The following is a 72,089-nucleotide window of genomic DNA, read 5'->3' on the forward strand; positions in this document are numbered from 1 at the left end:
TATTTTGTGTGTTGTTGTTCTTGGAAGACCTCTTGAAAGCATTTTGAAGTTTTGATCCATTCTCCAAGGAAGTAAAGGTCAAAGCAAGGTGGTAGTGCAAATGAGAAGTTGTAAATCTGGGATTGTTGCTTCATTTCAGACCTTTTCAAGGTATAAATTCTTGAACTTGATCCATAAGTGCTTAGATCTCTTGTGTTCAGTTTTTGGACCTTTTTGGTCCCAGGGATGAAGCTTTATTGCTCAAAACTGATTCCTAGGCTTAAGGTTGCCAACTTTGGTGCTATTTGAGTCCCTAAGTCAGAAAGTTGTCATCTTGAAGGTCTTGAAGAGTTTATGCATGGGTTTTGGCCATATTCATAGAAGTAAGTTGTCAAATTCCAAGTTTGGACCCATTTGGGCGGTTTGCAAGCCACCGAGTAATTGACTTTATGGGTTAAGATGCTTTACTGGACTCAGATCTATGTTTTGAGCTTTAGGTCTTAAGGGGTTAAGCTCTTTTTGAGATTATGGCTTAAAAAGGGAGTATGCTGAGCGTACAAGCCATGCAGAGTACACCCTGCGTACTCATTCAGAGTGGGCCTTGCGTCGTTGGGCCTCGATTTAGGCCACTTCCATGGAATAGTGGTTTGGCCCGAGGTGGACCACCTGGAAATTGGACCAATGGGCTGAAGAAATATTAAAGGACAATGGGCTAAGGCATATGTGAAAGGAATTTGGGCCCAATTGGAATTTGGGCCATATATTGGGCCTTGTAGGAGTGTTTATCTCTTTGGGCCAAGAGTTGAACAGAGTTCATTTTGGGACAAGAGTATGTGAGGGGTAGAATGGTATTTTACCCCAGTGAGGACTTATGGTTAAGTTATGAGGATCCCAAACTTAATTAGTTTTATCTGGTTATTGGTAGCTAGAGGAGTCGAAGGATCAACAGTTCGGGAATCTGTCAGCTAGCAGCCAAAGAATTCTTCGCAGGACTTCAGTAGTGCAAGGTGATTTTCCTCCTGTATGAACGGGTCGAAGGCACCAATGTTGGCCCGTATGTGTATATATATATATATATATATATATATATATATATATATATATATATATATATATATATATGTATGTTTGTATGTTCTGGATTAAGGTTCGATGTCAGGTGGTGCCCGATGAATGTTTATATGCTTTCCGGACTATGGTTCGATGTCGGGCGAGCCCGAGGAATGTTTGTATGCTTGATGTCTTCATGATTCTTGCATGTGTCTGTATTTGTATATTTTCGGACTAAGGTTTGATGAAGGGCGGTGCCTAATGAATGTTTGTATGCTTTCCGGGTTTTGATCCGATGTCGAGCGGTGCCCGAAGAATGTTTATATGCTTATGATTATGTGTTTATTATATGTGTATTGTTGATATGTTTATATGCATACCTTATATTTCACATTTTGGATAAGTTTCAGGCATGAAGCAAGATGTTAGATTGCAATAAATAATGGATTGGAGACTAAATTTCTACCTAGTCTCCCAAGTTCGTACACATGATTTTACTACGATAGGGTAGATTTCACACAACCATATTTTTATTCCATATATATATATATATATATATATATATATATATATATATATATATATATATATATATATATATGGTTTGATTGCATTGGAAAGAATGGTTGTAGTATGTACATACATACATATGAATGTCATTACATGGGTAGTATGTCTAGATACCCATCTTAATAAGGGGTTACCGAAATTATGATGTCAAATGGCCTCTAAGGGTACAACCTTAGGTAATGTGGGTATGAGCTTCCTAAAATATAGGTATGAACTTCCTAATGACCATTATAGATCGATATAGTCTTACCAATTGGAAAGGAGTCGACATATTCGATAATATGGGCATGAATTATACATTACATTGCACATCACAAATACATGAAAATGATTTGAAATACATGTATTGTGCACAATATTTTACAAAGGGAAGTTTATGAAACTGTTGTGTCAAAACTTATGTATCTCACAAGACTTTATGTATTATGTATTTTATTTGTGGTGACATGTATCTTGACACAAGTTTCTTTAGCATTAGGTTAAATATGATAAGTTTACAAGTCCTATGAGACTGCATATGTAACACCCTATTTCAAATGATGTTTTTTCCATTCTTTAATTGGGGGTTTTATGATCCAAAGGAAGGTAGAAGGATGAGGCGAAGCAGGAAGTCATTAGTCGTATTTGCTAATATATAAACATCTCTCTAGCTAACAACTCTCAATGATAGGTGTGGAATCCACGAAAAAAAAATTCTCTATTTGTTGTTGACAATATTTGACAATATGGATTGAAATTTTTGGTATTTGACAATATGGAGTTATAGATGATTAGTATGTCAAATGGTTGAAATTTATGGATTTACTTTTATATTTAGTGGTTAATATAGATTTAATGTATCTTTAAAAAATTTGTGTTGAATATGTAAATTATTTTTAGTTTTTAATTTCTTCATTAATTTGTAAATTTTTTATAATGCTAAAATCTGTCGCTAATCTGTTACAAAAAAAATTGTAGTCATTTCGGGATTCCGTCGGTAATCTGTTAGTAAGTTATTCCAAATTCCGTCGGTAATCCGTTAGTAAGTTTTTTCATATTCCGTTAATCCGTTAGTAAAATTTTCCATCGGTAATCCATTGCAAAATATATTCTGTTGGTGATCCGTTACTATTTCCGACGGAAAAATCCGTCACTAAAAAGTAGCCAAAGCTGTCGGAAATCCGTTACAAACAATTAGCGACAAGAATATAGCGACGGATTTTGGTGTGTTACAATTCCGTCGGTAAAGAGCTTTAGCTAGCAACGGATTACCGACGGTTTTGGCCGTCGGTATTGCACATTTTTTGTAGTAGTGTAAAATGATACAAAGCTAAACGACAAACAAACATGCATGTATAATTGTGTATATATATATATATATATATATATATATATATATATATATATATATATATATATATATATATAATCTTTAAATGTTGTTCTTTCTTTCTTTGCATAACAAAGGAACTTTTGTTTTAAGTGCATAACCATTTTGTTGTTTTGTGATGATATTTAGGAAGCAACTTTCGTTTCTTGTTGATTAATGAGGGAAAGGAAATAGTCCTTCATTCAACTTCTAAATATTTTTCTCATTTTGCAGCAGAGGGAGGGGGGAAGGATAATAATATTCATCTTGCACTTTCATTGTTTTAATTCTTGGATTCATAATTAACAAAGATAGTGTTTGTTCATTTGAATTCATTTTTGATAGGTAGAAGATGTTCATCCTAAAAGCACCTATTTGACAACAAGATCTTGTATTTACATGGTAACAAAGTCTGCATCTTTGTTTATTTTATCTTGATTACCTTCATCAACTAAAATGGTCTGGTGGTGTACTTCTTCTTATTATTGATAAGCCCCTACATTTCTGTTATCTTTTTGGCCAGGGGTAGGATGGTCTTTTTTGGTATTATGGTTGTTTTGTTATGTCAAGAGCACTAACTTTGTCCCAGGACCGTTTTAGAGGACCACTCCCTAGAGTCATGTTAGTATTTATATCCTCCTTGAGGTTTTTGTTTAGCAGCTAAGAATTATTATAAATTGAACTTTGTTCTTTCTTGGAGATACCCACATCTCGAAAGCTGGGAATTATCTTAATATCATCACGTAATTAGATCAAGGGTTAAAATGCCTGGAGTTTATGATAGATTCAACAAGGGTCTATCATATATCCACAGGGTTTAATTCTAGAGGTTAGCTTACATGCAACATAATTTATTTTCTAATGTATAACTACAGAAATACATATTTATTGATGTCAGGTTTGTGAAGAGTCAGGCTAGCGTCTGAAACAATTTTATCTAACAGTCCTTCTTATTGATCGTTGTTATTGATCGTTGTAAGACTTTATAACCTTAATTTTATAATATGATGATGATGTTATGATTTTTTTTATTACAGTTTAGGTAAAGGTATATATTATTTAATATTCATTAAATCCTACTAGCTGAAGAATGATGCATGTTTACAGTATATATGTATTTATTATATGCTTAATATAGTTTTATAATAATCTATGAAATGATTTATGACACTTTAAATCGACCATGCGTTTAATTTCTTGGTCCTGGGCTTTATTTCTTGAGCGACAAATAAACAGTCAAAGGAAGCAACTAAAACTTCTAAATATACTTTTACTTCTACTCAATTTTTTTTATTGAAAATGGAAACTTTAATTGAAAATCGAGATATACTAATAGGTTTAATACATGCTGAGATGCAAGTTTGGGATGGATTATATATATATATATATATATATATATATATATATATATATATATATATATATATATCAATATTGAAGTCTGCTGGTGATGATGTAAAGATAAGTTGAATGGAAAATCTTGACATTAATTAATGCAAAAGATTGATTGATGCGAAAAGAAATGGTAATGTTGTACTTCAATCATAAATAAATTCAGGAAGTAATTAAGTCCCAGCTCCCAACCATTGCATCCCTCTAAATTCTTATTCATTCAATTTAGCTTCGTAATTAGACAAAATTGTTGATGCAACAGAATCAGAAAAAGGCATGATTTTTTTAAGCAACGAATAATATATCCAGATTCAGACATGTACAGAGGACCAGAATCTAAAGCTCTTCCGAGAGGAGTGGAATTGTTTATTGTTGATGAATACACCAAAAGCTGTAATAAAGGAAAAATGAAACAGTTAAAGACAATAACATTGATTTCCCATCTAACATAAATTTAGAAATCCAAGTGAAACGAAAAGGGGTCTATTCCACAATACACTGAATTCATGCTAATACACTGAATTTTGTCTATTCCACAATGCCATGATTAGAAAAAACAGCGCAAAAATACAGGGGTAGAAGATATGTAGGTGTTATGTTTTGTCCATTGTATTTTTTTTCCCGATGAAGGCAAGTTACTTTTAAATTCTAACTTTTCAAAGCATTGTACTTTTATGACCCTTTGAAAATCTAATCTCTTATATCTATATCTTTTTCACATTCAGAAATTTTACTTTTAATCTTTTTCCTATTTAAGACATTATATTTTAAAAATCTAACTAGTTTTAGCATTATACTTTCCTCTGTATTTTCTTATTAATGTGATTTTATTTTTAGGAGAGACGTCATCTGATCAGGATTTGGCCGGATTTTAAAACTTGGTATTTGTGAAAACGTGTATATCTCATTATTCATAAAAGATTACAACGATCCTAATATAGGTACCTTCTAATATAAAACAATGTATTAAACTAAACTAACTTAGTCTAGCATTCCCCCGCAAGCTAAGGGCGGGGAACTACCTGTAGCTTGGATCGTAAGAACATAAATTTTTGAGAGGGCAACGGCTTTGTAAAAACATCAGCGATCTGATCAGAACACGGAGTTGACCTGAAGCAACTCGTTCACGAACAAAGTGAAAATCCACTTCAACATGTTTAGTGTGTGCATGAAATACCAGATTAGCAAAGAGATAAGTAGCACCAAGATTGTCACACCAAAGAGTAGGTGGATGTTTCACTGAGACACCTAGAGCTTTTAGCCAGATTAATTCAGCAACCGTATCCGCAAGGGCCTTGAACTCCGACTCAGTTGAGGATCTTGATATAGTACGTTGTTTTCGTGCAGTCCATGAGATCAAGTTCAAACCCAAATATATAGCAAATGATGCCAATGAACATCCGTAAAAGCTTGTAAAGCGGAGCCCGAATTGTATCGAATAAGAAGTCCGAAATTAGTTGTGCCCTGTAAAAAACGCAAGATGCGTTTGAAAGCAAACCAATGGTTTTCGGTAGGTGCATGCATGAATTGACACACTTTATTGACAGCGTAAGCAATATCAGGGCGAGAAATACTAGCATACTGAAGAGCTCCAACCAAGTGTCTGTAGATAGTCGGATCCGACAGAAGAGGACTGTCATCAAGAGATAAGACCTGAGAGGTGGTCGACAATAGATAAGACCTGAGAGGTGGTCATTGGAGAGCTCACCTGTTTGCAATCCTTGAGACCCGACCGATGAAGGATGTCCAAAATATACTTCCTTTGTGATAGAATGAGATCAGAATCACAAGAAACAACTTCAATACCCAAGAAAAAATGTAAGTGACCAAGGTCCTTAATGGAAAAAGTGGAGCCCAACTGATGAATGATGTGAGCAATCATCATCATTACCTGTAATAATAATATCATCGACATATACAAGAATATAGATTAGAGTTCGACCTGTCCTCAAAATAAATAAGGATGGATCTGTGCGGGAACTCAAAAAACCAAAACGATGCAACGCAGCGGACAAGCGTTGAAACCAAGCCCGTGGAGCTTGTTTTAGGCCATATAAAGATTTGTGAAGGAGACACATATGATCTGGTTTAGAAGGATCAATAAATCCTTGTGGCTGTCGAATGTAGACAGTTTCTTGTAAATCCCTATGCAAAAACGCGTTCTGAACATCTAATTGCCGAAGAGACCATTTTTTAGTCACAACAAGAGAAAGGACAACCCGGATTGTGGTAGCTTTAATTACGGGACTGAAGGTTTCATGGTAATCAACACCTGCTTGTTGTTTGAAACCTTTAGCTACAAGTCGGGCTTTGTAGCGAGAAATATTGCCCTCTGGATCTCGCTTAAGTTTATAAACCCATTTGCAATCTATAATGTTAGCATGAGGAACTGGAGGAACAAGAGTCCAAGTGTCGTTTGTGGTGAGAGCAGTGTATTCCTCTGCTATGGCATTGCACCACTCTAGAGACTTGTTAGCAACCAAAAAATATGTGGGTTCAATAATAGAGGCAGTAGCATGATAGGCCGAGGGGCTATAAGGGGTGGTAGGTTTGGGGTTAGGGCGTAGGTTAGGGGGCGAGGGCGTGGAGCAGGAGGTGGCGTGGCAGCTGGAGGTGAAGGCGGCTCGGCAGAGCTAGTGTCTGGGGTGTGTGGCGGAGATGCTGCAGGAGTAGTGGTGGTAGGAGATGTAGGGGGTGTGGTTGGTATCGTGTCATCAATAATAGTGGTAGAAATCGGATCAGGTGTTTTAGGTATATAGCATGGAAAAGACGAAACATAGGTAGGGGTAGGGGTAGGGTAGTAGGAGTTGGTGTTTTGAACAGGAAGACATGCTCATTGAATTGAACATGGCGAGCAATGTAGATTTGATCTATGGAGGTGTCAAGACACCGATAACCATGGTGAAATAGACTATAACCAAGAAAAGTACAAGGAGTGGAGCGAAAATCCATTTTATGTCTGTTATAAAGGCGTAGGTGAGGAAAACACTCACAACCAAAAACCCAAAGAAAAGTGTAGTCTGGCTTTCGATTGAATATATGTTGATAAGGTGATCTGTTTGATGAGGTTCAAGATGGTAGGCGATTTATAAGGTATACCGCTGTCTCAAATGCAAATTGCCAAAAACGTTGGGGAAGATTGGCTTGAGCAAGAAGTGTGAGACCAGTTTCAACCACATGACGATGACGTCTCTCAACAAAACCATTTTGCTCGCCCGTATGAGGGCATGACCGATGATGAATGATTCCAAGGGATGTGAAATACGAAGAGAGATTGCGAAATTCCTCTCCCCAATCAGTTTGAATACTTTTGACTTTAGAATTGAATTGTCGTTCAACCATTTTAACAAAATTGATGAAGGTTTGAAAAACATCAGATTTATGTGGTAACGGGTAAAACCATATATAACGAGTGTGATGATCAACACAAAGCATAAAGAAACGACAACCATCAAAAGATAAAGTTGGTGCAGGACCCCAAACATCACAATAAGTTAAGTCTAAAATGTTATTACTTCGAAAAGATGAACTAGGTAATGAAAGTTTGGAAGATTTCCCTAATTGACAAGAAGAACATAAATCTAAACATTGTTTTGTGGAAACAGGAAGCGAACAACTAGAAACAATGGTATTTAAAACTCGTTCATGTGGATGACCAAGGCGGTGATGCCAGACACTTGAAGACGCTTTAATTGTTGTGAGAGCGATCTTTGGTATTGGCTTCAGACGGGGAAGACACAGAGAGTAGAGACTATTATTACTTGGTCCTGTGAGAAGAGTGGTGCGAGTAAGTTTGTCCTTCACAACAAAGAAAGAAGAGAGAAATTAAAAAAAAAAACATTATTGTCATTACAAAATTGTTGGACAGATAAAAGATTTTTCTTAACTTCAGGAACATGAAGGATATTAGAAAAGTCAAAGGTTTGATTGGAAGAATAAATTTTTGAAGATCCAATATGAAGAATAGGGAGAGAATTACCATCACCAACATGAAGAGAGTCTAAACCATGATAAAACTCAGAAGTGTCAAGATTGGACAAATCTGGTGTGGTATGAGAGTTTGCACCTGATCAGGACCAGATAGTGTTTGAAGTGGCGAAGTTGGCTTGTAGGTTCGATCTTGTAGGGTTGCTAGCACCTTGATTATTTGGACACTGAGATGGTAGATGGCCAATGCCACATCGATTGCAATGACCAAACACAGTGTTTTGCGTGGAGGCCCCCAAGCAAATTGCCTAGAAGAGTTTGAGTTGTTATCACGGGATCGATTTTGGAAATTTCCACGTAAGTTATTTCCACGCGAGTTGCAGCGACGATTGCCTTGATAGTTGTTTGCGGGTCGTGAAGCATAAAACGCTTGAGGAATTGCACTCTGTGGGGGCAATCAGGTTAAGTTGGAAGCCAAGTTGGGACGCCATATTATGTAGAGATTGAAGTTGACTTTGAAGGTTACTGGTCTTGGGTGATGGTGTTCCTGTTGAGGCAGTAAATACATGTGGCTGTGAAGCAGGGACAACAACAAGGTTTTTATTGATCATGTAGTCATGATCACTAAGCAAAGCATGCAACTCAATGAAGGTAATAGGTGGGTGACGGGCTAGAAGGGTGGACTTGAGTCCATTGTATTCTTCACATAGCCCGGATATAACAAGAAGGACCAGATCCTTGTCTTTAACATGCTCACCAATGTTAGCAAGTGCAGTAGCATATTCTTGTGCATGTGCAAGATAGGTAAGAGGAGTTTCATCACCTTTTATGGCAAGTTTTAGCAACTAAGTTTTCAGTGTGTACTCTCTGGAGGAGTTGTTTAGAGCATAAACACGTTCTAAATGTAACCAGAGATCTCGTGAGGTAGTACCTTGGACATGTTGGAAGGAAGATTCTGATATGGTAGAGATAATGATCATACGAACATGAGCATCGTTAGAGATCCAACGAGGGTAACTAGGGTTGTCTGTAATTACATCTCCTGTGCCGACTTTGGGCTCTGGGCATAGTATTGTACCGTCAACATAACCAAACAAATTGTTGGAGATAAGAAAAGGTTCGATCATAGCCTTCCAATACCCATAATTCGTGGGTGAGAGGGTAAAAGCAAACTTGTGAGAGTTATGAGAGTTTTTCTCTTGTGTAGTGAAGGCAGCTATGGTTGCCATGAAGCTTCTTGATGGACCAACGATTAGGGTTTAGGCCGTGTCAAAGACAACGGACGTAAGGGATGGCTGATAATAACGTTTTAGGTTTACTTGGCTCTCATATTACAACATTATATTTTGAAAATATGATCAACTATAGTATTATACCTTCAGTTACATTGTATAGTCTCACCATCTAACCTATTAAGATATTTTCATATTAAAATTGTTTCCTATTTAGATTTTATTTATTTTTATACATTGAAGTATAACCATTTATGTCATTAATTTCTACTAAATGTGAACATGATACTTTTAAAAGCAACATATTAAGACAATATATACTTTGGATATCTAAACTTGTCTGATTTAGGTTAATCAAATATAGTCTTATAGTTCAAGTTTTTAAGTTATTGTATGTTGATGATCTAACCATCTATAACATACTTTATAGCATTATAATTTTTAAATCCAACATTTTACTTTCACGTGTTTTTTCTTAATAAGACCTTGTCCTTTGAAAATGTAACATATTTAAGTCACTGTATTGTCATATTTTCTCCTTTTTATGCATCGTATTTTGAAAATCCAACCAATTTTAGCATTAGAACTTTGTACTTTCACAAATCTAACCAAATATGGCATTAAACTTAAAACTTCTAAAATCTATGTAACTCTAGTAACATTCTTCAGTTATATCTATATACCTTCTAACCATAAACACAATGAAAGTATAGCTTTACACTTAATTTTTTTTATGTATTAAAACTTTGTACTTTCACAAATCTAACCAAATATGGCATTAAATTCTAATTTACTTTCAAAATCGTACATATTAAGAAGCTACTTTTAGTTTATTTCCCAATCTGATATTAATTATACTTTGAAAATTGAACTTATTAAAATATTCTTTCAAAGATGATAAGAATATAGCCCAATCCAATGTAACACAAAGTTATAAAACTTTGAAAATTATAAAAAGTTTTTGCGTAATTACGAAAAATAACCAAAAAGTTCTTAGACTCAACATCTAAACCCTATTAAAAAACTGATTAATAAAAAATACAAATGAGAACATATAAAAAAACAATTCTACTTAATATGTGCATGGCGTAACTAATTGTTTTTAATACATCCAGATTTTTTAATATGTGCATGGCGTAAGTAATTAGACAAAATTGTTGATGCAACATAATCGGAAAAAGGCATGATTTTTTTAAGCAAGGAATAATATATCCAGATTCAAACATGTACAGAGGATCAGAATCTAAAGCTCTTCCGAGAGGAGTGGAATTGTTTATTGTTGATGAATACACCAAAAGCTATAATAAAGGAAAAATGAAACAGTTAGAGACAATAACATTGATTTCCCATCTATCATAAATTTAGAAATCCAAGTGAAAAGAAAAGGGTTGAACACACATACCCACAAGGGATTTTCCACGTTCAAACATAATCAATCACAAGTAGGCAGAAGCAATCTACTTCAAATTAACTGATTTTTGCTTCAAATTCTTTATAGAGCGATGAAACCGAACCCCAAAACACAGAAAACATATAAATTAAGAGAAACAGAACCAAAAAATCATGATGTTAATTTGGGAACTGGTCAGACTGCACTTACCCAACTTTCGTCTTCCTCCATCTCTACCTACTTCTTTCAATCATGATTTCGGATAAGGAAAAGAAAACCCTAGACAACATGTAATCATATTGGAAAAAATTCTTCATATTCGGGCCTCACTGCTCCATATTTCGAGTATCTCCATTAAGACCCTGAAAAGAAAAAGGTGAACGATTATATACGATGAGTAAGAGAGAAGACGTATGGTGAACTGAAGAGCAATTGAAACAAACTGATCTCGAATCCAAGATCGACAACATACGTACGGACTACGTGGTGGAGATCAAATGATTTTAAATCAACAAATGCAAACCATACTTACTGATAAAGGGGATGATTGTGATGTTTGAAGTTTGAGGTAATAAAGGAAATTGACGTTGGATAACGGTTGTTTTTTTTTTCCAGCGTTTTCATTATATGTGAAGAAGGTTGCGATGGTGGAGTGCGAATTTATTTATGCTCAGATTCCCGAGTCTGGATTATAAGCTTTTTATTTTTAAATAAATATACATACATATAAAATATAATAAAAAAAAGTTGGTCCCAAAATAATTAGCCCTTATACGGCTGCTTACTTTGCCCTCTTTCAACACCTCTATGCTCGTTCTAAATCAATAACAAAATCCCATAACTTCAAAGAGAAGTCAATGGCTCCAGATCCAAGCATGCTTGAACACGTTACTATTGTTCATAATCCGGTTGGGTTTTAATTATATATATAACACTGAATCTTTTTTTAGTTTTTTTTTTTGTATTATTTTATATTTTTCAGCTAACTTATTATTTATTTTAATTTTTAATTAAATCACATTGTTTATATATAAGCTAAGAATAAGTTTTTTAACTACACAATATGAAATCCATAGGGTACCAGTTGCTAGATGCACCTTTCTGTACACTTGGCATTTTCTAATAGTTTTAAAAAAAAAATTCTTTTATTTTCTAGAAACACATGTAATTTTTCTTGAATTTTCTTTTAGATGTAAATAAATTATGTTGATACTTTCATTTTCTAATTAGTAATCTAATTCCTAAATTTTTAGGATACGTATCAATTGCCCCGAATTTATTTTGGCACCAACTTATTCAATTCCAAATTTGAAAACGATTACTACATATATTCTTTTGAAAACTCCATGTGTATTTCATATACACCTCAACGACACAATTTTTAGAAGAATCCGTGTTTCTTTTCTGCACAACGCTATCGATTTGAAGACAATTTCAGTCGGTATTTTCTTTTAATTTTTAGATTCTAATTTGATTTCGCGTATTTTGCTTCTGAAATTTTGTGTATGTACGTTTCTAAAACAAAACAACTATGACTGCTTCAACTTTTGGCAATCTAGCTTTCTGGATTTTCATAAGTACTAAATTTTTATTGATGAAGTGTTCATATATTTAAGGATGTGCCATGTGTGCACGGTACTAGATTTTCTGAAGCTATGCTTGAAGAAGAGTCTACAGGTCGTAGTCCTAAAGTAATCGAAAAGGTTTTTGTTTTTTCTTCTCATGATTTGCATATTTGTTACAGAGTGTCTTATAATACATATTTTCATTTATCGTTTTTTTGGTTTTTTCAACCTAATGATTCAGAAAAAGATCAAAGCAATGACCTAGGCATATTAATGCTTTCGAACTCATTGCAACGTCAACTTTCTTGGATCCCTCCAAGTCTTTGGATAAAGAGGTAGATGATTCAATCAGATTTTTTCACTATATTCTAACCAATCATGATGTATCTGATCAGAAAAAGGATTTGTTTGATCATCTTGGGATTCCTGCTTGGTGCTTTACTTCTGATGATGTAAAGTTACTTGGATCTCTTTCTGTTCATGTAGATAGATTCCATCATTGCCATTCTAATACATTTTTTAAATCAAAATGGAATTGTAGCATGAATCAAATGATTATTTCAAGACATGAGAGATTAGAGGAGACCTTGTTTGTTTTTCTTTATTCCAAATGGAATTGTGTAATATGATCCTAATGTAACATAAAGTTCATAATTTAGAAATATGTACAAGTATTAATTTATTTTAGTTGAACACATTTTTTCATTCAAATCTTTTTATTTCTTTCCCTTATTATCAAATATCAAATTTGTTTTATTTCTTTCCTTCTCACCCTTCAAAATTATGCCTATTCTTGTACAAAAATATCAAAAATTACGTTGTTTTATTGTAGTTTCTTAGCATGGTTTTTCGATTTTTCCATAGTTTTGATTCTATATACAATCGATCATATTTGTGTGTGTTGATATTTCAAAAAAGTTTTAATGGTTTTGTTTTCAATCTATATGCAGTTGAATTGGAAATTTATATCCTTATGTTTGGATCCGTCCTATTTTTTCATGTACTAAAAATAAAAGAAAATTTTTCACCTATTATCCATCCAACCAATTATATACTATTATTTTAATTTATGCACTATATTTTATGCATTTAGAAAAAATACAGGGCGACCATAGAATGTATGGGTATAATAGATTATAATAGTCTTTTAAATTAAAAAAAAAAATGATCTTTGACTTTGTTGAAGTCAAAAGTTACATCAGTGGCCATTAAGCCTATGTTCATCAACATAGAACATTTCTTTTGCAAATGCCCATCTTTTCTTAATTCCTTATTCATGAAAAGTTGTAAATAAAAAATAAATAAATAAATAAATAAAATTTGGTCCTGTTCTCTGAGATAGCGTTTGGTACATAGGACTGGATAGAACGGACATGTTTTTTTAGATAGTGTTTAGCAATGATGGGACAAGAACAAAAATAGTTATTGACCAAGTCAAATGGGACTATTCGATTAAATTTTAGTCCAACCAAAAAGGTGGAACAAAAAACATTTTAACAAATATATCCATACTTTTATTCTCACGTTTCTTTTATTATTTATTAACCGTCCATTTTTTTTCGTTAAACCCCATTACTGCAATTAATGTTTTGCATCTTACTAATTACCTTTTTACTTTCTCTTGAGTTTATAATTTATGAACAATTAATAAACCTTGTGAATCTTTTTTGTGTGCTTAACAGGTAATTTGATAAGTGTTGTCCAGTCCAGTTCAGTCCAATGCACCAAATACTAAGTGTTGTCCAGTCCAGTTCAGTCCAATGCACCAAATACTGCCTAAGGGACTTCAAAATTAATCTCTATATATAATGACATAATTACCCTTTTGTCTATTTCTGTTTAATTTTACATTGTTTTCTAACTTATATGTAAAGATAGATATTATATAAACTAGGTGTGAGACCCGTATATTATACGGGTTGATTTAAAAAAAATAAACATTAAATTAAAGTGTAAACATAAAATATTTTTTAATGTACAACTTTAAAATAAGAAAGGAAAAATGTATTTATTGCAATTTAATATCATATATATGATATTTAATACTTTACATATATAATTATATGATTTTAATTTTAAAAATTAAAAAAAATAAAAAATTGACAAGTGGATAATATTTATTTCAAAAATACCACAAAATGACAAGTGTCAAAACTCATGAGAGATTGACACGTGGCAAAAAAACCTTCATTTATTAAGGAGGATGATTATAAAAACAATAAAATTTCACCGGTGATAAGAGTGGTGGCGGTGATAGTGGTGACAACATTGGTAATGATGGTGGGTGATGGCGGAGGTGTTAGCAGTGGTAGTGGTGGGTGATGGTAGTGGTAATGGTGGTGGTAGTGGTAGTGGTGGGTGGTGGCAGCGGCGGCGGTAGTAGTGATAGCGGCGATAAGAGTGGTGGTGGGTGGTGGCGGTGATGAGAAGGAATGTTTTCCATCCAACTTTAGAAAGAATTCACTTTCCTCCATATGGTGGAAAGTTTATTTCATTTAGGATTCCTTCCAACCAAACGCATGAATTCGATAGAGTTGGAATCCTTTTTCCTTGGAATTTCATTCTTTTCTTGCCAACCAAACGCACCCTTAATGATCATACAAGGAAGGAGAATCCACACTAACTGAAATAATGAATTGTAATGAATATTAAATTCATTACCTTATATCCAAATTTGATTATTTGATTAATAACCTAATTCTATTGAAAATGAAAATAAAGAAAGAGTTTAAGAAGCAGAAAAGAATGTAAGAGACATCAACAATGGTACAAACAAATTGATTCTCTCCAAGTTTTAAAAATTAATGAAATATGTGCTTCACTTACCAACTGAAAATAGTTCATGACACCCAAATTAATTGTCAAGTTGATAGTTGATAGTTGCGTTACCGCTATATCTTCATGAGTGACTCCAATGTCTAATTTGATAATCTTCTAACCTAGTTACCTTCTTCAATTTCATAAATTGATGATTAGGAAGGAAGCAAGTGCATAAAGATATCGACTCATACTAATTTGATTATTAACAAAATATGAAACTTTGACCAAAATGAATCCTTAAAAATATCCAATAGTAATAATAGAAGAAGAAACAACAAATCAAAATCAAAGAAAGAGTAAATCAGAAGGATAAAACGATCAAATACAAAGAAGAAGATGTTTGGAAGAGAATCGAGGGAACAATTCGGCAAATTGCTAGCAAAAATTAAAATTTACCTGATGGAGAAACTGTGTGCTGTCGCCGGAACCGAGACATAACCGTTCTGCATCGACCATGGTTGGCGCCAAGTTGAACACCTCCGTCGCATTGAAACCCGAATACAAGCTCAAAAACTGTCAAGCGCCGCATCTTTCCCGATTTAGGTTTAGACCTTTGTATTTGATCTCCACCTGTTGTGACCTCTTCTAAATCGATTGAAGCAATCCTAAAAGAAATTGGGAAAAATCAGCTAAACTTGATTTCTTGGTCAAAAGAGAGAAAAGACAGAGAAATAACCGAGGAAGAGTACCGAAATCGCCGGTAAAATACTCACCGATGGTTCGTATGGAGAACAAAATCGACTGTAAGGTGGAATATGTACAAGAAAAAGAAGTTGTATAGGGAATGGCGATGGAGTCGGTGGGATTACATATCCAAATTATTCTTCGGATCACCCACAGTTTTGCAGCAAAATCGGGCTATAAACAACAAAATTAAAGCGGTAAAACCAAAAGTCAGCCGGTGAAAAAAATAAGAGAAGCAGTGATTCTTGGAAGAAGCGACAACATCAATCAAGCGGGGGTTCTGCTGATAGCACCACGTTTAAAGGGCATTGGAAAAAAATAAATAAATAAAAAATCGACCAATCATAATAAAGAGAAACAAGAAAGGAATTGTAAGTAGGATGCTTTTATCCATAAAGTCAGCGCAAGTATGTTAACTACCAAAAGGATTTCATCACACTAGTGATAGATAATTTAGCAAGTTGCCAAAAAATAGATGAAAAATAATAACAATCATATGAGACAAAGCCTAAAAGTAGCTTTCTTAACTTATTTTCTGATATGAATTACCTCACTAGAGGGGGCGGGCATTTCATTTTAACCTTGACTTTGACTTTGACCATCTACAAGGCAAGATTGGTCACAGAAGAGTTTTGGGAGGTTGTTTCCCGGGCAGACCAGACCAAGAGATTTTTTATAAAACTTGATCTCGGGCAGGGTCCGTGAGTTTTTTGCCTCTGCGTGTTGATTTGCTGCCCGCTGCCCAAATGATGTCTTATGAAGTAGTAACTGTATCAAGTATCCTCTGAATGAAGATGAAGGTGTTCCATTTGCAAGAGACGGATCTTGGAAGCTCCTCCAATGAAGACAAACTTCTATTGAAAAGGATCTTCAAAGTTATTCACATGAAATATATTTGTGTCTTCAACAAAAACAACAATAATTTTTAAGGAAAGATGTGAAGATGACAAGGGCAAAATGGTTCATGTTGAAATATTTAATATCTGTGTTGTTAAAGTTGAAAACCCATGGATCGAAAACCTTCCATGAAATGAGTACCAAAATATTCTATTTTTTAGAGAATCTTATGCTCCTTAAATGTATGACACTGACAGATAAATTTTAAGAAAAGTGATAAATTTTGTTGGGGGTAACTTATGCTCCTTGAACATGGAAATGGGATGAGATGAAGAAGACCATATTTTCAAAAAGATTCTATTTTTAAAAGATTTAGCTTCAACATATATGACAATAGGTTTCTAATGGAAATGAAAGAGACAGGGACAAAATGGTCATTTTCATAAAAGCGGTTGAAAAACTATGAACTAAGGACCAAAATTGCAAAAAGATTCCCTTTTGGACCTAAACCACCAACCTGAAAATAACATAAATATAGATGTAAAGAGTAGGGAATGCTAGACCTGAAATTAGTAGATCACAATTTAAAAAATCATAAATATATTTTGCCTTGTAGAATACACAAATGCAAAACATGAAAACCTCGGAGATGTTAATAACAAATAAACAAAATGAATTAATCTAATAGAATTCTTATTTTCTTTCCATTGGAATTTCGTTCCTATGGAATTTGTTCCATTTTAATATATGTAATATTTTATGGCAAAAGGAAATGTACCGGTGTCTAGTTAATATTATGAAGTTGTGCATTTTGTACTGTTTAAAAATGTTAAATATTGCTACCAAAAGAAATTACCATTTCATCAACCAACTTGTTTCAGCTTCTCCTTAATATGGTTTGACAAATGAAGAATCTCAATCTCAGGTGTATGTACAATTAAACAAATCACAACATTAGAAAGATAAACTGATATGAACATGTATGTATAAGCCTATAAGGGAAAATTAGGTATGTTCAATCCATCTGTGAAACTAGTAGCCAACTTCAACTAAAAATTTCATATGTAGGAAGCCAAAATATTTTCAACATGACAAAAAATCAAAACCAAAAATTTACAAAACATGTGCAAGAATCTGAAATAAACCTTTGAAACAAGGCAAAACAAATTTAGATTTTAGAAGTATAATATTATTAAAAGGTTAACATTCAAAATAAAAAGACATAGAAGAAAGAAAAAAAAAGGTACATTGTGTTAAGTGTGTGTTAATATGTTGGATTTCGAAATTTTAAAACTGAAAGTACAATATTATAAGTAGTTAGTTTTTCAAAAAAAAAAAAAAAAAATAGAATTACCTTGTCTTACTAGAAAAAAGAAATTAAAACAACGACTTAATATGTTTGATTTTAAAAATGAAATCCATACTTAATGTAATTGGTTTGGCTAAAAAGTAACAATAATAAAATGCTTGTTCAAGCATCATAGCCGAATGAAGAGGATCCTGCAAAAAAAAGGAAGTTTTCTTTAACAAAATTCTCGTATATAATATTTTTATTCACAAAAGAGAATTGATTATTACCTCTTTATATCTATCGACCTGTTCTTAATGTTTCAATCTATCAAAGACCACACCATTTCCTGAAGTAATAAATAATTAATCACAAGTTTTAGGAAATGAGGGGTACTTCTAGAAATACACAAACATGGGTCATAAACTCATATCTACCTGCATATCGCTTCCATGCTTTGTCAGAGCATGTAATCAGTGCATAGAAGGTGGTAATTTGAATCCATCCTTCTTCATCAATTACTTCTCTCCTGCCAAAATCTTATAAATGTTAATAATAATAAAAATCAACTCAAAATTTAGACGAGAAACTTTTAAATGATGAGGATATGTGAAGGTCATTTTCGTCTTTTATTCAGACGGATCCCTCCCTATCCCACCTTCCACCTTTTTGGGTGGGATATAAAATTGCAATGTGTGTCTCAAATGCATGCCAAAAGCAGAAGAGAGTAAGGATTATATCATCATCATCATACAAATATATTTGCACTTCATCTTTGTCTTAATATGAATAGGTTGAAAGTAGAATATTGTAATAGAAAGAAATGAAACTAGGATGCTGAAATAAAACACAAATGAATGAAAGCAAGTTGTTATATATTGACTTTAGCCCTAAAAATTACTTACACTTTAAGAAAATCCATGACATCAGGAGACTAGGGAAGGAAACCATTAACAAAAAAGTAACTTATCTTTTATTTTGTTAAATACTAATCTCCCCCACATACATATAACATGGGCAAACACAATTGCACTTGCCATATGATGTGTACTCAAAAAATTGAAGTTTTTCTTGAAATACCTTTGTTGTCCACTAAAAAGAAAATAATAAGAAAAAAAAATTGTTAGTGTTTCTTCAAGTTAACGATTGTTGTTTTTGGATGAGTAGCTACAAATACATTGCTCTTATGAATAAATATTAAAGAAAATTATCTATTAAAATATTAACAAAAATTGCAATGCCTGACCGCATTTCTTGTATAGATCATAAGATGAAATCCATACTTTCTTAATATAATTGGTTTGGCTAAAAGGTAACAGCAATAAGATGCTTGTTCAAGCATCACAGCAGAACAAAGAGGTTCCTGCAAAAAAAATCGTTTGCAAATTATTCAAAAGAATTGAAGTGAAAATTATGTTAAATGACCAAAACACCCTTTAGTGACTTTTTTTATAAAATGATAGATATTTACTGGAAAAGATTTTACTCATAAGACAACTAGTAAACACTAGTTATATAAACATCAAACACACATACTATAATCTCATAAACATTAAAAGAAAAAGTAATATGCCATTAAAAATGAAGACAGATAACTAATTAATAATATAACAAATGATTATAAATATCTACCATTTATAGAGTTGTATATTAAGATAAATTAGAGGTGAGAATAAAGAAGCAGGCGCAAGATTCGAAAAACAATATTTGGGGTGTAAGGACAAATTTTGTCATATTTTAATGAAGAAATAAACAAAGGAATTCCAATTCTTCCCTAGGAATGATAAATCCTTTAAGCACAGATTTTGGGAGAGTTTAATGGAATCCAATTTCATCCATTTTGTCAACCAAGCGTGTAACTTAAGAAATCTTCCATTCCAATTCCTTCAAATTTCTATGGAACCCATGAACAATAGAAAAGGTAGGAAAGAAAACCAACATGCTGAATGAGAAAAGTTAAAAAGTTTATATTTACAGATAGTTACTCTATTATACAGCCTTAAATAAAATGTTTTTTTTTTCAGAAAGAACCTCACCCACATCCACTTTGTTGAGCAAAAAGCCAAGATGCTAACCAGAAGAAACATTAGACATCTGTCAAAAAAATCCATGTCATTTAAGTTTCATTTTATGAAAAAGATGGAAACAAATTGTATCACATGAAATGCACTAACATTCAATTCCCATGGATTTGGTTCATGATCAGAAGCAGGGGTAACTGGTTCATGTCAAAAAGATCCACAAACTTATTGATAGGATCTGTTTCATTTGAAAAAAAAAACAACCAAATGGTTTGTGCACATTCGTTGTAATTAAAGCCATGTAATTTAAATGGGAGAATGAGCAACAATCCACTTTAGAAACTTACATGTAACAGATGATCAAAGGCTTCATGGTCTGCAAAGGATGATACATTGCATAGAAATTCATTATTACCCTATTAGACATTTTGCATGTATATTAATATTAAGTAATTAACAAAATACAGTTTGGTTTCTTAATCTTCAGAAAATTATGTACCATGAGGAATCAATCTATGTGTTTGATAAATGTGGCAGATTATGTGACCCTTATAAGATTATGTGACCCTTATAATAACCCGTGATGACAATGTTGTTGTTAGCCAAAATTGTTTATTCACAAAAAGAGGTTTGAGTAAGACATTCGTGATCTGATAAAATTTGTTATTCATAACAACACATTCTGTAACAAGCGTACCAGACACGCTAAATCAGATTTTACAGAGAAAAAAAATCAATAAAAAGATCAACAAAACTACAGAAAAAGTATGTGGTTTCCTTATATCTTTAAGTTGCAATACAATTTGTGCAATTAGAAAACCAGAGTTTACTGAAAAAAAAAAAAAAAAAAAAAAACACAAATATGCTTCGGTTTTTCTCTTATCCATACATACAGAGGAGATTACAACATCTGAAATACAGAAAACCCTAGAGAACTAAAATAAAAGGGAAAAGAGAAAAATGATACGAATGAAAAGTTACAGATAACTTGTTAGGATTACCGACATGGTTGTGAGTGTCCTACGAAGGGTGGGGGTGCTTGTGTCTCCGGTGAGCTGAGTTATGGAGGTCGCGATGAGTCGTCTCCGACGGACGGTGTTTGGAGAGCGAAGCGGGAAGAGTGAAGTGAAGAAGGAAGAGTGGAGAACGTAACGTATATTTTATGCGCCAATACACCGACCTAAACCTTTTGGCTTCCCAATTCCAATGGTTATTTATAAAACCTTTCCAAAATAAAAACCATTCTAACTTGTACGTCTCCAGATCGTGAGTTTTGTTAAATGAGGACTAAACTGCAATTTTGGTCCGTTAGAAAAAAGTGTAATGAAGTCCAAAAAGTTTTTAATTTGTACTATTGGTTTAAAATCATAAACTTTTGGTGGATTTGATTCATAAACAATTTGAAAGGACTTTTTATATTTTTTTTCATTTGTTTTTTCTATTTTCTCTATTTATTCAGTATTAAAATATTTAAAATAAAAAATAAAATCTTACCCTACCCACCCCTCTCCACCGGTAACCCGTCCCCCCCCCCCCCCCTTCCTCCCCTTCTCACACACAGCCAATCATAAAATACATGTTGACAATTATAAAACATCTGTTGTCAATGTGAATCCTTTTGTCATAATATGTAAGAAGAATAATTGCGTTTGTCGTCTTAGAATAATATCTTACAACAATCAATTGTAATAATGTAAGATTGTCGTATCTTGCAATAATAGATTGTAATAATGTAAGTTTGTTGTTTGTCATTTGTAATCATATTGTGTACCCGACTCTCAAAGAGCCTATATGTATATAAATAAGGCGTTGCCCATTATGGATAAATCAGAGTTATTTTGTGTAAGACTTAAGTACTCTCAAAGCATTTATGAATAGCAGAGTTCGTATTCAAATTCATATTATCAATTATAAACACAACATTCAGGTTAGACATTTTATCTATTATCATCTTTATTATAATTATTATTAATTTACATATTTTATATTGATTTCATTTTGTTTAATTTACATAATTTATATCAATTTCATTTTGGTATCAGAGCTAGAATTATGAGTTTTTCTAGTATAGAAATATGTAAACAAGAATTAAACTTTTTTTCGTAAAACAATAAAAGAAGCTAAAAATCTTCTTTTTTCTTTAAAAACATATTATAACACATCAATACCTAATACCATTTATAATATTTGAAGCAATACATATAGTAAACAATAGTATAAATTGGCAACAAAAACAAATAAAAAGTCTTGAAGATAAAATAACAAAATTAATTTGTTAAATATGTCTCAAGAAATAGAAAATTCACCAATAATTAGAAGAAACGAATCTAGATATACTTTCGATGCCCTCATTAATAAAAACAATATTAATAAAGATGTTATACGAAAAACAAATTTTACATTATCAGAAAAACAAAATTTTAAATATCACACTTTAAAAAACTTTTTTTCTAGAAAACATATTATATATTATAGAAAAATTATAGGAGAGGAACCTATATATATATATATATATATATATATATATATATATATATATATATAATCAAATCAAGGAAATATCATTATACCTATAATAAATAAACAACAAATAATAAATCAATTATCTAGTATTAATGAAATAGATAGATTAAAAATCATCTATATTCATATATCAACAATTCAAGTAATTTTAAAAAGTACTTTTAGTGATTTAAATACTCCACTAGAATTAAATATAAGAGTCGATCGTATAATTAATAATCAACAAAGTATTATTGTAAAAGAAAAAGGTAATTTAATCGAAGAAAAAATAAAATTTAATATTAATATTCAATTAGGATTTAAGTCTTAAAGATAAAAATTTAAGTAACAATATTACCGTACGATACAAATTATTAAGACAAAATTTTATGTTAAAAGGTAATCATCCGTTTACTATTACATATCAAATAAAGTATGCATTAACAAATTTTCATCATAGCATTACATTTAAAACCGAAGATAGAATCTACATTGATAAACTAGTTACCCCTTTATTATCCCTTTAATCACCAAAAACAATAAATAATTGTATATTGAATGAAGCTAATTTTCAACTAATAATAATCACTCCTCTGATAAAAAGAAATCCAATTATAGAATATCAAATTTCAACCATAATAGGCATATCTTCCATCTCAGAAACCCAACCCTCAACATCTTCTGAAATAAAGATGAAAAATTAGAAGATATCAAATAAATGATTAGATCTTTAAGTCTACAAATATGACAGAATTATCTAGTAATTCTTTAAAGTATTTTAAAACACTCGAAGGTCCATATCAAAATTCGAAACCATGTATACCAGATAAATAAATGATTATAGAAATACCACAAAATTTACCACAAGAAAAATTATATAATATCGGTCTTAGTTTTGAAGAAGATAAACCGGTAAGAGATAAATTAAATATAATTAGTCAAAAACTAAACAATATTATAGAAATACATAGACACTTTACTTTACTTTTGCTCAAACAAATTCCTGAATTATTACAAAATATAACTCAACAGAAAAAATTATTTGAAAAATATCAAAAAAATAAAAACTAACAAAAAAGAGTCACTTACTATTAAACCACCTTTAACATGGTAAAATGAAAAATAAATAATAATTATGAGCAATAAAACTCAAATATACTGTAATCCGATAGCAATTATAAAGTTAATTAACTTTAAAAAAATTATGGAAAGATTTAGAGTTCAACACAACACTTAAAAGAAAATGAATCCAAAGTAAAAGAATTAATGTCTAAAAATCTAAACCATAATAGTAATAAAAAATCTTAATACTGCAATTAACTTTGTTTCAAATACTTTATTAATTTGTTAAATGAGCTCAAAAGTACAAATTAATTGTTCCAAAGATAATAGGCTTTGGACTAATATATTAAAAAGACATTGGAAAACAAACTCTAACATATCTAAAAAAATACAACATTTAGAAAATATATTCTATTATATGAAGAAAACTATTTATTAAAATTACAACCAGAAAGTGATGAGTATAATAACCAAATAAAAATGTCTCTCGATTAACAGAAAGAATTAAGATATATAAAAAAAATCACAAAATCGTAATTTAGAAAAAAATAAATAATATTTCAACTATCCTAACAAACACAACTTGTTAAAATGGAAACTTTACAAGAAAAAGTAGAAACATTAACTAAATTATTCGTTGTGTTAGAAATCTCGTCTGGAATACATGATAACGAAATAAATACCGATATAGAAAATAATATGGTTGAACATGGTACGATACCAATTGATTTTTATTCAAACTGTGTACTATACCAACTATAGTTGGTATAATTTTTTTGTTACCAGTACCGTACCAACTATACTTGGTACCAACTTGTTTGGCTACCAACAAGTTTGGTTGGTACAAATTGGTAATGGTATATTACCAACTTTGATCTAATTTTCAATTGTAATATTTAAAGACCAATTACGATATGGGACACTTTTCTCGGCTAGTTATATAAATTAGTAAATTAACTATTCTAGTTACTAAGAAATTTTAATAAGTAACTTTTCAGTTTTTTTAATCTAATGTGGTAATAACTATTGACTAAGTATAATGTCTAATATCATATTTTTAAAATCGTAAACAATAAACACTTGACATTTAAAAATACGATTTCGATTATATATATGAACTAGGTGTAAGACCCATGTATTACATGGGTTTAATTAAAAAAAAATATAAAATTTTAATAATTTGAAAAGTTTGAATTTATAAGAAAAATGAGAAAAATTTGAATTATTAAAATTACTGAGACTTTAATGTATTGAATACATTACATATATAAAGTTTTTTCTAATAAATACTTTACATATATATTACCTTACACATTAAATGTGGAATTTTAATTTAATAAAATAAAAAATACAATAAAATGACAAGTGGAAAATAGAAATTTTAAAAATTCTAGAAAATACCATGTGTCCAAATGAATGAGAAGAGGACATGTGACAAAAAAACCTTCATTTATTATAGTAGATTGGTTGGTACGATAATACCGTGGTATTTAAAATTTAATACCATTACCGTACCAAGTTTACTAAATTGGTACGGTACTACCAACCAAACATGTTGGCTACCAAATATATTGGTAACCAACTTTTTTGGTTCGGTTGGTAACATGTTGGTTGGTTCTCCGTTGTACATTTTTGACAGCCCTAGGAAGAAGCAGTTTTTGAATAATATACATTTCATCCTAAATTAATGAAGGGTAAAATCGTCAATTCAATTCAGTTTAAGAATCTTGGATCAATAAAAAATAGCCATGGAAGTATCACTTCCCAAATATAATGTCTATGGTGGATGATAATAAATTAATCTCATCATGGATGATAATAATTTTTAACTACTAAACCAATCGTATATATGCCATGCATGTGAATGTTGGTGGCTTCACAATATAGACGAATGAATGCCTACCTACTACTCCTTTTTCTTCGTATTTTATAAAATATTCTGTCATTGGAACCAACATTGTTACCATCGCACAAACCTCTAAAGAAAACAAAAAAGTGTTCTAAGTTAGATAAATAGATATAGAGAGATGGAAGAACACGGCGGAGACGGTGGCCAGTACTAGTGGTGCTTGCAGCATCCCCGTTTCAAGGCCATATGACCCCTACTCTCCAGCTAGCCAAAGCCCTTCATGCCAATGGGTTCTCTATAGCCATTGCTCACTCCAAACTGAACCCTCCTAACCCTTCTAACCATCCTTCCTTCATTTTCCTCCCTCTTTCCGACAACTTATCCGCTATTGATGACTCCGGTAGCTTCAGTAATTTCATCCACACTCTCAACAAAAACTGCAAACCATCCTTCCAAAAACACATGACTCGTTTGATCGGTGACCAAATAAAGGAAATAAATCAATCGTTGTCATCTATGACAACCTTATGTTTTGTGCTGGAAGCGTTGCTGCCGATCTGAATCTTGTCGCCATAGTCTTCCGCAGTTGCAGTGCAGCGTACTTTCCGGCTAACCTTGTCCGTCAGCAGCTCCATCAAGAAAGCAGATATCTTGAACAAGGTACATCAAACTTATAACCTTGATATATGTAGATGAAAGATTCAATTAATTAATCTAGTACTTTTTCAATTGAAAGCACGACAAAGTACTAGATGTATATACAAACTAATTAAGGTAACTCCCATTTGTTGAAAAGATTATGTGATGCAGGAGATGGTGCCAAATCATCATCCCCTCAGGTATAAAGATCTGCCCTTTTCAAAATCACCTATTGAAGATTGGCAGCAACTGTTTGCCATTATCAGTCAATCGATACGACCCTCTGCAGTTATTTGGAACACCATCAAAGTTCTCGAACATGAAGCCTTAACCCAAATCCAGAAGTACTACCAGGTTCCAGTTTTTTCAGTCGGGCCTCTACACAAAATAACACCAACTGATCTCCCTACTAGTTTTCTCGAAGAGGACACTAGTTGCATTGCCTGGCTCGACAAACAAGCTACCAAATCCGTAATTTACATTAGCTTCGGAAGCTTAATGACGTTGGATAAAAAAGTACTAATCGAGATGGCATGTGGGATAGCCAAAAGCAACCAGCGGTTCATATGGGTGGTTAGACCGGGTTCAGTTTGTGACTCGGAATGGACTGAGTTCTTGCCCGAGGGTTTCATTGAGGAGACGAGAGAACGTGGTTTGATTGTAAAATAGGCGCCACAAAGGAAAGTGTTGGCGCATATTGCCGTTGGTGGATTTTGGAGTCATTGTGGTTGGAATTCGACATTGGAGAGTATTTCGGAAGGGATTCCGATGATATGCCAACCATTTAATGTAGACCAAATGGTGAATGCGCGTTACGTGAGTTATGTATGGAAGATAGGGATGGAATTGGAGGATTTAAAGACTGAGGAAATGGAAAGTATGATTAGGAGAGTTATGGTGGATGAAGAAGGGGAGGAGATGAGAGTTAGAGCAATCGGAATGAAGGAAATGGTTAAAGAAGCAGTGCAAAATGGTGGTTGTTCATATGATTCGTTGGAGGAGTTAGTGGGTTTTATCTCGTCCTGTTGATAGTCAAGAAATGTGGTGAATCTGAAAGGTACAAAATATTTAATGGAATGATCGACTTATTCACATTCAAATGAGGCTTTTCGAGTCTTAAATTAAAGCTCAAAAATTTCGTTGTTGGCCAAACTTAATTACATTTCGAATATACTGATCGGTATCTCAAATATCGTGTTTATGTTCTCTTAATATGGCAAAATAAATGTCCGAAGTCAAGTTGACGTAATTCAACTAGAAATAGAGTAATACATCAACCAGAAATAGAGTCAACACTTGATTTTGTTATAGTATCATCCAACTTGTTATTTTTATTTGGTTTTTACTATTTTCTAAAGATATACACGTATTTGCAGCTCGAGGATAGACAAATCCGGCCAAGTGGAGCATTTGAACGCATTGAATTTTTTTTTTCAATATTCATTTTATAAATATATAAAAATTCATGAACCTTGCAGTCTTTTTGGTTCCATAAATTTGGATGTATAGTTAGGGGTGGAATTGGTACGTTGCCCATTCGTTTTTCCTTAAACCGTGTACCGTATCAACTATATTTGGTATAAAAAAAATTGCTACCAGTACCGTACCAAATATATTTGACTACCAACAAGTTTGGTTGGTACAAATTGGTAATGATATATATCGATTTATTTTATTTTTCTATTGTAAGATTTTAAAATAAACAAATACATCGGGTAATTTTGATATTTAGTAAAGAAATTGTTTATTTAGTTCTGTTAATTTACAAAATAATTCTATTGAAGTAACGTTAAAATAACATTTTAGTTTTGTGTTTTAACGTGTTAATAACTATCGACTAATGCAACCAAATAACTTATATAACGTTCTTAAAACTCTAAACACTAAACACAACTGACAATTGAAAATTTGAAATATACGAATTTGTATATATATATATATATATATATATATATATATATATATATATATATATATATATATATATATATATATATATATATATATATATATATATATATATATTAATGGTATATACCGACTTATTTTATTTTTCTATTGTAATATTTTAAAATAAACAAATATATCGGGTAATTTTGATATTTAGTAAATGAAATTGGTTATTTAGTTCTTTTAATTTACAAAATAATTCTACTGAAGTAACGTTAAAGTAACATTATAGTTTTGTGTTTTAACGTGTTAATAATTATCGACTAATGTAACCAAATAACTTATATAACGTTCTTAAAACTCTAAACACTAAACACAACTGACAATTGAAAATTTGAAATATATATGAATTGGTTTGTACCGTATTACCATGGTATTCAAAATTTTATGCCATTACCGTACCAAGATTGTTCAATTGGTACGGTACTACCAACCAAACATGTTGGCTACCAACATTCTTGGTTCGGTTGATAGCATGTTGGTTGGTTTTCCGTGGTACAATTTTGACAGCCCTACAAAATAATACGGAAAATGATTATGAAGTAGTATATGATTTTTCATCTGATGAAGAAAATCTCTACTCCAACCCATATAAATTCACATAATAATTCCAGACTAAAAAGAAAACAATATTATGTAGAAGATGATTATCAGAATCAATATGTTTATGGACCACCTTCCTTAGAATAAATTTGTTTATATCGCCAAAGAATGGTTAAAAATAAACACAATAAATGGGAGAAAGTACCAACCCAATATGTACCTAAATTATTTACGTTCCCAACAAATTCGGATATTCTTTTTATTGATTTGTGATCAAAATCCCTGTAACATCCCAATTTCCAGGTATGAGAATCATTTATTAAAAAAGCAAGTTTTCCTTGGAACTCGTCGAATTGATGGCCTTAACTCGATGTGTTGAAGGCTTTTGGGCCGCGCATCTTTTTGGACAAACTTGATAAGTTGGTGAGGAAAACTCGACGAGTTGGGGCTGGTTGAGAAACCCTAAACTTTAGGATTTGCACCCTATATAACCTCCTTAAGTCTTTAAGGCTGATCTTTTATCAGCCTCCAAAGTCCAAACCGTAGTATCAGCTTTGTGAACCCTAATCTTCATTCCATTTCATATTGTGAGTTAGTGTGGCATTTTGGAGCAAAAGAATGAGAAGATTGAGAGAAGGAGGCAAGGATCTAGCAAGATAAGCCCTCATCTTCAGTTTGGCACTAAGACCATTGTAAGTATTCAAAATCTGATTTGTATCTACCTATGTAGCTAGATCATGAGTTTTGTTCCTTTTTCTCCTTATTCATGGATGTTGCAATTGATGGACTTCATAAAGTTTACAACTTTATGAATCTCCAGATCAAGATGACCTTCGAATGGGTTAGATCTGGTCTTTAGTCAAGCTTTGATGTCATGCATGGAGTTTAGGTCATATTTCCCTTTGTTGACCCATTTTTGGTTCAAGATATGCATTGGACATGCATGTCTATAAAGCACCCACCTTTGGGACGTTTTTGAGGTTAGAATCTCTTATGGAAAAGTTGGGTTCCAGATCTCAAGGATTTTGTGCTTAATGGTTAAGCCTTTGAGTTTTCAAGCCTTATGGAAGGGTTTTTGAGCATTTAGAGTAGTCCTAAAGGATAAAGTTGGAAACTTTATCCTTTTAGACACATTTAGAGTTTAGATATGAGCCTTAGAGTCACTGGAATCGAAGAATCAGTTGTATGTGTTAAGTTGGGGAAAACTTGACGAGTTGAGTTGGCTAGGGGTTGCCCTGACTTTCTGAGTACGGTAGAACTCGACGAGTTCAAGAGGTGCACTCAACGAGTTGGGTCAACATGGATTGTTGAACTTGACCGTTGACTTTGACTTTGACTGTAGCATCCAAAAAATTCATAATTTTTTTTTTTAACTTTTCAACATTCCAAAACCATGCATTGCTTGCAAATTGTTTTCAAAATAGTTTAACATCAGAGAAAATCCCAGAAATCATAACACAAAATATGAGGAGGTGCACGATCAAGCCTTCGCCTTCCCGCGATCATCTAAAGTACCTAAAACATAACCAAAAATTGTAAGCCCAAAGCTTAGTGAGTAATCCCCAAAATACCGTCACATAAACATAACCAATAACAACATACATATTGAGCCTTCAGCCTGACTAGACCGCCTCACAGAGCCTTAAGCCCATCTGGACCGCTCCTGAACCTTCGTTATGACTGAACCGCATCACAGGGCCTACAGTCTATCCGAATCGCTCGCCAGGCCTTTGGTCTGACTGGACCGCGTCGTAGGCCTTTAGTCTATTTGGACCGCCTTAGGTCTGTTGACTTACATCACAAAGCAGGCCCGCCTCAACCCAACCACACACACATACATATATGCCGATATATAAATAGCAATTAAGCACATAGCCAATCTACAAACAGTCAAACCGATCTACGGATCACTAAGCATAGCAACATCCTATCTCCTAGGATACCGATCTAACATATCATAACCACATAGAACATCCTATCTACCAAGATACCAATCTAACAGATCACAACAATAATAAAGCAGGATAACAATCCAAAGGGCCGACCTTGATGCCTTCGACCCTTGAGTATAATGAGGAAAACTCACCTCACAAATAGTGTTGAACCGGTAATATCAATCCCAACTCACATCTCCAACTCCACTACCTACAATCACCAAGTGACTAATCTCACCAAAATCCTGAAATGTCCGAAATACCCTCAAGGTCAAACTTGGTCAACCATGGTCAGAGTCAAAGTCAACAAACAAGGTCAATAGTCAAGGTCAATAGTCCTTGTTGACCCGAATCATTGAGTGCATATACTGAATCGTCGAGTTCATTTATATCTCAAAAAATCATGAAAAGCTTGAGACAACTCGCCGAGTTTCCAGAGCAACTCGTCGAGTTCTTCAGTATCCAGAAAGCGGGAAAACCTAACTCAACTCGTCAAGTTGACTAAGCAACTCGTCGAGTTGTCTTAGTCTTAATATATTCAGTCGTTTTCCAAACGAGTCTAATGCCTCTAAATTATAAATCTGGTCCCTTAGGCTTGATATACCACGTAAAGCTGCAAACTTTATGTCCATGCATGGCGTCAAGGGGCTAGAACACTAAAATCAAGCTTATTAAAGGACTTCGAGCATGAAGAAGGGCCAAGACTTGATAAAGTTGGCGACTTTAAGTCCATGGAGGCCGTGGGATGTCCATATCTGAAACCATTGCTTCATAACATGCTCAAATCTAAGAATGGTCCCAAAATAAGCTAATAATGGCCATAAACTTTCAAAAGAAAAGATCTAGCAAAGGGATGATCAAGATAACGACTTTATACCTCCAAATGGTTGCAACAACACTGAAAATCCCGAATCTACAACTTCTCCCTTCAACTTTGCACCACCAACTTCGTACTCCTTCAAGAAAAGCACCAAAGAACACTCTTTAAGCTTTCACACACTCAAAATGGGGAAAGAGGCACAATTAGGGTTTTCTATGGAGTGAGGGGAAGATGAGGGAGGTTAACAATGGGTCATAAGGTCTTTAAATAGGGTGCAAACCCCTGAAAATTAGGGTTTCATGTTCAGCCCTCAACTCGTCGAGTTTGGGCCTCCCAACTTGTCGAGTAGGCCTTAAAGATACGCGACCATTTAAAACTCTACACGATGAGTTGGAGCCTCCCAACTCGTCGAGTTACAATAAAAATGAATATATATATATATATATATATATATATATATATATATATATATATATATATATATATATATATATATATATATATATAAAGCTTTAAATTCAGACATGGGAATTGGGGTGTTGCAACTCTCTCCCACTTGGACTAGGCTTCGTCCTCGAAGCCTGCTATAGTAAACAATTCCGGATAATGCTCCCACATTTCAGCCTCTGTCTCCCAGGTCCACTCAGATCCTCTCTGATGCTGCCATTGTACCTTTACATAAGGTATCTCCTTGTTTCTTAAAACCTTAACCTTTCTCTCCAAAATAGCTACGAGCCTCTCATCATAGTTCGGGCACTCATCCACCTGAATGTCATCCGGTGACACAACCACATCCTCATCCAATACACACTTTTGCAACTGCGAAACTTGAAATGTGATATGGATCTGACTGAGCTCCTCCAGGAGATCCAATCTATACGTCACCTTGCCAACCCTTGAAATAATCCAAAATGACCCAATGTATTGGGGACTTAACTTTCCCCTCTTCCTTAAGCGGATCACACCCTTCAAGGGTGAGACCTTCAGCAACACCATGTCACCGACCTGGAACTCCAACTCAGATCGGCGCCGGTCGGCGTAACTCTTCTGCCGAATCTGAGCAGTCTGCAACCGCTACCTGATATGCTGAATCATCTTGGTAGTTTATAGAACCACCTTCGTCTAACTCATCACCCTATGACCAACCTCGCCCCAACAGACTGGGGTACAACATCTCCTCCCATACAATAGCTCCAAAGGCGGAGCACCAATGCTAGAGTGAAAGTTGTTATTGTATAAGAACTCTAAAAAGGGTAGGTAGGAGTCCCAACTCCCACCAAAATCAATGACGCATGCCCTCAACATATCCTCGAGGGTCTGAATGGTCCTCTCGCTTTGGTCGTCGGTCTGCGGATGATAAGTTGTGCTGAAATGCAACCTCGTGCCCAGTTCTTCATGGAACTTCTACTAAAACGGGAGGTTAACATAGGCAGTGTGCAAGGCATAATGTTTCCAACTTTAGGAAAAGATCCAGTGGTGTACACTATAAGACCATGTTTTGGAAGGCAGGCAAGGCATCCACTGAGCCTTTATTCAATGTTGCCATGAAGGATATTGAAGCGCTTAACCATGTAACCTTTTCTTATCTTATGGAAACAAACCCTAAATCTTAGAGTAGGTCATTGTTTCAAGAGGAAAAGGATGTGTGATGCAATGGAGAATGGATTATCTGAGAGTTTCAGCAGTGTCATCAGGGATGCAAAGAAAAAGCCAATCATCACCATGTTAGAGGAGATTAAATTGTATGTTATGGTGAGGATATACAATTTAAAGATCAAAGGTAGTTCATGGCCTGATTACAAGCCTTGCCCAACAATTACACTTCTACTGAAACAATTAAAAAGATCTCAAATGTACTTTCTAATCTTTACACTCCTAATTGTATTTAGGTACTTATTTTTGTTATGTCTGCAATAGGTATTAGTAGGTTTTACCAAGTAGTCTAAACCAATTTGAAACAAGAAACATGGTTGAGTCCTATTGTAACATCCGGATTTCCAGGTATGATAAATTGAGTATTTATTTTGATATATGAGGAGTGGCTCGACGAGTTGGCGCCTCAACTCGTCGAGTAGGATCGTGACTTGGTGACATGGAAAATGAATGGACTCGACGAGTCGGAGAGCCGACTCAACGAGTCAGCGCTGGAGGCAAAAACCCTAATTTTCCCGGGCTTGGGCCTATTTAAAGGCACTTATGGCCTCCTTGGCCCCTTCCCATCAGTGTTTTCGTCCCTTGAGAGAAACCCTAGAGTCATTTGTGAGCTAGAGAGGAAAGAGGCTAATTTGAGGTCATTTCTTTGAGAAGAGGATCAAGGGTGTTGCAAGAATCTCAGAGGAGAGTTTGGGGATATGTTTCATCTTCATTTCAAGCTTTAGATTGGGTATAAGCTATTGCTTTCCTTGTGTTTGGATAGATTTTTTCCTTTGGTTGTTAAGTTAGGGCTTGAATCACCATTTTAATGGGGTTTTGGGTGCATCCAAACCCTTTCTCGAGTTATTCTTTAGACCTGGACCTTGTGAGGTCTAGAGAACCAGAAAGTAGCTAGCCATGTCTAGAAAACCTTAGGGTTTTGAAGCTATTAAGCTTTGTGAGGGCCAAAATGGTATGCAGAGCAATATACACCATGCATGAACCCTAAGTTCAGACCTTTACATAACTTTTGGATGCTAGAAGGCAAGATCTATGAGTTAGAGTTCCGGATCTGACTTCAGAAGGCCATATGAGTGATACAATGGAGACGACTCGCCGAGTCTATGAGATGACTCGACGAGTCGGATCAAATTTGCCCCGCGATTTCGTGACCCAGTGATAACCCGTCGAGTTGGGAAGTTAACTCGACGAGTCGTGTGAGGCCTTAAGGGGATTCAGATAATACGCATGAACTCGCCGAGTCACACGAGTACACTCGGCGAGTCTGGTCAATATTGGATTGTTGACTGGGGTTTACTTCAGTTGGCCTTAGGGTTTGGTTAAAATGATTAAGAGAGGCCAGGGAAGGGTGGAAGGGTCTTCTACCCCTTTTCTAGGAATGAGAATGTAAGGAATGTATTAATTAGAAATTTTATCCTTGTGATAGACGAAGGCTAGATCGAGGAGTTCAGGCACCAAATTTTTACTAGCTATCTTACGAGGTGAGTCTTCTCACTATACTTACCTTGAGTGGTAAATTATGTGTGAACAGAGGGTCTTATGCGTATGTGTTGTGTATTGAGATATCCTGCTATTTGTTTTGTGATATGCTTATTATGTATTATATTGAGATGCTGAGTCGAGGGACCAGAGGGTCCACCAGAGTTGTGGGGCTGGAGGGTCCCACTGAGACACATTGACCGAAGGGTCTTATTGAGTATAGCCTTGAGTGGCTGTTGTAATGTGTGTGGTATTTTGGGGAACTCACTAAGCTTTATGCTTACCATGTTATGTGTTATGTGTATTAGGTTGCTCTGAGGATCGCAGCAAGGCACCGACATGATTGTACACATTGTCGGGAGATTGTTTTTATGATTCTGGGATTGTGTTTTACTTGTTGACATTTGAGACATATGTGATTTGGTGAATTATGAAATGAGTTTTAATTGTGTTAAAAATGAAAATTTTGTTTGGAAAATTTACGTTGTTACACCTATATCGTTGACCTGGACAAGAAGATTTGTAGGTGGCAGCTTAATGGGTATGGATGCATGCATTCAATTGCAACTATATCTTTTCTTAACAAAGATGTTGTCACTTATACATATACAATGTTCTATGGTGTTGTGTACAATAACACTTACAAGTACCTAATTCATGGGATGAATGGTAACAATACGTGGCCCGATGTAAAATGCACTAGTTTTAATCCTACTATTTCAAACACAAATAAACACACGAAAGGCAGTGTACCTATCGTTTAGTAATATAGTTCAAGCAGGGCATCAAACACAGGAAACGGTAACAATTAAACTAACTGCTAGAATTATCTAATTAAAAACAAACAATAATAAGAAGGGTTTTCTCTAGTTTTGCAAGACTAGAAACTTAAACAATTAACTAACACTCATCCTAAGATAACTAGCAACTAAAGCAAATAAGAAGTAATTAGATTCAATAGTAAAAGAGTCTTCTGTTCAAGTTCGAATCATTTGTTTCTATAGTTGATTTTATGGCAAATGCAATGGATTATTTAATTTGTCATTGGCTACCGATTAATGTGATTAGATTCATGTTCACTATTACTAATCCTTAGAAAACAAATTAATTTAAACATTGGCCAATTGGTTAAACGAATGAGTTTCCTAGTATATTGATTCGGGTTAAATAAGACTTGTAGTTGTAGCTAATTAAATTACTAATTCAATTAACATCTTGTATGTGGTACTTTGGGGGGAAACTCTCTAAGCGTTTGCTTACAGTTTGCGTTTATGATTTCAGGTACTTCCAGTTCTAATGGGAAGGTCCCGACGTGATGGCACAACATTCTCTCCCGTTGTTTCCACATATTTGATATTGTACTCTGATGATGTGACATTTTCATATTGTAATAGTTTTAGAGCAACTTTTATACTTGTAGTATTTGTTTTAAAAATGAAAAATTTAATCCGGTTTTGGGCTGTTACACTACATATTATGTACACCTTCAACTTAAAGACCTTAGATTGAAGCTTTTTGTTCGACCTAAACAACCTAGTTATGATCACACCTTCATTTTTGCACTGCATTTCATCAACCTAAGCTATAAAACCTGAACGAGCATCCTGAACCATCTATTTGCCTGAATTAGTACATGTTAAGAAAACTAGGGTTAACATCAGAAAATGAGCAAATGGTAAATTACCTTTTGGGGACATGCATAAAAGGGCCTCCTGGGTTATTGGTAGTACGCGATGTTCGTATTATAGCCTCATCTCCACATCTACATTCCATGTTCTTCATCATGTAGCTTCACAGTGGAGAGTATTTGAAGAAGAAAACAATGTACTAGAATGAAATAAGTAGGTATAGAAGAAACTTTTAACTAATTGCTAATACATGTAAAAGACTAAATTACCCCCACTGTGCAAGGCAAATAGGGTCGCTTACATACCCACTTTTTCCTTATTCCCATTTATGTTGCAGTAATTACTCTATGCATGTGTGTCATCGAGTCAACTAAGTATTGACTCAACGGGTCACTCACCTGCTTACTTGGCAAGTGACGAGGCATGATACCTTCTAAAATGGGTAACATGACTTTTCCAATCGGTAAAACACAAGTACATGCCTTTAAATGCAAAAAATAGTCATGAAAGACCATTTTAACCATTATATATAAGTTTGTAGGGCTACAGTGACAATTTTTTTTTTTTTGAAAAAATAACCACCAACCCTAGAATGGGAAATCCCGCAGTGGCAAAAACATTTTTGATTACAAAAATACTATTTAAACTAACAATCCAGATTTTAAACTTAATTTTAGAGTTCGAAAAAAGAAATGTGAAATGTCAAGAACAAATCCGAAATTCAATATAACTTTTTGCAATTTCAAGGAAAAATTATGTAATTTACTAAACTTAAATAAAAAGTTAAACAAACATAGTAAATGAAAACCATATATAATAATAGGCTTAAAGTCAAATATTTGATTGAAAAACGATATTATTAAAAATTTTGAAATAGATTTTTCAGACATAAAAAGAATTATTAGAAAATTATTAAAAACAAACTCTGAAATTTAAAGAACAAAATTAAAATAGAGCATTGAAAAGAAAATGAAAAAAAAACTATTTCAAAACAAAACAAAACCTTATAAATGATCTTTGTGCTTTCTAAATAGTCTTTAGTTTTAAAAAACATTATAGATAATCTTTATGCTTTCAAAATTAATCTATATGACTTAAACTTGTAATAAGTAGTTCTCCCCCAACATAAAAAAAAAGAGTAAATTACACGAATGGTCCTTATGGTTTTGGGTAATTTGCACGTTTGGTCCCTAACTTATTTTTTTAGCTCGGAAGGTCCCTAATGTTTGTTTTTGTTACACGCTTGGTCCCTATCTTATCTAAAAAGACTATTATTTAAATAGAGAAAAATGATGAGGCAGGTAAGGTAAGGTGAAGGGGTGTGATTGAGGATGTGTTTATTTAAAGAAATTAGAAAATCAATGGCAAAATAGTATTTTTAGATAAGAAAAAGGACCAAACGCGTAACAAAAACAAACAGTAGGGACCTTCCGAGTTAAAAAATTAAGTTAGGGACCAAACGTGCAAATTACCCTAAACTATAGGGACCATTCGTGTAATTTACTCAAAAAAAAACTTATTTATCATTTTTAATTTATTTTATATTTTTTAATTTAAACCACTTGAAAAAAATAATAATTAACCCTCTCTTTCTGGGAAAGAGGACAGAAAAAAATGTATAAAGTGTTCGTTGAAGGCGGTTCAATGACTTCATCTTCTTTCCTATTTCCAAGCTTTACGTCGGTGTGGGGAAATCACGATCAATTGCTCCCGTGAGGTTTCTGCAACCGTCAGACGGGTGAGGTTTTTATTTATTTATTTTTTTAAAAATGATTTAAATAAAAAAAATTAAAAATATATTAAAAAGGTTATACAAGTCTGTATGGATAAAATAATATTTGTTAAAAGTTTTGAAAACGTAAGAATTATCTATAGTTTATTTTTTTCGAGACTATATAATATATCCCAAATTTCAAAAATACAAAAGGTCCATTTATGAGGTTTTGAAGTAGCATCCCAAAATAACTCAAGTCAAAAAAAAAAAGAAGCCACAGGGGCAGTAGTGTAAAAGGATTTCGTTTTCGGGTACTCACGTAATGATCCGTTAATAAGTATTTCATCTCCCCCCGTCTCCTATCTGGTAGTAGTGAAAAGAGGAACCATCGGCTTGGCATACAACCAACTCAAAGCCGGAAAACCATTAACTACCGCCGGTGAGATCTAGATACACTCCGGTCTCATATATCTTTTCTTCCCTTTAATCTCTAAACTGTTCGCTTATTATGTATCTGTTGCTTTCTGTTATGTAATTTGACCAAACAATCCGATCTTTTGTTCCGATTTTTACACTATTAACATAAACCTAGGGAGTAGTAATCTTACTGGAATCTCATCCCTATTTTTTTTTTCCTGAATTCGAAGTCCCTAATTTCTTCCATTGATATCTAGATTTGTTATGCTAGGGTTAGTTCTAGATCTCATTTTCCGAAGGAGATTTCAATCTTCTTTAGAGCTCTCCCCCCCTTTTTTTTTCAGTTAATTTAAATGAGTGACTTCAACTAACATGCCGTCTTCGTTTAATTGTGCATACTGACACCGTTACTCATATAAACGAGTGACTCATTTATTTGATATTCAAAGATTAACTAGAGGGCTATATATTATGTATACATTCTCGATTCTTGCTATACATGCACTTTTCATCTCGATCCATGAGTTAACTCTGTGTATAATCACCTGAAACTGCAGTAGTAGTGTCTGTGTCTCGGAGTTGAGACAACTATGTCCATGGTAGACGAGCCCTTGTACCCCATAGCAGTACTAATAGATGAGCTGAAGAACGATGATATCCAATTACGATTAAATTCCATCAGAAAGCTTTCTACAATTGCTCGTGCTCTAGGAGAAGAACGAACCCGAAAGGAATTAATTCCTTTCTTGAGTGAAAACAATGATGATGACGACGAGGTTCTTCTTGCCATGGCTGAAGAGCTAGGTGTGTTCATTCCTTATGTTGGAGGACTTGAGCATGCTCATGTGTTGCTACCCCCTTTGGAAACTCTTTGCACTGTCGAAGAAACATGTGTGAGAGACAAAGCTGTGGAGTCTCTATGCAGGATTGGATCCCAGATGAGAGAAACAGATTTGGTTGACTGGTTTATACCTCTTGTTAAGGTATCTTTCTTTTCCTTCTCTTTCTAATTGTAAGTCCACGTCATGTTTTACACCTTTTGTTACTCTTTCTGCAGAGGTTAGCAGCTGGTGAGTGGTTCACTGCTAGAGTTTCTGCATGTGGGCTGTTTCACATTGCTTATCCAAGTGCCTCAGAGATGTTGAAGGCAGAATTGAGGTCAATTTATAGTCAGTTATGTCAAGATGATATGCCTATGGTTAGGAGATCTGCCTCTACAAACTTAGGGAAATTTGCTGCTACTGTGGAACCTTCTCATCTCAAGACTGATGTTATGCAAATGTTTGAAGATCTTACACAGGATGGTATGTTTAAATTTTAATGTTTTCTTTCTTTCTTTCATATCTCAATTCATGATAAATTCTTGCTAAAAAATTCACCTAAAATGTGACAGATCAAGATTCTGTACGTTTGCTTGCTGTGGAGGGTTGTGCTGCTCTTGGGAAGCTGTTGGAACCTCAAGACTGTGTTGCACATATTCTTCCTGTCATTGTCAATTTTTCTCAGGTTTAACTTTTTATCTCCTTTTTGTTTGTAAAAATAAATAAAATTCACGAAATTTATTTATCTTTCTCACAAGTCTTGTTGGATTTAGGACAAGTCATGGCGTGTTCGATACATGGTTGCTAATCAGCTGTATGAGCTATGTGAAGCTGTGGGACCTGAACCTACCAAGTAACTATATTTTCAATTTTCAATTTTCATTGTAATAAATAAATTCTCAATCTACCTAATCCTATTTAGATAATCATTTGCTGAATTTATGTTATGAATTGTGAATTGTGAATATAGAACGGATTTAGTTCCAGCATATGTTCGGCTACTTAGAGACAATGAAGCAGAAGTACGTATTGCAGCTGCTGGAAAAGTCACCAAATTCTCCCGCATTCTTAGTCCAGAGCTTGCTATTCAGCATATTCTTCCATGTGTCAAGGTCTTTTTTTTTAAAAAACAAAAAAGAAAAACTTAAAAGAATTGGTTTATCTAAATTCTAACTTGACCTTTTCTCATAATGATATGTAGGAGTTGTCTTCAGATTCTTCTCAGCATGTTAGATCTGCTTTGGCTTCTGTTATAATGGGGATGGCTCCTGTTTTAGGGAAGGTAGTACTTAATTACTTATTTTAATTTAAAAAAAGAAAAAAGAAAATCTATTGTTGATGATTGGAAAAATGGAAATGAATAAGTTATGGTAAAAATAACGCAGGATGCAACTATCGAGCAACTTCTCCCTATCTTTCTATCACTTTTAAAAGACGAGTTTCCAGATGTACGTCTGAATATTATTAGTAAGCTAGATCAAGTGAATCAGGTGATTGGGATCGATCTTTTATCCCAATCATTACTTCCAGCAATTGTGGAACTTGCTGAAGACAGACATTGGAGGGTGCGATTGGCTATAATAGAATACATACCTCTGTTAGCAAGTCAGTTGGGTGTTGGGTTTTTTGATGATAAACTTGGTGCCCTTTGCATGCAATGGTTACAAGACAAGGTTTGACTCAGTCTCAACAAAGTCAAACTAATAATAATATAAAAAAAAGTTATGTTATATAATAATATGTGATGATGGGATTGGGAGTAGGTATATTCGATCAGAGAAGCTGCTGCTAACAATTTGAAGAGACTTGCGGAGGAGTTTGGTCCGGATTGGGCGATGCAGCACATTGTCCCGCAGGTCTTGGAAATGGTCAACAACCCGCATTACTTGTACCGCATGACCATTCTTAGCGCCGTTTCTTTACTTGCTCCTGTTCTCGGCTCTCAGATTACCTCTTCCAAGTTGCTACCCGTTGTCGTTACTCTCGCCAAAGACAGGTAAATTACCTTTTTACCCCTCTCCCTCTCCCTTCCTCTAATTTTTTTTTTCTTTTTCAGAGTGGCAAATATCAGGTTTAATGTTGCAAAGGTCTTGCAGTCTTTTATCCCTATTCTTGACCAATCTGTAAGCACCACCTTTTCCTTTTTTTTGAGTAAATTACACGAATGATCCCTATGGTTTGTGGTAATTTACACGTTTGGTCCCTAACTTATTTTTTTAACTCGGACTGCTTGTTTTTTGTTGCACTTGGTCATTGTCTTACCTAAAAAGACTACTTTGCCCTTGAATTTTTTTAACTCGGAAGGTTCCAACCCCACTTCCACCTCATCTTATATTACCCTACCTACTCCACGTTATTTAAATAAATTAAAAAATCAACGGCAAAATAGTCTTTTTAAGTAAGACAGGACAGAGCGCAATAAAAACAATACAGACCTTCCGAGTTAAAAAAACAAGTTAGAGACCAAACATGCAAATTATCCCAAACCATAGGGACCATTCGTGTAATTTACTTTTTTTTTTTCTTCTTTTTATGTTCGATTGAATCTCATGTTTTTTGATTTTGTTAAGGTGGTGGAGAAAAGTGTAAGGCCATGTTTAGTTGAGTTGTCGGAGGACCCGGATGTTGATGTGCGGTTCTTTTCAAAAGAAGCACTTCAGGCTATTGATCAAGTCATGATGTCAACCTAAGTTCATATACATATATATGTTATGTTGCATATGCTAACTTGTTGTCACTTATATAACACCCACCAATACCATTAGTCTCTGTCATCTATTCTCCATTTTGTTTATTTTGGCCTTTGGTAGTAAGACGACATTGTGTGTTATGGATACTTGTTTTTATCATTCAGAACATGCATGATGTTTCTTCTTCTTGTTTTCTCCTAATTTTGACATATGTCGATACTTTAATCAATGGAGAAATGTGGTCTGCTAGTTTTTGCTTTGACTTGTTTACAAGTGCTTGCTTACGATCAAGACAAAATCAAAACAAAACATAAAATTAAGGTTAAAGACACAAGTTGTCTGTTAGGCATGAGGTATGTTCACTATATGTTCACTGAAAAAGTGATATATGTTCACTAAAAAAGCGATGTTATTTATATGTCACATCACCTCTATTATATGTTAACTGGCTTTTAAAAATGGTTATCACTTCAAATTGTTTATCTTTTTATTTATTATTATTATTTTGATATTTAGATTAAATAAAAAACATAATCAATACATTTAAATTAATATTTCATTTTACTTAAAAACACATATAACCTCAATTTTAAAGCCAAATTACTAAAAAAAACATAAATGCATAAAATTTCAAACCTAAATTACTAAAACAGAAAATATAAAACGATAGCCTTTGGAAATGGTTACTATTTTATATTATATATATATATATATATATATATATATATATATATATATATATATATATATATATATATATATATAATTTTTTATTTTTATTAGAAAAAACATAGAAATATAAAAATTTAATGATGTAATTTGTTTTGTATCTTGTTATATATTTTTCAAAAATTAAGCTAATATAATATAATTAATAAGGATATATATTGGAAATATAAGAAAGAGGTGATATGTAAACAATATGTAAGTTAAAGGGATGTTATATGAAATTAACTCTAAACTGAAAAGGAAAGAGACAAGGTGTACAGTAGGCCTGTCAAAAAAACCCGAAACCCGTTCTATCCATCTGACCCGTTTCGAATTCGGGTAGAATGGGTCGGGTAGAACGGGTAACGGGTATGAACATTCGGATAATAGGTTAACCCGATAATAATATAGGTTGGGTTTTAGGTATGAATATTTATTTTCGGGTATACCCGAATACCCGAATTCGTTTTTTAGATAATATCAAATATACAATGCAGTCATGTACGCACACTTCAAATAAAACAAAACAATTTGTTTCCTTCTTATGAACGACGGCTCGACAGTCGACGCAAACTTGCAAAAGGAATACAACACTAAAGCTGAAGTCCTGAACCGTCATCACAATTCTCAGTTTCTCACTATCGCACGGAATGGAATTAAAAAAGTACATAACATATTATAATAATTTGTATTGTTATTATATATGTACTTGTTAATTGTATGGAGTATTTTTCTACCCGATTCTTTATTAAACCAACCAACATGTAAAAATAAAAAAAAAATAAATTATCAATAAGTGTCATTTAAGAAAGTTTCGGGTATACCCGATAATTACCCGACCCGACCTCAAACCCGAATACCCGAAACCCGAAAACCTGAATTACAATATAGGTCGGGTATTGGGTATTATTTTCTTAAGGAAATACCCGTTCTACCCGAAACCCGAAAATTTTACCCGTTCGACACCCTTAGTATACACCCATTTTTCTTGTAATGTACCTATTTTATTCAACAGCCAATCAAAGCCCTCCTAAGCATCCGTGAATGCCACCACGTTACAAGACGATTACACCCAAATGGGGCGGTATTCACGCATATACAAGGCTTGCCACATAGGATTCGACGCGTAGGAAAGCCCCCATATCCCATGGCTTTACTACAGTCAGCTATACGCTATACCTCCCTAGACAAATAAGCACAAAAAACAACCCATTGTTTACAACATCCGTATGCATGGTAGATCAATTGTCGTCTGTCGAGAATCCAATTTCATCATACATAACAAGGTAATGTATAGACAGGTGCATATGTGCATTTTTTACGAATTTTGTGAATTTTCCAAGTTTATGCATATATATATATATATATATATATATATATATATATATATATATATATATATATATATATATATATCAATGTACAAAAACAAGTCTATCACCGAATTAAACCCGAAAATGTTCACGTCTAAGCAATTAAAAACTGCATTCCAAGTTCTTGCAGATACTTTACACCTAACAAACAAGTAATCAAGTTGTTCTATCTCAAAGAAAAAAAAACCGAACATAAAAATCTAAGGAATATCTATACATCTCATATCTAGGTTCAAAGCAGTAGAGATTTTATCCAACAAGAGTCGCCAAATAAGAATATTTACCTTCCTAGAAATAAACTAATTCCAACGAGCTTATGAATCATTAACTTGAAGAACTTATCATCTATCCATCTTCTAGTTTCTCCAACTGGAAATGTTCCAGAGTTGCCAATATCCCACCACCATTTATCTTTTTTGTTATTTAACTTGACAAGCTGCACTATATCATACATATTCGAGAATTGCAAACTTTCCTCTCATCATCTAACGAGCCTACACCAACAACAACATCTCTCATAACCTATCAAATGATTAGAAATAACACAATCTTTTATGGTTTCTAACTCAAACAACCTTGGAAATTTGGTAGAAAGCTGATATCCAATCCACACTCTAATCTAAAATCTAGCCGAAGCACCATCACCCACTGTTTCTTTAAAACCGAAGATAAGAACACCCTCTGTCCTCTAATTTAGAAATCAAAGCAATAATTTTAGATCAAGGACCATCCCCACTAAAAACAGAAGTTGCAAAGATATAAACCACCTCTACTATTATAAATAACTTTTACGAGGGGAACCAATATCAATGAACTATTATTTATAAAACGCCACCTCCATTTTTGTAACAAAGAAAGATTAAAAGACATTAGACTACCAATATCCAATCCGTCACTGTGTTTTCCAACAAGAATCAAATCCCATTTCACCCAAACCATCTATCTTTTATCTTCGTTACCACCCCAAAAGAAATTCGCTCGTATAGATTCAAACTCTTTTACAACTTTAACAGGCACCAAGAAAACTGACATATAATACAAACCCATTGAGCCTAAAACCGATTTAACCAACATATACCTCCCATCAATAGATAAAGTATCTGCTTTCCACTTAGATATTTTTTATGAAGCTTTCTTGTATTGGTTTCCACCCCACATCCCTTGACATGTTTTGACCGATAGGGAGGCCAAGATACATAAAAGGAAGTTTATTAGGTCGATAACCAAGCAGCCTAGCAAAACCGATAACCTCCTCCCAACAAACACCAATCCAGAATAAATTTGACTTTTGAAGGTTTATATTTAGACCCGAAACCAAATAAAAGCAATGTTAAATACTAATCATGTTAACAACATTATCCTTACCCCATTCTCCCAAGATGATAACATCACATGCATAAAAAAGTGAGAAATAAGAAGCTAATATCTATTAATTTTAACTCCCAAAAATAAGTTCGCAACAACAACATCCTCAATGGAAACATGTAACCAATCCATAACTAGAATAAATAGGAAATGAGATAGAGGATCTCCTTCTCTGATCCCTCTTCGCAGATCAAACTCCTCTGTTGGTGATGCAGCGTGCAAAATGGAACAAAGATAAATAAGAGTGAGCCTGTTGATTCTAACATAATACCCATGTCAATCTCTTCAAAACCATGCTGATTCTATGAATACCATGGGATTGGCTTCAAAATCTGGTCTAACACACACAAAATTTTGGGAGAAAACTGAAAGTTTATAACACTGATGAATGATCATCCAAATTACATCAGTTACACATAAATAAGGACCAGAATTTAAAACGAACCTCAAAACAACCATGGGCCAAACACAAACAAAAAAACAAAACCCAAAAATAATGAAAAAACCACAAAGTTGTCTATAACTCCATTTAGAAAGCGATTTTTGGACTAAAAAATGGTTAAGTCTCCTTTGAGTACTTATCTTGACGTGCTCCTTGTTCCAAGCTTCGATTTGACTGGCCGTAGGCCTAAAACGGAGTCTTGTAGCCAAAGTTATGACCATTTCCATGAAGCCCTTTAGTCACTCGATCATAGGCCTATAGGAACATAAGGGCCTGATCCTCCACACTAAAGCCCACATTAGTTGGACTACCATTCAGAAGGATAGAAGGATAGAAGCCTTAGCCAACACGACACATGCATGGATCCAAGAATGCCATTTATTTCCAAACTTTAGGAAACACGTAATACGATCTAAAAAAATTCTCAAATTACAAAATCGCAAGCCTTTTCAAAAATCAATCTTATGCAACATCAATTTTTTTTTCTTATACCATTCAACAATTTCACTCACCATTAAAGGCCAATCCATAATTTGATGATCTTTCACAAACGTCGCTTGTTCCAAGATGGCCACCGAATCTATAACATCTTGTAATCTCAATGCTAGAATCTTTGCACAAATCTTATACTGAATTCCAATGAGACTTAGGAATCAATGTAATGGAGGATGAGTTACATCCAGAAGGGATGTTTGAATTTTCAAAAAAATTCAATAACTAACTAAAAAATATCATGTTTTAAAACATCCCAAACCGAGAGTTACATCCAAAAAAGATCTTTGAAGCCGCTTTTGTTGACAGACCTTGAGGACGAGGTCATTTTTAAGAGCCAGGGAATTGATATGTGCGTGTTACTACCTGAAGCCACTTTTTTTGGAACTTGCCTTTGTGAAAAAACCCACTACAGAAAGAAGAATATAACAAACAAAACAAAGCAGCACTCTGTTGTGTGATCTGTTAGAAGGAGAACATAAAAGAAAAGGTACAAGAAGATGGTGTAACTTTCACATCTTATTCTCTGCTTGAAAATGGAAATTATACACACAAGAATCAACTCCTAAACCTAGCTTATAAATGAGAACTAATGAACAAAATAGGGGAAAGTAACAAAGAATACTAAACTCGTGCAACCTACAGGCAACATGGTTTTAACCTGATCATTTAAAAGAAACAAAATAACTAAACTACCCCTAAGTTAATCATGTTATTTTGACTCAGTTTGGATTAACACAAACATTCCCCCTTAATCGAAACTGTTCCTGCCAAACTTTTTTCTTTCTCCCGGTCTCTCTTTCTCAAGAAAACCAACGGTCTCATTTACCTACTTCGGTCTTTGGTCTTCTATTGATGTGTGGGTCTTTTGATACAACACTCTCTTTCGGTCTTGATAACCCTTCTTGCTTGCTTTTTCTTTTCATGTGTTCTTTCTTTTCTGCTACTTGCTTGCTTGCTATCTTTCTGATTTGTCTACAACATGGTTTTAACCTGATCTATTAAAAGAAACAAAATGACTAAACTACCCCTAAAACCGGAACACACCAAAACCGAGAACCACTTTGGTTAGCTTTGACTAAACCGTGAGCTACTACTTCTTGCTACTTTTCTTTCTTTCTCGATCAAAAGTGATCGCTCTTCCTGCTTGCTTGCTTTCTATAATGCAACAACCCTCTACTCTTGCTTCGTCTTCTGATCAACAAATGTAACCAACCTTGCTACTTGCTTTCATTCTTGTTGCTTTCTTTCTCCCTCTCGATATGATTGGTTGTTTGCTTCCTCAACAATTGTCTGCTGTTATCTCCGACACCGAACCACCATATCCGGACCTTCATATGTCAACATCACTATGAACCATTAATGTAACATCCCAAAAATCACGATATTTTTTTTAAAATTTTCATTTAAATAAACTCATTGTTTTATAAAAACTTAAGTCACAAACATAAGTGTCAAATACGAATATCCCAAAAATCAAAGTATCTCAACAGACATAAATCAAAAACTATAGAGGGTGTATACGATCAAGCCTTCACCTTTCCCCGATCATTTGAAGTACTTGAAACAAGAAATCCACAACTGTAAGACCAAGCTTAGCGAGTTTCTCAAAATACCCAACACATCAGAAATACAATTACAATGCATGCATAAAGGGGTTTGTTGGCCATAGCCTCAACCCAATCATCCAGGTTTGTTGACGTAGAATCTCAACAACCATCCGGGTTTGTTGACATAGAGTCTCAACCCAACCATTTGGGTTTGTTGGTCCACCACACGAAGCAATACATTAACCCAACTGTCCAGGTTTGTTAGCTTTCCGCCTCAACCCAACCATCCAAATATATCGACATATGTAAATAAGAATTAGCCATATGATGGTCCTACATCAAGTACATAACACAACAAATGGACCGAATTTGGTGCTGTAACATTCGAGTTCTAGTATGTTTCCTTTTTAACCCTTAATGCTTAATTCATTACATTTTGGTCCCTAGCTTAGGGTTTGTGCCCTATTTAAGCAACTTAGGATGCCTTCGTGGTATATTTTGGTCATCCTCTACTCCCCTAAACCCTAAGAACAAAACCCTAGTGCCTTTTGTGATCTTTGGAGCTTAGAAGTGAGTTTTGGTGGTGTTTTTGGTGATTTGAAGGAATAACTCTTGGATATTGCCTTGAGGTACCTTGAACTTGTAGATCCAGACTCATCATCATCTTTCCAAGCTATTTGAGGTATAAAGTTCCCTACTTGATTAATCATTATGCTAGATCTAGTTTAGGGCATTATTTATGCAATTTAGGGTCCTTTAAGCTTCGTTTAACAGTATGGGCTACTCCAACAACTTGGGATGTTAGATATTAGCTTCATTGAGGTCCCTTGTCCATAAAAATGTAATCTTTATGAGTGTTATTGGTCCATGCAAGTGTTAAGATTCTTATGAAGCTTTTATTTGAGTGTTGGGTCTCATTAAGTCATGCATGGGTGTATAGTTGCCAACTTTATGTGTTAAGTCACCTTCTAAAATCAGAGCTGAGAGTTTGGCATGTTGGCTTAATCAATTAAGTGCTTAATGGATTGGATTGGTGATCTGGGGAGTACGCGAGGCGTACCCAGATCGTACACTGAGTGTACTGGCCCTGGAAGGAGTACGCCAAGCATAAGTCTGAGTATGCCCAACATACTCAGCTGTTTGATTCTTGGGTTGACTTCCTCGGGGTTGGGCCATATTTTGGGCTTTTAGGATTTGGGCCTTGTTAGGCCATTGGACTTTTGACTTTGGGCTACAGATAGAATATGGACTTTCTAGGGGTTAGGTCCATGATGATTTTTGGGCCTAATTTGGAAGTTGGGCCTTAGGATGCCATTTAGGAATTTGGGCCTTTTTAGCAAATCGGTTGGGCCTTGGTTTTGGGCCAAGTAAGAAAAAGGGTAAAATGGTCTTTTACCTTGGATATTGGACAAGTAACTTAGATTCTTAATTATGGGTCGAGATCCAATTATTAATTGGATATTAATTGATGATGTTAGCACCAGGATTTTTCCGGACCAACATACCGAGATTTATTGAGAGATTCAGCAGTTAGAGGTGAGTTTCCTCATTGTGTTTAGCGGGTCAAAGACACCAATGCTGGCCCATGGTTTATTATGATTATGATGCTAGTTGTCTGCATGACTCTTGCATGTATGATATTGATATGTATATCGGGCGGGCCACGATGACTATCCTGTAGGCTATTTATCTTTGTGATTATTGCATGTGTTTATATGATTATATGTTTATATGTTTATATGTATACCGGGCGGGACCCGATTCTAGGCGGGGCCTGATGACTGACAGATCTGTTCCGAGCGGGGCCCGATAACGGGCAGGGCCTATTATATGTTTGATATGTACGGTATGTGGTATTTTAGGGAACTCACTAAGCTTTGTGCTTACGGTTTTCAGTTTGTGTTTCAGGTACTTCTGGTTCCAAGGGGAAGAACTTGGGATGACTGCATTACACACACCACATTGTTCTGTATTTTTTATGACTCTGATGTACTTGGATATTATTTGTCACACTCTGATTTTCACTATGGATTTATGGTATTGATTGCATTGATGGTTTATTTAATATAAAACTCAAAATTTTTTGTCTTAATTTTTGGGACGTTATAGGTGCCTTCGACCCATAGGCATAGTGAGAGAACTCACCTCAAAACCAATATAATAGCTGAAAGAATGCAACTCCGAATATCGACTCTACAGGTTACCTATATAGCAAAAAAAGGACCAATCCTCAATCCACAACTCAAATACTACTCAAATTACTCTAGATGACCTAAAGTCAAACTTGGTCAAAGCCAACGGTCTACGACCCAAAAGTCAACCTCCAGCTAGTCGCCATGCCGTGGCCGCTAAACAAAAAAAAAACAGATGAGCCTTAGCCCAGTCGCCACACCATGGCGACCAAAGGCCACGCCGTGGGCACTGGGCTCCTAACAACTTAATGGATTAAGTCGTTTCTTCGATTCCAAGGGCTCCAAAGCTCAGATCTAGTCTATTCTATGGTCTAAGTGGATAAAATTTCCAACTTTATACATTTAGACTCTCCAAGAGATAGAGGTCTCACTCCTAGATCCAAAAAGGGACAAAACACAACTTGGCTTAAATCAGTAAGCACTTAATCTTGAAGACCTCTAACCCAACACTCCCAGAAAGGTTTCTAGCATCATAAATAACATAAATATCCATGCTTTTCGGACATGCATGTCTTGAACTCCTATTAGGTCAAAATAAGGGTTTATGGCCAAAAATTCATGCATGACACCAAAACTCATTTCTAATCCAGATCTAAAGCACTAAATACTCCAAATGGCCTGGAGATTCATAAAGCTGCAAACTTTATGAGATCTCACCATCCCAACCAACAAGAACATGAAATCTAAGGAAAAAACTCAAAGTCTAACAACCTATCATGATAAAAATCGAGCCATGAGTACTTATAAGGGACCAGAAGAGTGCTACAACAAAGGATGATGACTTGCTTGCTGAATCTTAACTCACTTCTGCTTCTTTCTTCCTTCAATGGCTTCAAAGAACACCAAAAAAAGGCTCAAATAAAGGAGGAAGGAGATTATGGTTTTCTCAAGGAGGCTGATGGAGGTTGAGGGTGAGCAAACCCTATCCTCCTCATTCCTTAAAATAGGGAGCAAAACCCAGAAAATAGGGTTTGTCACTTGCCAGCTGCCACACCGTTTGCGGCTTAAATGAACACGCGATCTAAACTTGATTTTCCATGTCGTGGTGCCTCCACCATGCCATAGCAAACCCTAAAATGCCAAAAATATTGAAAATACAAGATACCTCGCGATCTGGGTGTTACAATTAATGCAACAATAGAACCGGAAGACACAACAACCGAGAACCACCCTGGTTAGCTCTGATACCAAATGTTGGAACCTGCCTTTGTGAACAAACGCACTATAGAAAGAAAAATATAACAAACAAAATAAAGCAACACTTTGTTGTGTGATCTGTTGGAAGGAGAATATAAAAGAAAAGGTATAAAAAGATGGTGCAACTTTTACATCTTATTCTCTGCTTGAAAATGGAAATTACACACACGAATCGACTCCCTAACCTAGCTTATAAAGGAGAACTAGCCAAGAAAACAGGGGAAAGTAACAAAGACTCCTAAACTCGTGCAACCTACAGCTAACATGGTTTTAACCTGATCAATAAAAAGAAAAAAAATGGTTAAACTACCCCTAAGACAGTCACGTGATTTTGACCGAGTTTGGATTAAGACCAACAACTTCATTGACCAGACTCACTAGCTTGATGACCACCTTTTGCGACACTGTTGTGATGCTTTCTTGAATTGTCACTATACACTTGCAGGAAGTTTAAGTGTTTAAACCCCACTAGCCCCATCACAAAGTATTTTCTCTTTAGCTAGATCATGGTTAACGGTTAGCAAAATTCCTTAATTCCAACATTTCTTTAATTTACAATTTATGTAATTGTATTACGGAAAAGAAGAAGAAGAAGAATTTAGTTAAATGTATATCCCTTTCATCTCTTATTTTTTTGGGAGGTTGACCACCTCATCGGTCTCTATCAATGGCAGACATCTAGCGACAACATTATCCGTCGTAATATCTATCTCTACAATTTTGTAGTATGTGTCACATCAACTCATGTTTTATGAGATACTCTCCAGCACCAATCTAGTTGTACTCCATTAAGGCATAAGTTAGTGTGGCAACGACACCATTAATTCGAACAAAAGTACATATTTGATATTTGCCGATTGCCGTAAATAACAAACATATCCATATACAAAAGCACTGATATACATATATGCATGTGAGGAAATCCATACTATTTAATCACAATAATCTTAATTGATCTGTTAAACTATATTGGTAATTAACTGGTAATTAAAGATGCCATGATACATGATATATAAGTGGTCATCCACTATTCATCCTTTTGCTGACGAAGGCCTTGATGTGAGAAATCATTTCCTGTGTTTGCATTTGTGAAAATTGAGATTTGTCAAGGATTTGGAATGCATGACCCACGTCTTTATACACCACATGCTCAACTTGTATGCCTGAATTTCTCAAAACCCCACAAAATTCCATATTCCTATCTTTCAATATGTCCAATTCGGATACACAAACCATGGTGGGCAAATATGTCATTCTGTCCAACTTACTTGACCTTTTTGCCCTCGAGTTGCACCATGGATGGTCGCGGTTTGCCCCCTTTGGTAGCGAGAGTCTCCAGTACGTGTCTGAAGCCACTAGGTTGAGCACAGAGCCTCGTGGTTGGACCATGAGAGCTTCCGAAATGGTTCTTGATTCTCCACCAAAAAAAGGTTGGATTAGAATGTTACCTTTGAAAATCAATGGTTTTAGCTGTGCCCAATTGACACTTAATCTTAAGCTCACGTTATGTGCTATATTGCCACCAGCACTATCACCTGCTACAAACACGTTAGAAAAATCACAGTTCTTCAACCACCATTTGTTGGATCCACTTAAAGCTTGTTGTTTCACCCATATCAGAGCCTTTTCGCCATCTTCATACGCTGCTGGAAGAGGGTTCTCAGGTGCTAAACGATAATCTACTGACATGATCACACAACCAGCATTACGAGCTAAAACTGCAAGAAATTCGTGGTAACAACTCCATGCCGCAGAACCAACACAAAACCCTCCTCCATGGAAGTAAACAAGCAAAGGGAGTTTCTCAAGATTGCATTTTGGGACATAAAAACGAGCCCAAATGTTTGTAAACTTGTCGATTACCAAATCTTTGCATGTTACCCCAAGTTCAAGGGGCAACGTACACGTCACACATGGCACGATCTGTGGTCTTTCCACGTGTCCATCTTTGTAAACCCTAATTAGGCCACCGATTTCTTCAATTAAAACTCTATGGTTTTGAGGGTTTTTGGTACCTATTGGAAGGCTCAAAGTTGAATCTGAGTTTATGATGGCCATTCTTGTTCTTCTCATATAGCTTTTATATGATGTGGAAAAATCGTAGAGACAGTAATTAAGAAGGATTCAGAATTTGCAAAGCTTTTGTGCATATGACATCTATATATAGGAAACATCTAGCTACAAGGATAAGGTTGGGATCGAACCACTTCTGAGGGCATTATGGGTTATACCTTTTTATAAAAAAAAAGATCAATATTGCATGACAAGCAAATATGAAGTTGCCAAGTGCCTTTAAGGGAGTAAAGTTTACTAGGCCGAAAGCAATATTATTGGTGCATGTACACAATCAGAACATTTTGAATATTTAATGCCAAATTCAAAAGTTATAATGAATGATTAATAGTTGTATTTAGCATAATTATAAATTTCTTGACCTAAGTTTTTGTTGACTCCCCCATTAGAGAGACATCACTATTTGGAAGCAAAAGAAGTTCACCTAGCATACTTAATTTTTCAACATATTTCAGAAGGAAAATAAATTGCTTGCTTATGGGTTGAATTAAGATAAAATCTTAAAATTTATTTGTTTAGAACAACAATCCAAAACTTTATTAAAGAGACTAGTCAGAAACTAACCCATAAAAGAACAAAGTATTACAAAGGAGAAAGAAACAAATTAGAACTCATGAGCCAAACTACCTAATCCATCCTAAATTTCTTACATCGAGTAGATCTTCCATTTTATGCAAGTATCGGAATAACAACATATTACAAATTTGATCATTTGACACAATCAAACATACCTTATACTTGATATTAGTGCCTTAAGGTATGTTGCAAAGATGGACAACAATAATACACTGCTTAAAGTGAGAATCGACCTAAAAGATGTTATTATGTTCACATTAACACCCAAATAGAAATATCTTCCATCACCAATATAGTATTCTGATATAAAATCATGTTTTAGATAGATTATAACTAGATGGTTTCATTGAAAAACTATCCAGTATCGATGTACATATCACAAATTTAAATTAAAATCGATTTAAGAAAAAAACATGAACAAAATCTTATTCAATTCGAAATAAGAATACGCCCTTTCAAATTTTCTTTTCAAATGTGGAAGACATAGAAGAAAAAACATAGTCCAAATAGCCCAAATGCGTGTAGTTGGGAAAACAAGTGGGGCGTGCATTGTTGACAAAAGGGTACCAAAAAGACAAGAAAACAAAAAATAATGAGGATGAGTTGACATATTTGAAAATAATTTAGCTAAAAGTGTCAAAATCAAGAGGCCTAACTTCAAGTTGTCCCCCAATAACATCTTTTCCATCAACTTTGTAGTACCCTAACTCCAGTAATCAATGGAACTCCTTTGTCTTCTAGATTCATTCTCATTATGTGTGGTCTAGGTACTTACAACCCATAACTCATAGTAGTCCTATATTTGACTTTTCATTTATCTTATTATATATGATAATCATCGCTTTGTAAATTATTAAAGATTATGATTTATACGAATGAAATGCAAGAAAAGCATCATGCTCGACGTTTTTTAAAGATGATTTTTTGCAAAAAATATGCACTATCATTTATGTTTTTTCGATAATGGTTTGTTCCTATAACAATCAAATATTAGATTCAAAAATCAATAAGTTCTTTTAAAACATGAATTGACTAGTTTTTTAGGGGGTTTTTGATATGAAAGTTATGTTTGTCAAATTTTGTCGGTTTAGTCATGTGACGATTTTTTCTTCGTTAATGCCTAAAGTTTGCCAAAAAAGTTTCATGTTTATCTTTATTACATGTAATAACAGGTTTCCATAATTAGGACTTTCATGTCAAATTTGAAAAATATACTTATAGTAAAAACATAAAATATTTATAAACTTAAGGTTTTTTTTGTTCTTTTGTTTTCTTTTCTTTTTTTTCTTCTTCTTTTTTTTTTTTTTAAATTTGTAAACATAAAAGACAAAAATGAAAAAAACTTAGCAAACATTTGCAAGAATCAATAATATTAGAAAAAAATGATAATTATTGATAGAATACCATCTTTGGAGTGCTTTAATTTTCGAATGAACACATATACCTTGATGGATTTGACAAAAATGTTAAATGTGATGTTCTTTTATACATAAACAAGCTCTACCAACGTGACCTAGGGTTCTCGGAGGCAAGCCCTTGACTTGGGTTTTATTCTTGAATTTCTTGAGTGGGGGGGGGGGGGGGGGGGGGGGGGGGACACCATTGGTATATGAGATATTTGAAATAGTCTTAATTTTAAAACAAAAGTTTTGTATTATTTCATAAAATGAAAACATTTTTTGTCGTTAATAGCCTTAAATGGTCAAATCATTAAGATTTAAAAATGTTTAAATTGGTAAAGCATATAAATATGAAATAAAATAATATGAGAAAAAAAACAACTTGATAACATTTCAAATCCTAAACAAATATTTAATAAAATAATCAGAAAAAAGGAACAATTTACTGATATTTCAAATCTTAATTACAATATTTTGTAAAGCTAAAACTAAAATTCATCTTTGATATTTAACTTAGTCAAATACATGTTAAAACACATATGTTAGGCTTAAAAAAGCCCAGTAAAACATTTCCCGACCACCTCTTAAAGATATTTGACAAGTAGACAATCGAAACCTAAACTCAAACCGCTAAAAATGTTTTCAAAAGACAAAAAATAGTAAGCAATCATAAATTGGAGTGTAACGTCTAATTATTCAGGTATTTGTTTTAACCCTTGAATTGTGCTTTATTTGCAAGATTAGTCTCCAGTGACAATTTCGTAATTTCGGAGTCACCTTGGTATGCGGGGCATACACCTTCGTATGCAGGGCATACCTGGGTACGCTGGTACGCAGGTACGCAGGGCATACGGAGTCAGGGTACAAACCCTAAATTTTAGGGTTTGGACCCTATTAAACATATTTATGGCCACATGCACCTTCTTATCTTCAACCTCCTTCCTCATTTTGAAACCCTAAAGAGTGTTATTACATTGTGAAACTTGTAGATCCATCTTTGGTTCCATTTGGAGCTTTTGGAGTTGAAGGAAGATCATTGAGTTTGTGGTGTTTCACTCAAGGCTTTGGATCCAACATCTTGTTCCACTTGTGCACCTTGTGGAGGTAAAAAACTTCCACTTGTGCACCTTATGGATATAGTTTTAGCTCAAATTTGTTCCCCTTTTTGTCCCAATCTTGGTCTTTGTGAGTAGAAGGTACTCCAAGGCATTTGAGTTGTCCTTCCAGAGGTTTTGAGGGGTGTTAAGTCATAAAGTTGTGTTTTTGGTCATTACTTTCTCTCCATGCATGTGTTAGATTGTCTTAATGGGTTAAGAGACTAGAATTTTTGGATTTATGGTCTAAATAGCCATGCTAAACCATAAAGTTTCTAAACCATAAAGTTGGAAACTTTATGGTTAAGAACATCTTCTTTAGCCCGGATCTGAATTTTGGACGTGAGTGCTTAAGGAATTAAGTACTTAATATGAAAGGTGGTGAGCAGCCGCGTATGTTGGGCGTACCGAGGGGTACATTGCGCGTACAAGGTCAGCTCCTTGATCCTCAGTCAACTGCGTAGTATGTCCCACGTACGAAGGGTGTACGCCCCGCATACTCACTGAGTCAACCCGGTTGACTTTGACCGGATTTTCTATGGTTTGACCTAGGGGTATTTTAGGTATTTTGACATATATGCAGAGTTTTGTTTCTTGGAATTTGTTAAGGTGATTGGTAGCGTTGATCTCGGAGCAGAGTACTATTCAGTTTCTTATCTGTTTGTGAGGTGAGTTTTCTCACTGGATTCATGGGTCGAAGGCACCAATGCTGACCCATTATTATGTTACTTGGAATGATAGTAATATGCGGTTTGTATGTGATTGTATGCTAGGTTGAAATATATCCCAAGGCGGGGCCCACTACAATATGATCGAGTTGACATCGACCCCAGGGTGGGGCCCATATCTGTTATTCGGGTTGAAATACACCCCATGGCGAGGCCCCAGGGCGGGGCCCATATGTGTATATCAGGTTGGTTTATATGTTAAGCCTAGTTGTGTGTTTGGTATGTGGTACTTTGGGAAACTCACTAAGCTTTATGCTTACAGTTTATGTTTATGGTTTCAGGTACCTCTGGTTCGAAAGGGAAGGGCCAGTCGTGATGGAACAACATCCTCCCCTCATGATTTCTGCATTTAATATATTTGTACTCTGATGTTTCGAATATTATCACTTAGTGTTGATTTTGAACAATTTATGAAAGGTTTGATAAACTTTTAAAAGAAAATTTTTATTACTCATGGTATCTTGGATGTTAACCCTATGTTTTTCGATACCATCAAGGAAGGGATTATGAAGTTGATGGATGAGAGGCTCACATATTTTCAAGTTGAGATTGTTGCGGGTCAGATTGGAGCTCGAGCTCCATCATTCAAGGAGTTCAAGGCCTGTGGAGCTCCTGAGTTCTTTAGGGATAAGGACTCCACCGCTAGCCGTCGCTGGATCGCCGACATGGAGAATGCTCAACGGACGAGCTTTTTCCCGGAAGGGGTAAAGGTGGGATTTGTATCCTGCCTGTTGAGAGACAGAGCACGAGACTAGTGGGAGGTGATTAATCAAGCTGTAAGGACGAAGGCAGTAGCTGTTAGGTCATAAATTGTGGTTTATACTTTGCTTTTCATAAGCTATTAAAGTTCTCGGTCTAGGACCGAAAACACCATGTTTTGGTGTTGTTTGGACCGAAATCACATGTGATTTCGGTTAGGCTTGATATTGTCTTGTTTGGGTTTGGGTTGGGCTTTGGTTATTAGGTCTAGGTATAAATAATGTTATTTTAGCCTTGTAAAGAGGGTGGGACGTTTTTGGGGGCTGCCATAAGCCAAGAACATGATTTACAGAGAAATAGAGAGAAATCCAAGTGTAATCAAGAATCTGATGTACCCGACTATTCATCTATAATAGTGTGCATTGAAGATTAATCATCTTGTTCTTGTTCCATATTACATCTTGCATCATTAACTAGATTGGGATTCCGCATCATCATAGTGAATCCGATTGATACATAGCAATTTGGGGACTTTCAATTGTTATCAGATCAAGGATTGATAGTAATCGGGTTATTGCAAAATATTTTTAAGAGCTTTTCTTGGAGATTCTTGGTGTTTTTTTTATTTAATTTTGACAAAATTTTGGCCATTGTTCTTCGTGTTCTTCATATTCTTGAGTCTTTGATCGAGTTTGGCATTAAAGATTTGAAAATCTCGTGTTTTTGGCAAGTTTTGGGTGTTTTTGGTCAAAATTTGCGAGATTTCAGCGGCAGTCCTCGGTCTTCGGTCAAACCTTAGAAGATCTCAGTGGCCAACAACATTCTCGGTTAGGGAGAGGGTTCTCGGTCTGCAACCTCGTTCTTGGTCCGAAGCTGCTAAGGTTTTTGGTGCGCCTGATTTCGGTTCGGACTTCTCGGCCTCGGATCTCGGTCAAACAGATTTCGGTCTCGCTGTTCTCGACCTCATGTTTTTGATTCGAGATTTCGGTGCGAGTCTTCGCAGTTAGGGTCAAGAGGCTTCACATTTGCGGTCCAAAAACCTAGTTTTCGGCCCAAAAGCCTCATTTTCGATCCTAAAGCTTCGTTTTTGGTCAAAAAACCACATATTCGGTCAAATACCCTCTTTTTCGGTCTAGAAATTTTTGTTCTCGGTCAAGGTTATTTTGTTGGACAAAAAGTTTGATTTTCATGTTTGACTTTTAACTTTGACTTTCAAGTTTTACTTTTAATTATGAATTTTAAGTTTGACTTTTCAAGTTTGACTTTCGAGGTATCAAGTCAAAGGGCATCTTTCTTGGCTTCACAATCAGTTTTATTTTTTTTAGTAAGTTATCCTTTTTGGTGATTAATGAGTTCTTCAATCACCAAGGTTAATGAAGCTTCATGCTCTCAGTCCTGTGAAGCTAAAATTAAACATTATAGCGACCAACTTGATTTATTAATTAGGGAAATTGAGGACCTTAAATATGAAGGATACACTCTCAGAAAGGCCCAAAAACCATTAAAAGAAAAATTAGAGGCCCACACCAAAGATCTAAAAAGGATTAAGGAAGAATATAGTATTAAATGTGAACACTATGATTATGTTCAAGTAAAGATTTCCAGTCTAACTGCCAAGCTTGACACATTGAAAAATAAGTTTGAAAATGCAGATTTTAATTTTAAGAAATTTGATGTGTCAAGTAAGAAAGTTGAAACAATGATTGAAAAACAATTAAAATTTAAAGATAATCAGAATAAGGGTCTAGGGTATCACAGTGTTCCACCTCCCTTCAATGATAACTATACTCCACCCCTTGAAACCAATGAGGTAAAGATACCTGCTTAGTATGGCCAGCCCCTATACCAGCTTCAGTTAAGACTGAACAATCCGATCCAACTGAGAATATTGAGGTTAGCGATTCTAATGCTTCTACTTCATGTGCAGAGAATGTAGCAATGCAAGATGGGAGAGATCAGAACAAAATCAATTCTAGTTCTGCTGAAAAGGTTTCAAAAGCCTGTAATGATGATACCCCCACTGTTGAAAAATCCCAACCACAAAAATCTGTCAAGCAGTCTAACAAATGTTCTTGTACTTGTGCTTGTGGAAGTTCTTCGAAACAAACTTCTGTTGGACAAGGACCAAGTCACAATCTGATTTATATGAAAAGACAGACTTGCTTTAACTGTGGGATTCCCGGTCACATTGCTAGAAATTTTCCACATCGTTTATATTTTCCTTACTATAAACAAGGTTGGCAGAACGTGCCAAGAGGGAGATCCTCCAAAAGAAATCCTTTGAGGTCACATTCACGCAATGGTGACTGGAACACACAAAAAAAAGACAAGAATCAAACTCCGAAGGACAAGAAGGGAATGTCTGACAAGAAGCCAAATTCAAGAGATGGTTTTGTTAGACCAAGATCGGTTAGGTCGTAGTCATTTCAGCGATCGGATTCAAGTTCTACAGCAAGTGCTGAGGCATCCATCCGCTCAAACAAGAAATGAGTTAAACCTGACTATAGATGGGTACCAAAAGTTCACACTCGTAAATCATCTAATGATTCTAACATTTCTTCATCTTCTGTGTGTGATAAACAAGATATGTCATGGGAAAGAGTATCTTGTGTTGATAGTGATGGTAGAACCAACTTCAAAATGCATTGGGTTCCAAAAAGCAATTATGGAGGAATATCACCAGACTTCAATAGGTTGATAGTGGCTATTCTAGGCACATGAGAAGAGACATCTCTCAACTTCATTACATTCAGAACTTTAATTGAGAGTATGTATCCTTTGCGGGAAAGAAGAAAGAAAGGATCACAAATGGGGATCGCATTTAATGGCATGATGGATAATGAATATCTTAACTTTGTTCTGGAATTGAAACACAGTTTAGGCTGAACTTGTTGCTGCATATGCGTGTTGTTCTCAGATCATTTGGATGCACCATCAATTGCTGAATTACGGTTTGAGTTTTCTTCTCGATACTTCTGAGTTTTTCTTAAAATGACTCGTTTTGAAGACAATTTTTTAAATTTGCGCATTTATTTTATTTTATTTCTTCCCCATGCACAAATTAAGTGGGAGAAATTAAAATACAAAAAAAATAATAAAATCAAAAAATAAAAGATATGTTTTCTTTCGTAAGTATTCTTGGGAAGTGATATGAAGTTTAGTGTTAAAGGGCAATATGAGATGTGTGTAATGCATGAAAAATAAATTGTTTAGACTTTGTGTTCAATGTGCTGGTAGGCACAAAGGATTCAAATGAAAGGACTAGACACTGTTGACAATGAAAGGACTTGACAATGTTAACTCATCTGGACATAAATAGTTACATTTGGACTGACCATACGATGCTTGGATAGATTGAGCAGTGAGATAAACAAGGGAACCTGCGAGATACATTAAAGTTACTTATCATCTAGAATTGTGGCTCAACACTTTTTCGACGTACATACTTATGTCCTTAATTTTGGTGCTGATAGGGTGACTGGGGGATTCTGATAAAGTAGGTCCGTGTGAAATTGTTTTTCTTTCTTATCCTCTCTGTCAGTCATATGTTGCCCCCTCTGCGTGATATGAATATCCGACCCAAGACGTAACATATGCACCTCTATTTCTATACATCTATATCTATGCTTCTCTCTATCTATCTATGTCAATCATATGCTATCCCCTCTACGTGATCGGAAGATCCGACCTGCGAAACATCATATGCAGCTTTCTATTTCTATCTATGTTAGTGATATGCTGTCCCTCTGCGTGATTAGAAGAGATCCGACCAGGGATACAACATATGTATCTCTATTTCCATCTTCTCTTTTAAATAATTGAGCACTCACCTAAAGTAAAGAGCTCTTTGGAATTCCTTGATTGCTAGGGTATGTCGTGAACTGGGGAACACGTTCTAGTGAGCTTAAAATTGAATTGGTTCATGATTAAAGGTTGTCTGTAGATCTCGCTGCTGAATTTAAGTGGACAACAATATCCTTGGTCGTCGTTAGCTAAATAGTCTATCTAGGAATATTATTTAGGAATATAATCACAATGACTTATCATTTATAATCTGTCCAACTTGTCAATATCCTTAGTATTTAAGTGGACCACAATATTGGTGATTGACCAAAGCTAAACATGTAGGTGTGTGCTGATAAACGATATTGAATTGCTTGACAACTTTGATCCCAAAAGTTTCTATTTTGTACATATTGTATCTTATTTTTGTTTTTGTTAAATTTGTTCATATTTTTCCTCTATGCACAAATTTAAGGGGAGAATTAAAAATCAAACAAAAATAGAAAAATCATAAAATTTAAAAATCCAAAAATATGTTTATTTCTGTTTTATTTCCTTTTCAGAAAAATCAAAAATCCAAAAATATTTTATTTTTTACTTTTGAGTCTATTTTGTTTTTATTTTTATTTCTTAGTTATTTCTATTGTGTGCTAAGTTTATTTTTACTTTTATTTCTTATCTCAAAGTTTCGTTTGTCTTAAAAATCGAATTTAAAAATCAGAGGAGACTCAAGGAGACTGTATCGGAATTTTCTGAGCAAGGAGAAGAAACTTGGAAAGGAGTTGATTGTCATTTCACTTCACTCTATTTTCACAAGGAATTGAAGGATTGAAACTGTAGAAATTGTCAGTTAGGCAATATCTTTATAAGAACTGTCGTATTTAAGGAATTAAAAGTCTGAAACTGTACAAATGTCATGGCACCAGGGCGATGCACCTTGCAAGGCATGATTATCACTGAACGTATCGCCAAGGGCCAAGTTAACTTGTTTAACTTAAAAAATTGCATTGAGGTTTATGATCTAGGATATGTAGGGGCTAACATCAAAATAGCCATGAGTAGTTCTGTGATACTCAACAAATCGCAGTGCGTTCCTCCATGTTCACACATATACTGCAAGTAGTCTCCTTCTGAGCCAAGGTTGGGTCCTTGAACAACTGTGGTCAGAAGGGTCTTTATGACTCTGTGATCCACATGGAATTTTTAGTCATGGTTACTTTTCAAGGCGCAACGGTGATCATTAAAAAATTCTCATCCGAAGGAACAAGAAGTGAAGATTATTTTTCAACATTCAATCTTTCAACCCTAGAAGCAAGGTGAAGTTATACTTGAAGTTATGTGACAGATTGCATTGAAGCCTCCTCAATCAATTTGCTGCTATCTATGAACTTGTTGAAGTGATCCAAAAGAATTGGTTTCTCTGTTATTATCTCTGAAGTTTTTCAAAGCTGAAAGTGATTTTCAAGAATATTTACAAGAAGCCTCTACACCCAATGTGTGTTCAAGGTCAAATCTTTGAAGGAAGTCCAACTGTTCAAGATAAATTCATTCATGTAGAAATTGATATGTTCATCTTGAAGTTGTGAAGAAATCAAAGATAAAAGCTAAAGCCAAGCACAAAGAGAAGATTGAAAAGAAAAGAAAGCTACAAACCCAGGGGGATATTGTTAGGACATAAGAAAAGAAAGCTATAAACCAAGGGGGAGATTGTTAGGTCATAAATTGTTGTTTATACTTTGCTTTTTATAAGCTATTAAAGTTCTCGGTCTAGGACCGAAAACACCTTGTTTTGGTGTTGTTTGGACCGAAATTACATGTGATTTCGGTTGGGGTTACTATTGTCTTGTTTGGGTTTGGGCCGGGTTTTGGTTATTAGGTCTAGGTATAAATAGTGTTATTTTAGCCTTGTAAAGAGGGTGGGATGTTTTTGTTGGATATAGTGTCTAAGTCCATAACTATATTTGGTATGTACTTGACCCGACCCGGCATGGTTCATTTGGGTTGCACTTCACCCGAACAATTTATGGATAATCTTTTGAGAATAGTATAAGTTATGATTTATTAATATATTATAATTTCTAATATATTAATATAAGTGTTGGATATAGTGTCTAAGTTCATAACTATATTTGGTATGTACTTGACCCGACCCGGCATGGTCCATTTGGGTTGCACTTCACCCGAACGGTTTATGGATAATATTTGAGAATAGTACAAATTATGATTTATTAATATATTATAAGTTCTAATATATTAATATAAGATCATATTATTTAATTAGTAGTGATCTATAATTAATCTAGGATTAATTTAGTGATCAAAGATATTACTAATTAAATATGGGCTTCTATATTTATATTGTGTGGGCTAATGCTTATTTAGAATGGGCTAGGCTTGGATGGAAAAGTCCATGGATACTCCATGGAGCTTTAACCCATGGATCTCATGGAAATGAAGAGACATGGGTATTAGGGTTTAACCCTAATCCACCACACTATATAAAGGAAGCTTTGGTTCTTGAAATGACACTAGTTGACACTTGTTGAGGTGAGGGCAATTTCAAGATAGTAGTGACTATTCTCTCAAGTTCCAAGTTTGTGGTGATTTGTGACTTTCATTTGAGGCATCCACACTATTGGTGCTAGGCTCTAGAACTCCAAGCAATCAACTACAACTACAAGGTAAGTATATCTACTAGCTTATTTGATTCATGTTCCCCATGCAATGCTAGTTAGGATATAAACCTTGGAAAAATAATTATTTACATGTATCTTAGACAAACATAGATCCAAGGTTTATTAGGGTTGCATGTACACTTAGGAAGTGTTAGAATGCTCAAAAACCCATCAATAAGATCATATTATTTAATTAGTATTGATCTATAATTAATCTAGGATTAATTTAGAGATCAAAAGTATTACTAATTAAATATGGACTCCTATATTTATATAGTGTGGGCTAATGCTCATTTGGAATGGGCTAGGCTTGCATGGAAGGTCCATGGATACTCCATGGAGCTTTAACCCATGGATCTCATGGAAATGAAGAGACATGGGGATTAGGGTTTATATGGATGTAACCCTAATCCACCACACTATATAAAGGAGGCTTTGGTTCTTGAAATCACACTAGTTGTGGTGAGTAAAGTAGAGGGCCGATTTCAAGATAGTTGTGACTATTCTCTCAAGGTTACAAAGTTTGTGGTGATTTGTGATTTCCATTTGAGGCCTCCACACTATTGGTGCTAGGCTCTAGAACTCCAAGCAAACAACTACAACTACAAGGTATGTAATTCTACTAGCTTTATTTGATTCAAGTTCCCCATGCCATGCTAGTTAGGATAAGAACCTTGGAAAAATAATTATTTACATGTATCTTAGTCAAAAATAGATCCAAGGTTTATTAGGGTTGCATGTACACTTAGGAAGTTTTAGAATGCTCAAAACCCATCATTTTTTGGGGACTGCCATAAGCCAAGAACGTGATTTATAGAGAAACATAGAGAAATCCAAGTGTAATCATGATCTTATGTACCCGACTATTCATCTATAATAGTGTGCATTGAAGATTGATCATCTTGTTCTTGTTCCATATTACGTCTTGCATCATTCACTAGATTGGGATTCCACACCATCATAGTGAATCCGATTGATACATAGCGATTTGGGGACTTCAGTAGCATTGATGACTTGGGAGGATTTTGTTCATAGATTTCATAGGGGGTTTACACTAGCTATCGAGGTGCAACAACTAGCGAGAGAGTTATAGGACCTTCGCTAGACTACCAAGACCGTGGTGGAGATTACCACCAAATTCAGGGAGAGGGTTTTGCTGGTTCCATAGTACGCTGCAGATTAGGAGATGAGGAAGACGAGATACCATGCCATGTTGAGGGAGTATATCATGGATTCGTGTGCTTTTCAGGGTGCAAAACCCTGAATGATATGATCAAGAAGGCCCATGAGCAGGAAATTGAGTTGGAGCTTCAGACGAAGTGGGAGCTGAAGTAGGTACATACAACTGTGGGCTAAGCGAAGAGGCTTAAGACTTCTGATGCTTACACTAGAGGCCAGTAGCTTCAGGGCCGTTTCAGCAAGTGCGGCAAGCCGCATGGTGGGGCATGTCATTTTTCGGGTTCTATATGTTTTGGATGTGGTTAGCCGGGGCACATGAGTTGGAACTGGCCCAGGACTAATGTGATTTGCTTTCATTGCAATCAGACCGGCCACAAAATGCCGATTTTCTGAGATTGTCGAGGGGACCGTGGCAACACCTGTACTAGCCACATTGAGGATTACTGATGGCCGCCAGGGCAAGGCGGAGGCTTTAGTGGTGAAAAGCAGGGCATTTCAGCTGAACACCGATGAGGCTCGAGCGACGTTGGATGTAGTTACTGGTATGTGATTAATCTCTATCTTTTATTGCTTTTTTGTTTATGCTTATGATTATTTTGATCTTGTATAGGGACCTTTTTTTGTCAATGGTTTGACCACTCATGTTCTGTTAGATTCGGGTGCTACCCGATCCTTTGGTGCCATTTGGAGCTTTTAGAGTTGAATGAAAAGCATTGAGGTTGTGGTGTTTCACTCAAGGATTTGGATCCAACATCTTGTTCCCCTTATGCACCTTGTGGAGGCAAAAAGCTTCAACCTTGGTGTAGAAATCTTATGAATCTAGTTTTAGCTCAAAGTTGTTCCCCTTTTTATCCCAAGCTTGGTCTTTGTGAGTAGAAGGTACTGCAAGGCATTCGAGTTGTCCTTTCAGAGGTTTTGAGGGGTGTTAAGTCATAAAGTTGTTTTTTGGTCATTAGTTTCTCTCCATGCATATGCTAGATTGTCTTATTGGGTTAAGAAACTAGGGTTTTTCGAGTTAAGGTCTTAATAGCTATGCTAAACCATAAAGTTGGAAACTTTATGGTTAAGAACATATTCTTTAGCCTGGATCTGAATTTGGATGTAAGTGCTTAAGGAATTAAGTACTTAATAGGAAAGATGGTGAGCAGCCGCGTACGGTGGGCGTACCGAGGGGTAAGCTGTGCGTACGAGGTCAGCTCCCTGATCCTCGATCAACTGCGTAGTACACCCCGTGTACAAAGGGAGTACGCCCCACATATTCACTAAGTCAGCCTGGTTTACTTGGTTGACTTTGACCGGATTTTCTAGGGTTTGACCTAAGGGTATTTTAGGTATTTTTACCTATATGATGAGTTTTGTGTCTTGGAATTTGTTAAGGTGATTTGCAACGTTGATCTAGGAGCAGAGTGCTATTCAGTTGCTTATGTGTTTGCGAGGTTAGTTTTCTCACTGTATTCATGGGTCGAAGGCACCAATGTCAGCTCATTATTATGTTACTTGGAATGATAGTATTATGTGGCTTGTATGTGATTGTATGTTGGGTTGAAATATAACCCAGGGTGGGGCCCACTATATCATGTTTGGGTTGAAATATAGCCTAGGGTCGGGCCCACTACAATATGATCGGGTTGAAATATACCCTAAGGCGGGGCCAATATGTGTTGTTCGGATTGAAATATACCCCAAGGTGGGGCCCACATATGCATATCAGGTTGGTTTACACCCCAGCGTTAAGCCCAATTATGTGTTTGGTATGTGGTACTTTGGGGAACTCACTAAGCTTTATGCTTATAGTTTATGTTTATGGTTGTAGGTACTTCTGGTTCGAAAGGGAAAGACCCGACGTGATGGCACATCATCCTCCCCTTATGATTTCCGAATTTGATATATTTGTACTCTGATGTTTTGAATATTATCATTTGGTGTTGATTTTAAATATTATTCATGAATTACTTGAGTCGGGGTTGGGGGAGGGGTGTGAAACACCATTGGTTCATGATATTTGAAATAGTCTTAATTTTAAAACAAAAGTTTCATATTATTTCATGCAATGAAGTCATTTTTGTCCATAATAGCCTTAAATGGTCATATCATTAAGATTTAAAAATGTTTAAATTGTTAAAACATACATATATGAAATAAAATAATTAGAGAAAAAACAACTTACTGACATTTCAAATCTTAAACAAATATGTAATAAAATAATCAGAAAAAAGAGCAATTTACTAACATTTCAAATCTTAATTGCAATATTTTCTAAAGCTAAAGCTAAAATTCATCTTCAATCTTTAACTTAGTCGAATATATGTTAAAACACAAACGTTAGGCATATAAAATCCTAGTAAAACATTTCCCAACCACCTCTTAAGGATATTTGACAAGTAGACAATAGAAACCTCAAGTCAAACTGCTAAAAATGCTTTCAAAAGTCAAAAAATAGTAAGCAATCATAAACTGGTGAAAGAAGCATTTTGGGTGTATATGCTCAAAAATTATTATTGAGTAATATTGTTAATTACATATGATCCTATACGGCTACACCTTAATCAAGTTGGTACTTATTGAATATTTGTTAAGTATTTGATTATTAATAAATAAACTCAACTCGTATATTTAATTGGAGAATTATTAATGTTTTATGAAAATAATAATTAAAGAAACAACAAACTAGTTATTATATCATATGATATGATAAATAAGTCATGTACACAATTTTTAGACATTTTGGCTTACCATGAATTAAGTGGTTAATTAGTTTTTGTTGAGTAAAGAAACTAGCACACATTTTTTTTGTCTTCTTTAGGCTTGATGGCCATAGGTATCCTTTGGGATGGATGTCGCTTGTCAACCTTCACTCCCTTGTCCTCCATGTTCCTCTTACCAGGTAATACTTTAGAGTATTTTAACATAAAGTGCTTACCTTTCATGGGATATATAAGAGAGACACTTTGCAGGAAAATAAGCTAGTTCTTTGGTCATTATTCTCCTTACAAAAGTAGTAGCTTTTGGCTTCTGTCTTCCTTTTATCTTTTGAAGTCAATTGTGAAGAACTGGTGCTCCCTTTGTGTCTTACTTTAGTGCTTATTTTGATAAGCAATAAAAGGCTTAAAGAACAAAGTATTACAAGAGGAAACTAGCATTTCTTGGTGCCTTATTCTTGATGGTGGATACTTGTAGAAAAGATCATACTCTTTGATATTTCTATCTTCATCAACACCCTAAAACCAAGTGGGTTGAAAGGCTCCAAAGGTTGTCATTCTAAAACACTTTATGTTTGTTTTTAATATCATTCTAACCTCTATAAATGGATCTTTGATGGTTTGGTTTTGTTATAAACTCGAAAACAATATTGTTATTTTTAAGCTTCTGTTACCCCCCCCCCCCTTTTTTTTTAATGAAAAACACTCTTATAATTTGTATCAAAACCAATTGGTGGTATCAGACCCATATTTTATATGTTAGAATGAGTTTTTATGTTTGATAATATTTGGTTTTTGGAAAACAAGATGAATTTCTTTTGGTTAAGAAATGTCTATGTTTGTCTTCTTCGGCAACATGTTGTTTAAAATTGTTTATGTTTATATATCACCATTTTTCATGCATTTTGGTTATATAAAAATTCTTCATTATGAAAAACAAAGAGTTGTTTGTTATTATATTTGATATGCTGTTGTGTATAAACAAGCCATTTGGACCTTTATATTGCATTTGGTTGATATTTATTTATTCGTAAGATGTAATAGATAAATATTTTTTTTCATTTGTTTATTTGTTGTAATAAATTAGTTAGACTAGTATTTTTTTTTTAATTTAACAAGATGAAGAAATGACCATTTTAAAGATGACTTAACCACTTGAGACTATAATCTTGACCATGAGCTTATACTCTTGGTTTTGGTCTTAGTTATAGTCTTAATGGTTTAAGTGTTACAACCTTTACAACTTGAAAATTTGAAGGTTTTTTGCCAGTAGGAGTTGTCTTGGCAAGTGGGAGCTTGAAGACCTTTTGAAGAGTCCATTAAGTCATTTAGGAAAAACTTAATAATTTTTTGTGATGGCTCACATAAATTATTACTAGACATGACTTGGTTTATATACATTTTAATACATGACTGCGATGTTTATTTTATGATTGTTATATGTTATGTTTGATGTTTGAAAATGGTTTTTACAAGATAAATAACATTTTATCATAAAATAATATCATTTGGAGTTTGAGTAAAAAGTATTTAAAAGATAACATAAACTGTTTATAAATGACTATTTATAAAAATATTTTTACTGGTGACCGGTTAAAAATCATTTTGTTTTTGTTAAAAATAGTTTTATTGTAAAACTTATAAATAATCAACTTTAAAATGTTTAAAATGATTTAAAAGGTGTTTAAACATTATATATACTATATGTCTTTATAATAAATAAATGGTTTTTATTAAAAAGACTAAAATCGGTTTATAGCGTTATAACAAATAATAAAATTAATGATTATTTTATACGTCGAAACTTAATATATGATATTAGTTTTTTTAAACATAACTCAACATTTTGATATTATGTTTTATGTATGTCAAATGAGATTTAAAACATAATTATCATCACCAAAGTTTTGGTTTGTTAAAATATGAGTTTTATCATAAGACGTATAAAATTGAGTTCATTAAATAAAATGAGTTTTGATTCTACAAATTCATAAAGTCATAAGATTTTGATTATTAAAGAGATATTTAAAATTGTGATTTTAAAACTCATCCAAAACTACAAGTCTTAAGTATAAAATGAAAATTTTATTAACACACCATAATCTGTTCTTAAAATCGTTCTACGACTAAAATTTAATATCGGATTTTAGCTTATAATTGATCGCGGTTAATATCAAATAAAATAAAGTTTTATTTGGTACCTAAAGAACCTTATAGCAAGTGATATGATTTTTACAAAATGGTACATGAATGGTTGGATGCATGCAATATTCATGAGACCATGTTTTTATAACTATATTTGTAAAACATATATATAAAAAATCTTTTGTTAAAAATGAAAGTCATTGCCGTCATTTTGAAGAACACTCAGACATCATTTGTATGGTCTTAGTGGGCGACGGGTGACCTAACCACTAGAATTGTCTTATGATGTTCATGGGGGGTTTTTTTCTAGTGACATTAGGGACACCTAGTCACTAGTTGGTTGCAATGCTAGAAGTTGTTTCAAGTAGGAAGACTTGATCGAAATCTTGTGTGATAAAGGTCACCTAAGCATTAGAGGTCTGATGCATAGATGTGATCAAACATGCCAAGTTAAAAAATTTTGTTTAGGACCCCATTATCTATGAATTACATATTTTATGTAACTGGTAATCGATACCTACCGAGTTTGATTAAGTGGAAGGGATAAAGGTACCCTAGCCAATTACTTGTTTCGTTACTTGGATCCTAGACTTTAACAAATTAATGTTTTAGAAACAGTATAAAGATATCAATTTTTTAAAGACTTAATATTGAAAATACTAAATAAAATTTTGTTAAACTATGTATATAACTGTTAATACTCTTACGCCTTGTAAAATCTCTCTTTTTGGTTTTCAAGAGATAGTAACATTGGATGCTTAAAATCAAGAAAGGCGCAAAATGATTACTGTTGTTTCTATCATGAAGAAACTGGCTACTGAAAAAGGAACTGCTCCTCTAATCTCATTGAGTTGAGAAAGTCGACTTTACCAAGACTTAAAATATCTATATGATAGAACTATTTATTTTTCCATCATTCACTTAAGTATTTTATATTGCATGTCACTTAAGTATTTTATAATTGATATTATGTGCTGATGATTGGACGAAATAATCAAGGATTACAGAAGAATAATATTTCATGCCGAGGACATAACAAGTGCGATGTTTTGTACCTTGTCTTATAGGAACATGTAACAGTTGTAAATTTATGAATAAAACTAGATTTACTTATTGTTTAATGGATGTTCACATTCATGATCTGAATTGGTGTATTCTTTGTTAACAATATTTTCTCATAATGTTATTTATGAAGTAAATCTATAAGTTTTCATTAAATTAATAGTTCCAAAGATAACACCTAAATAATCAAATAATATTTGATTCAAACTTATCTATGTCATAATCATCATGACTATATAAATATGAAACATATGTACCAACTTCAAAATGATGGAATTTTTGAAGGCAATTGAGCTTGATTCATTTGATATATATGAATCCTACTTATATGGAAAGATGATTCACAAGTATCTTTATCTATTAGTAGTTAAAGTACAAAAGGCTTCACAGAGAATTATACATCAATGATGTATGTAATCGTTTCAATCCATGAATACATTTGGTAATAGATACTTAGTCAATTTCAGTGATGACTTTTATTCGTTATTATTGAAACTCTGGGTTTGCTCAAATTGTTTCGTAGTGAAAATTGAAATACAACTTAATGAGACCATCATTAACCTCTCGTTGTGATAAAGAAAATGAGTTTTTATAAACCAATTCTTGTCGGAACATCTTAGGAGTTATGGAATCAATTCACAACTAATTCCATCAAAAACACTTGCTTTCCATTCGTATGGTTCTTGTGATTGCTTGGAATTGTCGTATAATGTTCGAGGTGTGGGATAGGGTTAGTTGGCCACTGGTTGAATGTCGATAGTACATGTTTTTGAGTAGGATAATACATACCTTGCAATCTGTTATATGATATTTTTAAAGAACTATTTCCTTTATAATAATTTAGAGAGATGCT

The 72,089-nt window shown here is 34.3% G+C and overlaps 2 protein-coding genes, 1 long non-coding RNA gene and 1 pseudogene across 14 annotated transcripts; 2 read left to right on the forward strand and 2 right to left on the reverse strand.

Annotated features, from left to right (window-relative positions):
• Nucleotides 1–10,551: 10,551 nt before the first annotated feature.
• Nucleotides 10,552–21,478, reverse strand: LOC111894437 (uncharacterized). 11 transcript variants are annotated; one of them, XR_006190159.2, is made up of 16 exons: nt 21,109–21,474; nt 20,451–20,519; nt 20,257–20,341; nt 20,119–20,176; nt 18,520–19,445; nt 18,373–18,431; nt 17,651–18,294; nt 17,312–17,357; nt 16,507–16,811; nt 15,987–16,131; nt 15,670–15,878; nt 15,280–15,403; nt 11,421–12,927; nt 11,099–11,250; nt 10,901–10,988; nt 10,552–10,796 (listed from the first exon to the last, which is right to left on the reverse strand). It is a non-coding gene; the product is annotated as an uncharacterized LOC111894437 (long non-coding RNA). The 11 variants fall into 11 exon arrangements; XR_006190156.2 differs by lacking the exon at nt 17,312–17,357 and having other exon boundaries at nt 18,520–18,611; nt 19,329–19,445; nt 21,109–21,454; XR_006190154.2 differs by lacking the exon at nt 17,312–17,357 and having other exon boundaries at nt 18,520–18,611; nt 19,366–19,445; nt 21,109–21,453.
• A 3,620-nt stretch (nt 21,479–25,098) lies between these two features.
• On the forward strand, nt 25,099–27,852 carry LOC111894456 (UDP-glycosyltransferase 76H1-like; annotated as a pseudogene).
• A 10,303-nt stretch (nt 27,853–38,155) lies between these two features.
• On the forward strand, nt 38,156–41,989 carry LOC111894376 (serine/threonine-protein phosphatase 2A 65 kDa regulatory subunit A beta isoform). 2 transcript variants are annotated; one of them, XM_023890452.3, is made up of 11 exons: nt 38,156–38,315; nt 38,851–39,276; nt 39,351–39,597; nt 39,687–39,799; nt 39,888–39,967; nt 40,085–40,226; nt 40,316–40,396; nt 40,500–40,787; nt 40,878–41,110; nt 41,171–41,237; nt 41,685–41,989. In XM_023890452.3, the coding sequence occupies exons 2-11, from the start codon at nt 38,884–38,886 to the stop codon at nt 41,802–41,804; spliced, it is 1,764 nt and encodes a 587-aa protein (XP_023746220.1). In that variant the 5' UTR covers nt 38,156–38,315; nt 38,851–38,883; the 3' UTR covers nt 41,805–41,989. The 2 variants fall into 2 exon arrangements, with proteins under 2 accessions (XP_023746220.1, XP_042756818.1); XM_042900884.2 differs by having other exon boundaries at nt 38,161–38,315; nt 38,854–39,276.
• Nucleotides 41,990–51,927: 9,938 nt separating this feature from the next.
• Nucleotides 51,928–53,358, reverse strand: LOC111894494 (probable carboxylesterase 6). Its single transcript, XM_023890565.3, has one exon. The coding sequence runs from the start codon at nt 53,194–53,196 to the stop codon at nt 52,144–52,146; it is 1,053 nt and encodes a 350-aa protein (XP_023746333.1). The 5' UTR covers nt 53,197–53,358; the 3' UTR covers nt 51,928–52,143.
• Nucleotides 53,359–72,089: the final 18,731 nt, after the last annotated feature.

The sequence above is a fragment of the Lactuca sativa genome, chromosome 4 (genome assembly GCF_002870075.4).
Source record: "Lactuca sativa cultivar Salinas chromosome 4, Lsat_Salinas_v11, whole genome shotgun sequence".
Lineage (NCBI taxonomy): Eukaryota > Viridiplantae > Streptophyta > Magnoliopsida > Asterales > Asteraceae > Lactuca > Lactuca sativa.

Coding starts and splice junctions, on each gene's coding strand:
- LOC111894376 (XM_023890452.3), top strand. CDS start 38,884: ATGTCCATGGTAGACGAGCCCTTGTACCCCATAGCAGTACTAATAGAT. Junction 39,968..40,084: donor GTGGGACCTGAACCTACCAA/GTAACTATATTT, acceptor TTGTGAATATAG/AACGGATTTAGTTCCAGCAT. Junction 40,397..40,499: donor TGGCTCCTGTTTTAGGGAAG/GTAGTACTTAAT, acceptor AAAATAACGCAG/GATGCAACTATCGAGCAACT.
- LOC111894494 (XM_023890565.3), bottom strand. CDS start 53,196: ATGAGAAGAACAAGAATGGCCATCATAAACTCAGATTCAACTTTGAGC.